We start from the raw sequence: 72,089 nt of genomic DNA, 5'->3' as shown, positions 1-72,089 counted from the left end.
ACAGATAAACCGACAAATACGTCCTGCTTAGTTTCATCCTATAGGTTTCTAGCAAAAGCGTTTGAACTTTTGAATGATGAAGAAGGGTGTAAAACTTATTCTTTTCGTTTTTTAAAAGCACTTAAAAAGTTTGATAATTCAAAGCTTTGATGAATTATGAACATATAAAAAAGGTACTTGAATTAGTGTAAAAATATTTTAAAGGGGCATTAGCTGTCAAATTCATGTTCACCGATGTGGCTCAAATTCTCATATTTGATTTATAACATACTAAAACGTATATCCAAATTAATAAAGTCTAAAATAAACAATTCACAATGCATGATGTCGATAATATTTATCAGCATTGTGTATGTATTTTAGTCTAGATGCCATCTAATCAACTATTGAGATGACCTCCGAAGACTGTCGACGGTCATATAGCCCGATATCAATAAAGCATATATATAAATAGATAGCGAACTCGTGCAATTGCATTTTTCTAAGTCTGTTTGATTTCAAATAATACGTTCAAAATATATGTTAATCATCGTTTTTACCTGTATAAGAATAAGTTTGTGTGGATCGAATCAGTCAATCAAATGGTTTTGTTTAACTTTCAATATTGACATTCTTTTCCTTTTCAAAACTGATCACGCATAATTCGTGCGTAACCCATCTCTAGCTATGGGGTTAAATTAAAGGTCACATGAATACGGATTCAATGAGGTCGAATTATGCAATTGAATAATTCATCAGCGATGTCTCAGCTTATTTTGACAAATTTGAACCAAACTGGCTGCTAGAAGCGATTTAGTATTTCACTATTTCACTTTCATTAATGATTGAACACAAAACTCATATATTATATCTCGTAGCTAATGCCCCTTTAACTTTAATTAGACAAATAAGTGCCCTCCATTGTAGCTCACACTAAATATTCATATGATATTATTAACTTGACATATTTGTGCTTTCCTCAAATATTGCACTTGCTATCTGACATATGAGCTGTTGCCATCACGTGTCGTCTTTCGACATCGTCTGTTGTCCGATATCCGTCGTACGTCGTCAGTCAGCTGTCGAAATTTTCCTGAATGTTCCTTTGGGTATCTTATTTTAAATAGTATCCGGAGATTTCATTTATCAACACACATGGCCACTGCTGCTTGAAATATAGCATATTTGGTTCAAATGATTAGCAGGCCGTAGTCAATCTACTGCGAAATTTTCAGAAAAATCAGACAACCAATTTTGGATTTATTGTCCTTAAAATGTTATTTGTTTGAAAATTAAACAAATTTTTGTTATTATCGTAAAAACCATGACATATAGAGAGAAATTTAAAACATTAAAATGACCAGAACAATAACATTTTCAAGTTTGTAAGAAATTATCAAGTAGCCCGTAAAGTAGAAATTGCCTTTATATGATGAATTTTACCCTTTTTTGCATTTTGTTGTTGTTTGACAGTGAACATGTTCCATGGTGGCTGAGGAATAGAAATATGGTCACCATTGGTATTCCTCCCACCGGCAGGGATCCAATGTCTAATGTAAATAGAGTGCCATGCTCCTTGATCGTTAAGAACCCTTACAACAACTCTTTGAGGGGTCTGTAGATTGCTTAATTTCTGTTCCTATCCATTATACCCTCACTTTCCATTGGCACTGTACATTTTCCAGCCCATCATCCTGGACGGCCTCCATTACATAACCTATCTATGCTATTCATTGTTAATTTGTGCGCGTCCTGATCATACATGAAATATTGTCCACTGGACCTTAAGCAACCACAATTCTATTAATCAATTGACCGCTTAAATGAGCTATTGCCTTGGAAGGATGGTTTCCATTTTTTTTTTTTTGTTGCAGAAACCATTATACAATAGAGAGAAAATTGTGCATAGCAAAGGTACAATAGACCTATAAATAAGTCAACATAGCAGAAATAATAAACTGACTCCTTTAAGAGGTGATTGATCCAGAATGACAACATTTACCCACGTATGATTTTTTGCAAAAACAAAGATAGATAGAGAGCAAAAATTTTCAGCAAAAGTGTTCAGCCAAAATAAGATCTCTTGATAAGTCAACATGGTTAAAATGATCCTTTGACCACTTAGAAGATTTATTGCCATGAAAAGATGATTTTTCCCATTTTTGAAGTGTTTACACAAATTATAAGGAAAGGAGAGCAATATTAAAAAATGCAAAAAATTTCAGTACACAAGGAGATTTAGAAATGATGCATCATTGCAAAATTATCATAGTATCTCATGGATCTATTGCCGTTAGATGACATTTTTTTTTATCTCAAAAACCATAATAGATAGGTACAAAATGTAAATAGTGCAAATGATCATCAATAAAAGACCTACAAAAATGCCAATTATATGGCAAACATTACTGATTGCAATAAAGGGGAAAATAAGTATCAAAACTGTTTTATCAAGTAAGTGATTCGGGGCTCTTGTGAGGCTCTTTGTTTTATTAAAAGCTGTCGACATAAAAAGATATAATGAATACCATTGTTACATTTTCATATGTTATGTCAGCTGTTTATGTATTCGTATCAGTTCACTTGTTTTCACTTAAAGTCATTTAGTACAGTTAAATATCGCAATAAGTATATTGAAAATTGGGTATATCATCAGAAATGTTATTCAAAATTATGGTGTCCTAGTGCCCTGTTGATTTATTTCCTTGGTTGCCTTAGTAAATTAATGCCTTGGTGCTCTAGTGCCCAATTGCTGTTTTTGATTTGCCAGCTTTAATTGTACTAAGAATAATATATTCATCGTTGTATAAGAGATGGATAGTACAAATAGGAGTGATATAAAGAGGGAAATGCTCGAGAGAGTAGTAACAGCTACGTGAGAGGGCAGGTAGGGTTAAATTATGAATGAGAAACTTATTGTCGAGCCTGATGTTTTCGATGTTGTATGATTTTTTTACATGTTATTCTATAACAACTGTGCATTTTTTATAATATAGTTTTGAACTTTTAACCTGCTTGTGTTTATTTCTTAACAAAGATTTGTTCAGACTACACCGGGATCAATTTTATAAATGAGACCAGATTTCCCTATATCACGCTACCAGTTGATAGTATGCTAATCATGAAATCTTTTTATTGTCCTATGAAATATACAAATAGGTTCATGGTTATACTGTATGAACCCTGTCAAACGGACACGAACATCTTACAATCATTCTGTCCAGCGAATACATCGAAAATTGTTCTGGCCTCAATAAAGAAACACACTCAAGGTGGTATGGGAGTATAACCGTAAAATAATAGAATTTTACATACTTTGCCAATAGTTTATATTGTGATATGTTTAAAAGTATAATTGAAATGATAGGTCACCGAGCTTTTCTTCAAGCTACAGTCTGTGAAAAATGACGCATTTTATGTGGATTCTACAGGCGAAAATATCTTAATGTGACCCTTCAAACCTATGCATTCTGTTCTTCTCTATAAGAAGTTTTTTTTTTGCTGTTACCTCATCATATGTCTTAAAATATTATTATGTATGTCTTTGAGTTTCTGTATACCATTGTATCAGCAAAGGTTATTTCAGAAAAAATATATATACAAAACAAAAAGTAATTATCAATTTACCCTGAAATAAAACATTTCAGGGGCAATGACTCCTATAAGATGTCATTGGATTGTTTTAGACCTATGTATCATATCTTTATCACAATAAAGCAAACATTTTGCCTTAGTTTTATATATATATCTTAAATAGTGTCAGAGAAAATGCAAAAACAACCAAATGTCAAAATTGAGAACATGACCTTGACCTCATTTTCTTAGTGAGGGTCCAAGGACCTCAAATAAAAAAGACTCTATGTTTTATACATTTTATATGGCTAACGGTTTATGAGTTACAAAAACATAACGAATTTTGTCGTTATCTTTTTTGGTTTCGGAGGAGATACAATAACAAGAAAAACAGTGTTTGGGGAGATAACTCTTACAATAAAACAAGATGAGTTTAAAAGCGCACTAACTGTTCGATATAATATCCAAAATATCTAAGCGACATCTTGTGAAACAATTTTATACCGCAAGAAATGGGTTTAATGGGAGAAGAAAAATAATAATAATTGGAACAAATACAATAGGTCTTTCCACAGAAAAGTGGAAAGGCCTAATAATAATCTGAACAAATACAATAGGTCTTTCCACAGAAAGACAGAAAGACCTAATAAAAATTAAGAATAGTTCCTAAATTGATGAAATATAATAGATAGATGGATACAGAAATAGGTAAAGGTTGGTTAAGACTTGGTCGAGTATGGTTCAAACTATGTCCAGTACTGTTCAGACTACGTCGAGTATGGTTCAGACTTGGTCGAGAATAGTTCAGACACTTATAAAAAAGAGCTGATCGAATAAAGATCGAGAACAAGTTCGGACTGTTACGTATGGGTTAGACTACAGTCGAGTAATATCGAGTAAATTTCAGACCAATTCAGACTGATCGAATAAAAATCAGTACAGTCGAGTACAGATGTAGGCCTTTTCGGACTTTTACTAGATTGGAGTGTTTGGCCTATACGTTTATCACAATTATAAATTGAATAATTGTTCTTATTTCAAAGGTTTTTACAAAGATGCAAAATCAATTCATCATACAGACAGTCTCACTTAGGCTATACAAATGCCTGTGTGAAGAAGTAGTTGGTTCTAAAAATATTGTCAGATACAGACGACTATTTTACAAAGTCCATGATGACATCTACATTGAAAATGAGTTTGAATGTATTAGCAGTGGAAGCAAGGCTGAAGGTTTGGACCTTCCAGGAAGCGATTTTGATTTGATGTTTCTCTTGAAGCCGTGTGAAGTTACTGAAGATAAACCTCAAGCCAAAAAAGACATACATTTAATGTTCGACACACAGAGTGCTTTACCAGGTTGTGCATTATTGAAGTAAGCAGAGAGTTCATTCTTTCCATTTTCCTCAACAAAATCTACTGATGGGAATCTGATTTTCAACAGAGATTTTATTTTATTAACCAGGAGCGAAATAGCACAATTTCAATTTCCCCACCTTTTAAAAATCAATGGACCATGTATTTCTAGTTCGAATCCTGTCGATATTGACATGTTAGTTTGTTTCAAGTGCCAGACATGACCAACGATAGCAAAACAATGGTTATTAAGGTTTCGACCTTCTGGATGGCCGTCACATGATATCATTTTGGAAATAGTCACTCAAGGTTCTTTATTAGTACCGATTGGAAGCAAGTCAACATGAAGTAAAGGTAATCTTTTTGAATGGCGATTTTCCTTTTCTCTTTCCGAAAAACTATTGGTTCATTCTTTATATCACACCCAATTGCTCTGTTATGCGTTGTTGAAAATTAGGTTAAAGGAAATACTTAATAATGTCAACACATTAAAGTATAAATTATGCTCCTATTTTATGAAAACTGTGCTTTTTTGTGATATTAGAAGAAGAGGAAAATTTGAACTGGATTCTCAAAAATCTTATGCACTGTTTTCTTTTGTGTATTTAGTGTCTTAATTATTGGATTGTGTGTGGTTATTTTCCAAACTATTTTCTACCTGAACATAACATGATTGATGGGAAAATCTCTCATGACGACCTCAAGTATCTGTCGTTAACATTAGACAGAATGAATTTGCGTGAAAATTGGGAAATAATGTTTTCAGCTCCGTAATTATGCAATTTTTATAAATTTCAAATGAGCATTCAAAGGGATCCCTATCGTTTAAGCGAATTTGACGAAGCAGTGTTGTCTCTTCAAGCTTTCTGCAAGTTGATGTTGAATACATTGCATGACTTGAGAGCAGACAGTTTATCTGCATGTATAATTTATAGGATAATGGACAAGAATCTTCCGAATTCTGCAACAAAACTTTTTATTTTAATGTTTCTAAAAGATAATAAGTATATACTAACGTGTCTTTAATTTGTAAATCGTGAAAACAAACGATGTTATTTTTATTACAAAGAATGTCTATCTCTCATTTTGATTAATACATTTTACGAAGCCGAGTCTAGATGGTTACTTCTTGCAGCATTTTTTTACTCCACGCAGAATTATCATGAAATGTCATGTATTTTACAATTGTCCCCGAGTTTTTCATATTGATTTTAATGACATAAAACTGACAAATATCCATTTCTAACTGAAGAAATTCCTGGAGTGGGAACTGCAGGAGGTCTGAAATCGCAAATAATCTTCTTTCTATTGAACTTTTTATATAGTCGTAAACAAGGAAACTCACTTGAAACCAATTCTGCCATCCAACTACAGTCCTTGGATGGTGTAAACTTCCCACTAACACCATACACCATTACACCATTCACCATACACCATTACACCATACACCCTGTGCCATTACACCATACACGTTACACATTTGCACCATACACCTTACACATTACACCATAATGCAATTTAATTTCAAAGAAAGCGTTCGAATACAAAATTATTTATCTATTTCAAAAAACGAATTTCGATCACAATATTGTACATTAATGTATAAAATTAAAAATCGGTTCTTATCAATATTTTGCATAGTTTTAAATGTCGTACACCATTCATTCACACCATTCCCGATGGCACGTTACACCATTACACCATTCCCCTTACACCATACACCATAGCATCATACACCTTCTACCATTGCACCATATGCCATACACCATTACACCATCGACGTTATTTTGGGAAGTTTACACCATCCAAGGGATGTACTAAAGAAAATCTATGAAGAAGAAATCGACAAATCGACAACTTGTTTATGTTTGGCTTCATCCTATGAGATTCTAGTAAAAGCGTTTGAACTTATGAATGACGAAGAAGGGTGTCAACAGATTTTTTTAGGCAATTAAAAAGCCGAATTTATTTGAGACAGTGGTGAAATATGCACGTCCACTAGGGGTCGATGAAGTGTCTCAAAATACATAGATTTGAATATCAACAAATGGACAAACAAGTGAGCAGGCTAACAAAATTTTTTTACATATGATATAACTAACTGGTGATTTTATGTTTACCTAGATATTGCCATTAAAAAAGTTAGCTCAAATCAAAAGATATTTATACATATATATGAATATTTTGTATGAATATTATTTACAAATATTATTGTGGGTTCATTTATATTCGTTGGATACCAATGTTTGTGGATTTCGGGGATTATGGGGAACAACGAATTAAAATGTTCAACGAATTGCAAATTTTCTAAAGGATGTATGCAGACGTTGCCAAAACAACGAAATTGAATATCCACGAAAATGCAAGTTTTCCTCTATCCACGAAAATAAATGATACCACAGTATGCGTTTATTTTTGAAAATAAATTATCGTTTGTCTTTTCGGGGCCTTTTATAGCTGACTATGCAGTATGGGTTTTGCTCATTGTTGAAGGCCGTACGGTGACCTTTAGTTGTTAATTTCTATGTAAGTTGGTCTCTTTTGGAGAGTTGTCTCATTGGCAATCATATCACATCTTATTTTTATATTGTATTTACACATTACACATTGGTCTGACAAAGAACCTGTATAATTTAAAAATGTATAAAACTCATTGATAAGACATTGGTAAGACAATCTTCAATTCAAAAATTTCCACTTTTTATAATAAGAGTCTTCTTGTCATTTTCTGACACAATAGATAAGGTTTTCTATTTAACGTGGGAACCTCAAGTTTTGAGTGATTGAAAATATAAAATTTAATGGTTTTAAATTTAATCTTCAAAATCTCTGTTTTGTATGATTTTAAAACAAAAGTTTACCTTAAAATCTATGAAATTCAATTTTTAAAATCAATAGTCACCTTTTATCTAAATGTAAGATGCAATTGGGTCATAGGGTAAACTCTGTTAATTGTACATAGTACATTGCATACTAATAATCCAGTAAAATGGATAAAACGTATGTAGTTATCGTTTCTCATGACCGACAGCACAAAGGCTATTGTACAGTTGTGGAGACACCATTATACCACTGTTTGTTTGATTACAGTTAGTTGTCTTAGAACTCTTGTCGTTTATTTCAACACAATCGTTCAGCTCTCTTGATGTGCTATGCATAAACCCAATCTTTGTATATTCTTTCTATAGCAACCAAGTGAGATATAGGTATGCGAGTATTGGTGCTGCAGTCGACTAACAGTGTATGTATGACCTCTTCTGGTTTAATGACATGGTTATAAATTATCAGGTTGTCCGTCATTACCTATTTTAATCTGTTGTGGTGAGTATTTTTCACGTTACCTTGTCTTTGCAAGTAATTTGGAAATGTTTGTAATCTTCAGGGCCTGCCATACATAACTTACATTCAGCCGACTTCGTTTTATCAAAACGGGAAACAACACTTTGTGTTTTATAAGTCCCTATGAGTACTCTAGATTGAATTATTACTTTACTGATATCTCTTTTGTGGTCTCTTGCACAGCTCCAACAAATATATGGTTTCCGATAATTCCAATTGATGATTTCTGCATGTTCAAGTGTAGATTTAGTTTCAACTATTTCTGTCCATCTCTATTTCCAGGTTTATTCGATCGTATCGTGGATTGGTTTTTTTCCAATGTACTTTGGATTAAGTATAATTTCATGTGCTGTAGGCAAATCATATGATCTCAGAATATTGTCCTGGTATTCTGAGAAATATGGAAATTACTGCTTTGTGAATAAGTTGTTCAACAGATTATGCTCCAAGTCGGATATAATTTGCAGCATCGACAAAAATTGCTTTGATCTCTTTTTTTGAAAATTTTCTAATTTTGGAATATTAGTTTTAGTGCTGTTGAGAATGTCAATTCCATAAAGCATTCTGTAATACATATTTTCTCCGGAGTTTGTATGCTATCAATGGATTAATTCCGTTTATTTTTTGTAGTCCTACACCCATAAGGGAGTCCATAGTTGTTCTTACAGTGGAGATTCTATTCTCTATGTTTGGGTTATTTCGTTGCTGTCTTCATATGCCTAGATGTTTAATGTTCTGCTTTTCACCGATGTCATCCTTAAAAGCTTAAGATAAACTTTTTTTATTCTTATAGCTGATTAGCAGAATTTCTGTTGTTGTTGATCTTAACTATGTCTTCTGCAGTACAGTTTTCAATGATACGACGTTGGATTAAGGCATCGTGCTTTGAACTTCCACATATCATTATATGATCTGCGCAAGTGGGACAGACTACGCACTAGTAATTGGTTACGATCTGAAATCCAATATTTGTTTCAAGTGTATCCAGTATTTTCTTGTTGTAAGTCTGATAGAAGTCAGCCGAGAGAATCCCTCCCTGGATGACTTCCTGTTGATTTGTGAAATTTTCTGAGATACAGCCATGAGATTTAACCTGTTTGCTTGTTTAAATATACAGTTCTTTTATCAGTAACCAGGCTGATCAAGTGATACCTTGGTGGTAAAATTTCTAAATAAAGGTGTATATGGTCTACAACATCGAAAGCTTTTTCAGCATCAAAAGTAATCAATATGAGGCACTCGTTTTTATCCGTAGTCTCAGTAATTGCTTTGGTGATTAAGAGAGCAATATTTATTGAAGATGCGCCCTTGGTTTAACCCTTCTGAAGTTTGTGTTGATGTTTATTGAGAGTGCCTTCGATCCTTGTCGATACAAAGTTCTAATACTTTGCATATGATAGAGATAACATTAATGCCTCTGTAATTTGATAGTATGTTGGGTCTTTGTCCTTTATATGGACTGGGGTAAGAAGACCTTTTTTAATAGCATCAGGAACATGTTTTGTGTAGAGTATATTATTTAGTAAACAAAACATACTCCTGATGCTATTACCATCAACTACAAAAACCTTTTGTTTTCGTCGGCGTTTTTGTAAGATTTATTTGAGTGTGTTTTTGAATATTCAAATCAGTTGTGTTTGTATGTCTGTGGTGTATGTTTATACAGTTGTTGCTGTTGGATCCAGTTTTTGTCACTACGAATTATGTCTATTTGGGTTTCTCAACCAATTTTGTCAATATACCGGAACTATAAACAACTGTTCTGCAAGAGGAAGGTTTAGCTAGCCTAAAATATCTGGTTTAACCCACTATTTTCTACAGAAAAATGCATGTAAAAAGTCAGGAATGTGGCAGTTGTTTTCCTTCATTCCGTTGATATAGTCTAGCGTTTGTGTTTGTCAGGTTTTTACGGACTTTTTAGAATTTACCTTGGGGCTCGGTATTTTTGTTAATAATTTTTTCTTCATATTAATTAAAATGCTTTCAGATTTAACATCAATAAAGTCAAAGTGTAATGCCCAAATGGCAAAATGTTCTTATTAATTGCATTATTCAACTGGTTTTCATATCAAGCTTCTTCTGTTCTAGGTTTTTGATATGAATTCTGCATATTAGTTTACCAAATATATTACATTCATATTTCATTCGGTTAAAAAAACTATAGCATAAAATTTTATCATATACCAATAAACTGTCTCCAGGAATTCTATATTCAGTCCTGCAAAAATTAATAATTAATTTCAATATAAATATGAGATATCCAAAATATGAAATGATCACAAAATGTCACTGAAGATAGAAAATACATGTGAGTAACATAATTGTCACTCACAGGAACAATATTTGTTACTCACAGGAATAATATTGTCACTCAGCGGAACAATATTGTCACTCACTGGAACAAATTTTCACTTATAAGAATTGTCACCACTAAACTCAGGTTATGAGTATGAAAATGGCTGTGGGTCAATTAAAGAAAGAATCAAACATATTACTTAAGACACAAAATCACAGAAATAATATATTAAATAAGCACATGGATTATATTATCAATATCATACTTTTGAATAATACTGTTCTTATCTTATCAGCATTTATATAGTACACCTTACCCCTACAGAGTAATATGAGGTATCGTTTATGTAAATTTGTTAGCAAAGCATTAAAGTTCACTTCAATCATTAAATCTTGCAAATGTAGCTAGAGAACTGATAATAAATTTTCCCTGTGTGTCTTCCGGAAATATAAACCGCCTTAAGGACAGCATTCGGGCAAAATTTAATAAACGAAAACAGACATAAAATCAAAAACAGAAGTCAAAAACGAAAACACACACCAAGAACAAAAAACAGACATAAAATTCAAAAAGAAGTTAGAATAATAAACAGATATCAACGAGAAAACAGACATAAAATTAAAAAACACATGTTCACACCCGGTCTCCCATAAAATCATGCAAAACAGTTTACAAGGGGTCATCAGATTTGATTGAAACTTTGTGTGCTTAAACAACATTATCAAAGAAGTACATAAATAAGATATTTTATCTGGGGAACCCCACACCATGTAGTTAGCCCTATATGACCCACACTGTGACATGACCTTAGTTGCATTTTTATTTTTTGTACAATATTCCATTAAAGTATAATATAGATTTGCTTTAATTAATTTCACATTTTGGACGGTCACCATGAATACGTAATAATATTATTACACACATTAAGTTCTGAATTCACAGTATTTAAATTTGTCTGCATAAAATCAGAATTCTACCAAATTGTCCTAGAATGTAATTACAACTAGGTAGAACAGTTTTAGTGAATTAAAACTAATGTCTCCCCTGTCATGCTAGTAAAGCAAAAGATTCTCATAGCAAGTAAGAATATATAGTTATATGGTTAATACGTGGAGATATGCAATGTTTTCAATATATCTAACAGTTTGCACACTTAATTAGTCTAGTCATGATATATTCATTAAAGTTTATGGGTGGGGATCTGAACAGTGTATATAAGGGCCACAAACCCCAGACAATACATATATGGTGTACTCAAAGGTGTTGTCATACTGATTGAGAATATCTATATGATTTAGAGGTAGGGATATGAACATATTTCAAGCTTTTTTACCATCAATGGTATGTAGGGGGCAGGCCATGTCCCCAGTAATGAACTAGAAAGGCGATCAAGACTAAATATGGGTTAAGAATGGGGTTCTGAACACTTTTTTTTAGATAAATCTAAATAACAACAAAATTATATGAGGGGGCGGGGCATGATCCCCAGGGACAAACCTCATAAGCAATCAGCCCACATCTCTTCATTTTCATATTGACATGGCAAGAAAGAATATGTTTGGTTTTAGGGTGTCATATAAAATTTAATATTTGACCTTGACTTTTTATTGAAGGTCAAATATCAAGGTCATGATCCAATGTACGCGACACATCATATTGAGGTGCTGCACTAGTGTGTCAAATATTAAAAGACTTTGTCAAGGGAGAGAAAAAGGTGTGCTCCGGACAAGCAATGTAAAAAAATCAAGGTCATTTGACGGTCTTAACTTTTATGAGATATACTGTCTTATTGTAATACATCTTCATGCCAAATATCATTTGCCAGTGTCAAAAGATAGCAAGTATCCAAAAAATGCCCAAAATGCCTTTTTTAGACCAGTAAGCCCTAAAAATAGCCATACTCAAGCTATAACATTTTGTCAAGTTTCGAAGGACGAATGATGCTAGTTATGAAAATCAATTCAAATGGGAGCTATACATAACCATATTTAACATATTCAGAGTAACAAAAATGTTACATTTTAGTAGAAATTTAGGGAAATTAAGCCTTTTCCAGTAGATGGCGCTGCAAAATCTAAAAATAACCTAAAATAAAATTCTAAAGTTACAATTTTTTTTTCACTTGACTATCATAATATATGTGCAAAATGTCATTACATTTGGTTGACATGTCATGTGGCCACACTAATAAGCCTTTTGCATGGTTCTATCAAAGACTTGGTGTTAAAATCACAAAAACAGACATCAAAAACGAAAACAGATATAAAATAAAAAAAACCTTTAAAAAGCTATTACATGTATTATTAAAACTTGACTTTAACACATTACATAAATGTGAATCAAGAATTTTGAAAATGCATGTGAAAATTTCCAGTTAAAGTAATCTCATTGGCAATCATACCACATCTCCTTATTTTTAATAGTAAAACATTCATTGTCCAAGAGAAATTTCACACATATTTTAAACGTAATTCCCAATATTTACTCCACAATTAAAAAATGTATCTTTTCAAACTGTCCTTGTTTCTCAAGATTAATTTTATTTAACTAAAAAAAAGGAATACTTACAGAGACATACATGTATAATGTACAATTGTATTACAATGTATATTTCTCTGATACTAGTATACCCTTATTATATCTTTTTGTTTGGTAAGAATCATTTCCACTTAAGGTTAGATGCAACTGCTGAACCATTGTGGGTTAATTTAACTAATATGTTCTATCACTGGTTACAAAATACACTCATAGTCATATAATATTGTTTTATTTTACATTGTACCAACTGCACCCCCCCCCCCCCCCCCCCTTTTTAAATTATTGATCAATTAGAAGATGATAATGAGACTTAATTTGTGGAGTAAACCAACAGTATATCTTCTTTTGTTTTACATTACAGCTGCTGTAGAAAATTTCCCAAGAATATTTTTACTGACTATGAACAACAGGATTATATCATCATGATCACTGGAATCTTACAAGGAGAAGTGCAAATAAATGAAGGAAATCATGTGCAAAAATTATAATATAGTAAACAGGAGAACAGTCTTAAATTATACTAACAGACATACAGATGTGCGAACAAGAGACCAAGAGCAACATAGAATTTACTTGGAGTGTATTATATTTGTCAACCACAAGTATATTAATAACATATAATGCTAATGAAATTAGAATTATGGTGCACATGTTATATGGTTGTGAATATCTGATCCAAAAAAAAGTAGTTCTTAAATAAATAGAATTGCAATAACTAAAGGAGTAGGTCCGGTAAGGGCCGATTTTGGCCTCAAAATTCAGGTTCATCTGATGAAAGATTTTGGACACTTTTTAAACACTTAGGTGTCTACTTCAGTCGATTAAATTAGTTTATGTGAAAGATTTGAACTGATTTAGTCATTAAAGACGCTCAAATTCAAGCTTAAATATGAAAAATCTATAAAATATGCCATAATATGTCACTTTTCAGTTTTTGTCAAAAATGAAAGTGGCCGCATCCGTGTTCAATCTCAACCTTTATATATGTTATGTATTATCATCAAATACAACTTACATTTAAATATTAAGAATGAACACAAATGCGGCCACTTCCATTTCAGACGGAAACCGTCTAAAAATTAACCAAAATGCACAAATTTCGAAGATTTCAGTAATTTAGCATGACTTAATGATGCTAGTACCCGATACATGTGCATTGTATTGTTAAAAACAGCCCATATTTATGTAACAGAAGTATTCTTCTTTCTAATAAATAGCTAAAAATTTACATTTTAATAATTTTGTAAAACTGCTATATTTTGGAGCCAAAAAGTGGTCTTACTGGGCCTACTCCTTTGTAAGCTTTATATGACCACCATATTTTGGGGTTTTTTTGCAAATTCTATGTTAAATATGTTTAAGACCAATATTTAAATGATCATGTGAACTGTTAATGTCATGGTTGTCAATAACTTTAATGGATCCATCCTTGGCCATTCCATCCAAATCATTTGCCACTAGACGTTAAGCAACCAACCAACCAACAATCAATCCATCCAAATCACAATTGTGGTGAACAAAATTTCTGACCAACAAAAAACGATTATATATAATCCCTAATACCTTCTCTTCTTCGCACTGGCTTAAGCATATTCTTTTCTTTTCAATAGAATATTATACTGAGTGTAACATAAATATAAAAAAAGGAGATATTGCGTATACGTCAATAAGACAAGCATAATGACCAAAAGACATATTGAGGGCAAATAGTCTGTTCTAAATGGCAATTGATAATCTTTCTCGTGAGGGTGCTTTCATGGATTTAGGTTTATGACTATAGATCATTTGTATAGGATGTCATAGAATGTTGTGCATCCATTGTAATTGTGAGATAGCACACAGTAAATGTATGCTTTGCCAAAAACAGTTTTGGAAAGGAGGAAATCAAGTTTGAAGAGGACAGACAACATAATCATATTTAAATGTAGTCATTTTGATATCCAACTAAATATTACAATAATATCCTATACTTCAATTCCATCCTTATTTTATTTTTATATACATGTATATATATATGTCAAAAAAAATTCAAATTGTTAGTGTGTACATAAAGAAAAGACAAGTATTTATGGTTTATTCATAACCAACCATAAAAAAAACTTCAAAAGTTATAATGCATTTGGGTGTTGTGGACAACAAAAACATGTTAAACGGGTGTTGTGTTACCGTACAAAAAAAACAAACATTCACAAAACTGGTGTTGAGGACCGAAAAAAAACATACATATTAAGGGTGCTGTGGACAAAAAAAAACATACGTAAAACGGATGTTGAGGGAAAAAAATACGTAAAATGGGTGTTGAGGACAAAAAAAAACATACGTATAACGCATGATTTGCTAGAAATTAACAGGCTTTGACGTCCGTTTACCCGTTAAACGGCCGTTATACATAACCATTAATTCATACGTCTGTTTAACGCATGAAAAACGGGTATGCAATTTTTGTTGTGTAGTGTGTTGCAGTGGCGACACTTGTAATTTCTTGTATTTTGTCTGTTTTCGTTTTTGACCTCTGCTTTTAACGTCTGGTTTTTTTTTTATTTTATGTCTGTTTTTCGTTTTTGGTTCCTGTTTTCGATTTTAATGTGTGTTTTTTAATTTTATGTCTGTTTTCGTTTTTAATGTCTGGTTGTTTATTTACGTCAGTTTTTTTAATTTTGTTAAATTTTGTCCGTACAAAGGAAACAACAGCCTAAATAACATCATACTGTATGTGTTTGTTTAATTAAAAAGGCGCATGATACCAAGAGGACATTCAAATTAAAACTCATAAGTCGAAGAAAAATTTACAACACCATAGCAATAAACGAAAAACTACGAAAAGACAGACAAGTCCATAAACAAGAAAACTAAAGACTTGGCAACAGGAACCCCACCAAAATCCGGGGGTGAACTAAGGTGCTTCAGAAAGCTATAGGCAGTTCCTGCTTTACATGTGGAACCTGTCGTGTTGTTCATGCAAGTACAAATCCGGTGAAGAGTCTCATCCAGTTATATATATCACAAATAGGGAAATGAGGCCTGGGTTGTCGTTACGTCAATTGGAACTTTTCCGTGGTCATCTTTGACATAGATATCCCATAACAGTCAGCCAACTCGTGAATGCGTCAGTTAAACTTTCGAGTCTTACTCTCTTGATAAGCTGAATGCCTCGGAACTCTATAATAGTTTCTGGTTCACCTGAAGACTCTATCAACTGAAGGTCGAAGTGCATGTCAGGTTGCAAGATAACCTCTTGTCTGTAAATAGTTATTAAAGGTACCAGGCTTATAATTTAATACGCCAGACGCGCGTTTCGTCTATATAAGACTCATCAGTGACGCTCAGATCAAAATAGTTATAAAGCCAAACAAGTACAAAGTTGAAGAGCATTGTAAATCTGTTTCTCCTTAGAATCGTCTCCATTAGTCCCTCTTATAATCAGATTCATCATGTATAACTTATAAATATTTTGAACTATAGTCACATCCAGTGCAGAAGGACAACTCTTCTTCAACAGGAATATATCTCCAACTAAACTATCTTCATTTAAAGAAGGCTAAGGAAATAACTGTTGCGTTTGAAGTCGTGATCACGTTCTAATAATATGTAGTGGTGATGGTTCAATCTTTTTTTTTTTCACTCAATTGGTTTCGTTTCTGTTATGCAGCTTTCCTGACAGTAGAAGTCTTTAAGGTACATGTGTGTTCAGCATATAGCACCGAACTGTGTATCGGTTTGATCTTTGAAGGAGTACACAGTCCTCCAATCTATCGACAACTTTCAAATTACAATCAATAACACAAATCGTCACTAATAATGGCCTCCCTTCCCAAATCTTATCAGCTTCTTAGGCATGGTTTAAATATTGTATAATTTTGTAAACATACGTTAAATACGTCTGGTGTGTAAATTTATTGTATTTACGGCTATTGGTACTTTACGGAACGGAACGGAACGGAACGGAACGGAACGGAACGGAATTTCATTTAAGGTATCCATAGGGGCATCTATCAAAATATCGAAAAATCTTTAAAACAAAACAAACTTTAAATTTCGCTGTTTACAGTTTTCAATATACAGATAACACAACTGTATACTTAATCTCATCTTCATATGTAAAATGTGTAATAATGTATAACATCGGGAAATATCCTGTAGATGTACATGCATGTTCTGATAAATTATCATGAATTTGACGCATTGGCAGGTCAAAGAAAAAAGTCTTATTCCTTTCATTCATTATGATATCTATAAGAACACAAGACCTTAATAACAGATATCTATGTAAAAGAAAGTAATATTATTATTTTTTGTATTACACCTTTTTTTAAAAGAAAATGGAAAGAAGGGGGGCAAGATCTTTTCTCTTAATAACTGTTATTTGAAAAAAAAATACCATGTTAGCTGTTTTAATGGTCAGTTCACTGTTAACTGTTTTGATATAGCAACATGTGTAAAATAAATTTGCCTCGCTTCAATCGGCACTGACAAAACTAACAACACTTTGATATAGAATAGGTAAAGAGACCAAACATGTGCTTAATTGGAGTAAGTTGATACATGTAAATGCGATCACACTAGCTAAGCATATCAGAAAAAGTTTCATGATATCACTACCTCCACTCCACCCTGAAGTTCATTATCTTCTACGCATACAATGCATGCTTTATTGAAAATGATAATGCCATTCAACATTAAACAATGTATTTAAAAAATGTAAAGGTGTTGAAATTTTTATGTCTTTCAAACCTTTATTTTTGCCTCTCGTCTTCTCTTATAGAAAAAATGACCGGTCCCTAAATGGACTATATCAAACTGTATTGAAAACTCTTCATTGCATGGAAGGCTAGGCAGGGTGTACAAACTTCTTAAAAGCTGCTAGAGGCCTCGGTGGCTCGGTTGCCGAGTGTTCTAAGTAGTTCTACTACTGTAATCACTATAGAACACTGTGGTTGTGAGTTCGAACCCAGCTCGTGTGGGTACACTCGACTCCAATCTCGAAGGTCGGTGGTTTCCTCCAGGCACTCCGGCTTCCTCCACCAATCAAAATTGGCCGCCACGAAATAGTCCAAAAGTAGTGCTTAAAATTGACGTTAAAACATCAAAAAATCAAAAATCGAATACTGCTATATACGAAGATGTGTAAAACATTTTGGTTTACTTTTTGAGAGAAATTAAGAGAAAATATACGAGAAGGTATTCAGTAAATTTTGCAATTGAAATTATTATATCATATTTATATTAGAGTAAACAAGTATGTGTTTCTTATTGGTTTGTCTTGTTTGATCTTTTAGTTTTTGTTAGTTATTGTGCCATTTTGCCGTGCCTTTAGCTTTGATTGCTTTGATTGTGTTGGGGCCATCCAGAGCTGACTGTCTGTTGGTTGGTAGTTCCCGCTCTGTTGAAGGTTATGTGGTAAGCTCTGGATGCATTTTTATGCATTTAATACATTGGTAGTCCGAGATTACTCTGACGTCCAACAACTGTTTCGCCAGACAAGCTGGGACCGTGGTCCCACGGCTGTTTTGCCAGACAAGCTGGGGCCGTGGTCCGACGGTCCCAGCTTGTCTGGCAAAACAGTCGTTGGACGTCAGAGTAATCTCGGACTAATACATAGGGTGATTCCGTGATGTCTTCGTGCCATTGCCCCATATCGATCCTTTTTCATATATATCCAGTAAATATGTATATATTATCATTATGACTTTATATATAGACGATCATATACAGCTAGATTGTCAACTGATATATATCAAAGACAACAGGCATATATACAGTATATACATGTACATGAATCAAATAAAGTTAACACATGGAAATTAAACTTTAAAAGATATTTTGAAATAGCATAAACATATTTGAATACGCCATGGAACTTCCTTGACAATGTCACAAAATACAGTACTGTGTAAAAAAAGTTTTTAATATTTGCTGAAAAAATAATTTGTTTGTGATTTGCTATGAAAAATAATGATCAGTGTTTCTAATCATCGTCGGAACGGGTGGCGGAAGGCCTCTCTTTTTGGAAATATTTACGAATGGAATGAGTAATTAAGACTTTTTGTCTAACCTGCATTTGTGTTAAATTCATAATTATTGATCCGGTCGAAAATGCTTACCACTCATGCAAAAAAAGAGGTGTCAGACAATTTTATTTTATCATACTGCTTTTATTGCATAACAGATGTCGGTTTCCGTTCGATTCCGTTAAATACCAATTCCTCATAGCAATTGGTACTTTGCGGAACGGAACGGAATAATAAATTTAAAAAGTTAAAATCAGAATCAATGTTTCCTATCACCGTCGGAAAGGTCGAAGGGAGGTCTTGTTTTTTTAGATACAATTACAAATGAAAAGAGTACTACTTTTTGTCGGACTTGCCTATTTCATATAAATTATTGATCCGGTTATTGAATTCATATTTAAAATACTTACCACTCACTTAAAAAAAGAGATGTAAGTAAAAAAAAAGGAATCATACCGTCTTTTGCATAGATTTCTGTTTCCGTTGATTCCGTTAAATACCAATTCCTCAGAGCAATTGGTACTTTGCGGAACGGAACGGAACGGAATAACAAATTTAGAAAGTTAAAATCAGAATCAATATTTCTAATCATCTTCGGAAAGGACGACGGGAGGTCTTGTCTTCTTTGATATAATGTCGAATGAAAGGAGTAATACTTTCTGTTTGTCTTGCCTATTTCATATATATAATTTGGTGATCCGGTTATTGAATGAGATGTAAGACCAAAAAAAAAATGAATCATACCGTCTTTTACATAGATATCTGTTTCCGTTGATTCCGTTAAATACCAATTCCTCACAGCAATTGGTACTTTGCGGAACGGAACGGAACGGAATAACAAATTTAGAAAGTTAAAATCAGAATCAATATTTCTAATCATCGCCGAAAAGGACGACGGGGGGGTCTTGTCTTCTTAGATATATTTAAGAATGAAAGGAGTAATATTTTTTTTTTGACTTGCCTATTTCATATAATTTGTTGATCCGGTTATTGAATGCATATCTAAAACACTTATGGTCCGTGTAACACTTATCAATTCAAAATTTCAAAAAGTTTTGAAATTTTGATCAAAGTTTTAAAATATCAAAATTCCAAGTTATTTAAATGTTTTGAAATTTTGAAATTTTCACCAAATAATTAAAATTTTAAAATTCTAAATATCGTTTTTAAATTTGATAGTTTAGATATTTGATCAAACTTTAAAAAGTACTAAACTTAACGTGCAGTTTTGATTATTTCGCTTTTTGAAAGTTTGATTTTTTCAATTTTTGATTAACATATCAAAAATAGAAAAGGGGCGAAAAGAGGGGTACCTACACGGCTCTGATTATGATCATTCTTAGTTAGGAATAAAAAGCACGAAGAATATCAAATCAGTTTTAATTACAAACTGAATAATTAAAAGAAGAATTCAGATTTTATAAATCATATTAGACATCACAGTAGTATCCTGAAATTTTATATGTTGTGCATCTATTAAAAAAAAATTTAAACCTATTTAAACCGGCATCAAACAAGTTGATTTACTTTTTAAAAAAATCTCTAATATTTGGTGTCCCCAGCGCCCAACATTTGGGAGTACCAGTGAAAACTGACCAACTCGCAGTAAGCCAAATAGTATTATTCGACTTTTGGGCGTTCCTGATGAAGGTAGATCCAAAAAAAAGCGCTTCGGTCGCATGCAATTTTTAACGTTTTGTTTTCATTTTTTATCGATTGCATGACGATAATATATTGCCTTTTATGATTGATTTCAGTTCCAATAGATATAAGAAGATGTGGTATGAGTGCCAATGAGACAACTCTCCATCCAAGTCACAATTTATAAAAGTAAACCATTATAGGTCAAAGTATGGTCTTCAACATGGAGCCTTGGCTCACACCGAACAGCAAGCTATAAAGGGCCCATAAAATTATTAGTGTTAAACCATTCAAACGAGAAAAACAACTGTCTAATCTATATAAAAAACGAGAAACGAGAAAAACGTATCTGAAACAATAGTGTTACATCACAACATAGAAATTCACAAGTATTGATAAGAAGGAATACTGAATTTATGGTGTCACATTGAACGTTGTGATAGGCGTGCTTCAGCTAGCCCCTAGACAAATATGTGTACTTGTTCAGTGATAATGGACGTCATACTGAACTCCGAAATATAACAATGAACTTAAATTAAAATCATACAAGACTAAAATGGCCAGAGGCCCATGAATTTGGACAGGCGCACAAATGGGCGGGGTTAAACATGTTTTGTGAGATCTCAACGCTCCCCTATAACTCTAGCCAATGTAGAAAAAACAAACACTCAGCAATACGCACAGTAAAACGCACTTTACAAGAATTCCGAGTCCTTCGTCAGAAAAGGAAACAAAAGAAAATAATCAAAATGACAATGATATATAAATTAACAAAGGATTACTAGCAGTTACTGACATGCCAGCTCCAGACTTCAATTAAACTAATTGAAAGATTATGTCTTCATCATATGAATATCAAGCACAATCCCTTCCTGTTGTATTAACTGCTAATTTGTTATCGTCCTGAACATGCATGAAATATATGCCACTGGCAACCAACAATCGATCATTTAAAATAGTTCGTTTACATACAAATTACAAAGAAACTTAGGTTTCAACTGCCTCGGGCAAAGTAGCCCTTAGATGGGTTTTGATATGGCCAAACACCTTTTCAATTGTTTCGGTTCTTATATTTACTTGACTTTCAAATATTCAGTTTTCAGCGTTCCGTAGGTGAATGCTATAATCAAAATTCAGCGTTTTACATTGTCCTGGTTTTTCGAGAGCAACATTGGTGTATGGTCAAAAATTAAAAATCCATCATGCAGACAGCGTGGCACTCTCTTTACACGCCACATTCTGACTGGACAGGTACTGTCTTCTTTTACTTTGCTGAAAGATGATTGTCGTACGATAACTTAAAAATGCACAAATAACAAATACGGAACTATCCCTTAATACAAAAAAAATCCTGTTTCCTTTTATTTTCTATTTAAAAAAAAGTGGCGGATTGGGGACCCCTAATCGAGTTACGTATATGATAAATACATATACTTTTTACAAGCATCAGTCCAAACGTTGTCTACAAAATAACCATTTAACTTCAAAAGTGGGGGTATGGTTGTTTTGTCGAGGTGTGAATTTTTTTTTCGCGAACAATATTATTAAGTTTGTCAACGTAATTAATCAAATTATCTGGTTCATAAGTTAACACTATATGGCATTGGGAAAAATCTGGATACAGAATATTTGTTTTTGTCCTCTGCTTGTGCAGAATATTTTTTCCCATCCAATTGGGGATCAGAATATTTTTTTTAGGAAAAAGACATACCCTCCTTTGAAGTTAAATGATCGTTCCCTGACTAGGCCCCCACCTTTTCAAATTCATTGATCCGCAACTGAAAAATGTATCATTATTGTGGGAGGTCATATATAGTGTCACCTTAGTGACAATATTTATATTTCGTATTCCCAAATAGATTACCATTCATCGCTGATATAAACTTTTAAAAATTAATTTCAATTTTTCAAAATGCCGACACCTACAAATGGATAGATGAGCGCTTAATGTACAGCGGCAACTATTACATAAGTATGCAGGCTGAAAATAATGTTAATGGTATACGTTTATATGACATGAATGTGTTCAGCTTTTACAAAACCAGAACGATGAGTTTGATGTTAACGTTTACTTTATTTGGCCTTTTTAATTTTATTTGACTGTATTGGCCTTTTTAGCTTAATTTGATTTGAGCGTCACTGATACGTCTTTTGTAGACGAAACGCGCGTCAGGCGCAAATACAAAATTTACATCCTGGTATCTATTTATGGTGAGTTTATGTAGATACTTTATAACAGTATCCTGGCTCCAAGCTACTAATATTTGGTCTTACTCTTAAATTCAGCGTAAAAAAAGATATCAACAACCACCCACATTCGAGGCTAGCACAAGGTTAATTGAATTCATTTTTCCTACTGTACCAATACTTAGAACTAAAATCAATGATACAAGGCAATATATTATCGTCATGCAATCGATAAAAAATGAAAACAAAACGTCAAAAATTGCATGCGTCCGAAGCGCTTTTCTGGATCTACCTTTATCAGGAACGCTCAAAGCCGAATATTTGAAGGCCAACAATTTATAAAGAACTGAAATAATTGATTAAAAGGTTAAAGATGATCGTTCAAAATGTACAAGCAATGATTTTATCTGCCGACATGATTGCAGAAAGTAAGAAGTCGTAGAGCAAAACAGAAAAAATTTGAAATGCAAATTTGAGATAACACAACGTGTATTGAGCCATTTTATTGCTTAAAGTTCAATAGAAAATATATATACATACTCAACCTAACCATACTATTTGACCTACTGCGAGTTGGTCAGTTTTCACTGTTACTTCTGAATGATGGGCGCTTGGTAAACCACCTATTTCTGAATTATTTATCTGAAACGCTATCACTACAAACCAGTAAAAGTCTGAAATGGCCTATATCTGTACTCGACTGCACTGATTTTTACTCGACCAGTCTGAATTGGTCTGAATTTTACTCGACATTACTCGACCCCAGTCTTAACCATACTCGACCGTACTGATTTGTACTTGACCCTTATCTTTGCCATTGAAAATAGTCTGAACTATTACTCGACCAGTCTGCAACAGTCTTAACCCATTCTCGACCTGTACTCGACCTATTTTTTCAGTCTAAACCATAGGTCTGAACAATACTCGACCAGTCTGAACCATACTTGACCAAATAACATCTACTTTTTTTTAATTTTAGCTGTTGAAATTAATTTCTTTTTTTTCTGACATGATAACAGCCACAATAAAATAAAGATATATATAAAAACATATTTTTACATCCTTACATGATTCTCAGATTTATCAAATAGAGATAGTTAAATCGAATTATCTTATATAATAATTTAATTATATTAATTTTAAGTTTTAGAGTTTTGTTAAAAAAAAGATTCTTTTACCTTAAAACCACACCTTTAATGAGGGTAATAAAACCTTATTAAGGTGCTTCTTGGTTGGCACGTGTTTTTTTTTTTTTTTTTTAAACTTAATTTTCCTAAATTCCTAAAGATTTTATGGTTACATACAATAGTTATATAATTAACTTTTTAATGAGTTAACAACAGCCAAAAAATCACTGAAATTGTTTAACCTTATATTAGAAATATATCTATTCTTATTATAATTTGGGATACATTATATATAATATATCAAAAAGGGATAAAAAAGTTAAAGAAATAAATAAAAAAAAAATTCTGAATAGTGGTAAAGTATAAAGTAATACCTCCTGCTTGGGGCAAACTCATTAAAAAGATCACACCTGGTCAGAGAGAATTAATTAATAATTAACATTCAGTAAAAATTGCAACATCCTGTAAAACTTAAATCGCAAGGCCTTTTGAATTCACTAGATAAGTAATACACGAGTTTGAGAAAAATAGGGCTTTCTTTTTACCTGTAAAACACACATGTACTGAGGTAATTAAACCTTATTAAAGTTCTTCTTGTATGCCATGTCTTTAATTTTGACAAAAGTTATTTAAATTTAATTGAAATAAATTTTTTCTGCAACTTTGGAACACATTTCCTTTTTTAAATGGTTATCAAGGATTGCTACGGAAGTTCTATTATCATGATTATATTAAATTCTTGGTTTTACAAAACAAAGGTGTGATCTTTTAAATTTATTAAGTTGCTTTATATACTATTCTAAATATATTTTAATAAAAAAAAATGTTCACTGCATTTTTAACTAAACTCAACTGACACCATAAATCTATAGAAGGCTTAAGTAAATGGTGAAAATTGTCAAGTTACCATAAAATATATCTGAAACATTCAAAATTTTTTGAATAATATTGAAAATATTAGTCACAATTCAGTTTTGAGATTATTGGATCAGCTTGTTTTATTTTTATTTTAAAGGTGATATATAAATATGTAAGTGTTGATGAATATGGTGTTGAATTTATATTATGTTTATTGTGAAATTTTGTTTTCAATGCCATATTGAATACATTTTAAATTTCAAATTGTTGTTCAAATTTCTAGCCAGGGGAAATAGCTGTTAAAAACAGTTCCTAAATTGATGAAATACAATAGATAGATACAAAAAATATGTCTAGGTTGGTTAAGACTTGGTCAAGTATGGTTCAGACTAGGTCGAGTATGGTTCAGACTAGGTCGAGCATTGTTCAGACTAGGTCGAGCATGGCTCAGACGCAAATAAAATGGTTAAGTACTGGTCGAGTGTGGTCGAGTATAAGTTCAGACTGTTAAGTATGGTTCAGACTACAATCGAGTATAATCAAGTAAATTTCAGACCAATTCAGACTGGTCGAGTAAAAATCAGTACATTCGAGTACAAATATAGGCCTTTCAGACTTTCAATGGTTTGTAGTGTATATAGCTTATGTTAGAGATTTTCAAAACGTAAATCAACTTGTTTGATGCCGGTTTAAATAGGTTTACATTTTTTTTCAATAGATGCAAAACCTTAAAATTTTCAGGATACTGTTATCTCATGTGATGTCCAATTTGTTTAAAAAAAAACTTCTTCTTTAGATTATTCATTTTGCACTTAAAAATGATTTGCTATATTTCGTGCTTTCTTTTTTAAGGTAAGAATCATCATAATCAGAGCCGTGCGTCTTGTTTTAAAATGAATTCTCTTCTTTTGAGAAATATTTATTTTGTTATCCAATTTTTAACCGCTTTCAACTGTCTGCCTCTGGTTTTATTTTAAATCTTAACTTTATAGTAACAGTAACTTTTCACTTCATTTTGTTTCGCTTCGTTTTGCTTTTATTTCGTTTCGCAGTTTACAGGTATACTTCGTGTTTTTTATTCCTAACTAAGAATGATCATAATCAGAGCCGTGTTTACAGGTACCCCTCTTTTCGCCCCTTTTCAATTTTTGATATGTTAATCAAAAATTGAAAAAATCAAACTTTCAAAAAGCGAAATAATCAAAACTGCACGTTAAGTTTAGTACTTTTAAAGTTTGATCAAATATCTAAACTATCAAATTTAAAAACGATGTTTAGAATTTTAAAATTTTAATTATTTGGTGAAAATTTAAAAATTTCAAAACTTTTAAATAATTTGGAATTTTGATATTTTAAAACTTTGATCAACATTCCAAAAATCTAAAATTTGAAAACTTTTTAAAACTTTGAATAGATAAGTGTTACACGGACCACTTACCACTCATTTAAAAAAATGTAAGACCAAAAAATAAGGAATCATACCGTCTTTTACATAGATGTCTGTTTCCGTTGATTCCGTTTAATACCAATTCCTCAGAGCAATTGTATGGTACTTTGCGGAACGGAACGGAGCGGAATAACAAATTTAGAAAGTTAAAATCAGAATCAATATTTCTAATCATCTTCGGAAGGACGACGGGAGGTCTTGTATTCTTTGATATAATGTCGAATGAAAGGAGTAATACTTTCTGTTTGTCTTGCCTATTTCATATATATAATTTGGTGATCCGGTTTTTGAATGAGATGTAAGACCAAAAAAAAAATGAATCATACCGTCTTTTACATAGATATCTGTTTCCGTTGATTCCGTTAAATACCAATTCCTCACAGCAATTGGTACTTTGCGGAACGGAACGGAACGGAATAACAAATTTAAAAAGTTAAAATCAGAATCAATGCTTCTAATCATCGCCGGAAAGGACGACGGGGGGTCTGTCTTCTTAGATATCATAATGAATGAGAGGAGTAAGACTTTTTTTCTCTGACCTACCAATGCGTCAAATTCATGATAATTTACCAGGACATGAATGTACATCTACAGGATATTTCCCGATGTTATACATTATTACACATTTTACATATGAAGATGAGATTTAGTATACAATTGTGTTATCTGTATATTGAAAACTGTAAACAGCGAAATTTAAAGTTTGTTTTGTTTTAAAGATTTTTCGAAATCTTGATAGATGCCCCCTTGGGATACCTTAATTGAAATTTCGTTCCGTTCCATTCCGTTCCGTTCCGTAAAGTACCAATCGCTTGTATTTACCACGTCATCGGATAGTTTAACTTTCTGAGGACAATCCCGTTCCTTTATGTCAAGGGAATTATACTTGTTATAGAAATTACTAATGTTGCAACTTGTACAGTCAATTAAGTCTTCTGGTGTGTCTGTAGAGAATCTTGCATTTCTTACAGGGATCTGTTGAATCACTCTGCAATCCCATGTATTTACCTTCATAAGGCGTTATCCTAAATTTCTGAGTTCGATTTTTTAGCATAGCTTATTGATCACCTTGTATTTAAAACTTATCGGATTTCCCCGAAGACATTTTCCAAATACTATTAAATTGGCGCCGTTAATTTTATTAATGAGTGTGTCTTTGAAAATTTTGATAACGTCATCAATGATTATACAACAGATTTTGATTTTGCCATTTGATAAGGGACTTTCCGTTTTGAATTTTCCTTGGGGTTCGGTATTTTTGATATTTTACTTTTTTCATACATGAGCATTTAAGGAAGAATGAAAAGCAGTCAGCATTATCCTTTAACTATAGATGAAGTCCTCTCACTGAATATTTCAAAGTTTGGTGACCATATCGAACGCATCTATCCCTCGAACTGGCAAATAAGGATAAAACAAATACAAGTCTACCTCATATCTCGACTTACATCTAGAAATTGACAAAATGAGAGTCGATTCAGATCAACACTTTACGACAAAATAGATGTTTTCAGCTTTCAAATTGTACACTTTCAATTTCTATTGATACGATATTCCAGAGCTTGTATTTCCTACCTTGATGTCCTTGATAGAGGGTTGCTGCTTAGTGAAGCTATTAAACCAAGAGTTCCAAGTAATGAAGTTAAATTCATCTCTTTTTTAATTTTACGGATGCTACACGAGTTGGTTGACCATTATGGAATATCTGTTTCGAAGTTACATTTAATAGTGTTGAATTATATTGATTCAACTGTGAATTCCATGATAAGTCTGAAGACAAACCCAGACAAGAAATCAGAGCTATCCATGAGGTAGATACATTCAATTTTATAACAGAAATTTTATAAGAAATTCATACCAGTACCAAAGTAACACATGCACTTTACAAACTAAAATCCCAGATAACACTTTTTTGTTGTTAAATTATTGGCTGTTCAATTTTGTCAAAATAAAAATTTTACTGGTGTATTATTGGCTTGAAAGTCATTAATCCAACCTCATTTGAATTCGTATTCATCCGACCTTCAATTTAATCCTTAGCTGAAGATGTTTGGGCATGAGCGCAGCATGCTCAGTTATTAAAAAACAAAAGAATGTCACAATACAAAAATGAAACAAGGAATCAAATAAGATAAACCAAATTCGTTGACTGTTTCGGAAAACAAAACAAAACATTCTTATACAGGTAAACAGATGCGGATCAAGGATTTTGAAAAAGGGGAAATGGGGGCATCGCCCGCCCGCTTAAATCCGTCTCCTAAAAAAAACGATTTTACCTTTTTCCTAGTTAGGATATGAAATTAAACAGACCAAAAAAAAAATGTAATACGATTGCACATGCTAAGCGGTCTATTTATATTTGTTAATTTCTGGTCATACGATTTTTAGGTTTTCTTCGGGAGAGCATCTCGATGGTATATTAGATGGCGTTTGGTCGTCAAAGCGCACAAAATGCTAAAATATTATAACGAGTTCATACATTGATAATTCTCATATGATTTGCATATTAGAGAATACGTTGATATGATTGGTTGAGAGGACTTCCGGTAGTTGTTCTTGACGTTGTTTATTTTTCGATAGACGACGTTGACCGAACTTCTTTTCGTAACCAATGTAAACAAGATGGCGGCGATAATGACACAATCCGGCTCGCCGTTAACAAAATTTATTTTCAATTCGCGTTAATAGGTCTTAATAGTTCAATTAAATAATAAACACAAAACATTCGTTTGAATGATAATAAGAGTTTTTGTAGTTAATTTTTTATCAGATTGCAAATTTCATGGAGTACATATTTTTGCGTTAACCAACAAATATATTTATGCGCCAGGCCTATTCAATGACACAAATATACAATTTACGTGTGATAGAGGTTATGAGTGTGGAAAAATAAATTCCTTATCTCCAATTTTAAAGAATTATAAGGATTAAACGCCTTTTTAAAGGAATTTATTGGTGTATAAACTGTACCAAGTCACTCACAAACATATCATAAAAGTCCTTCGGACTTTTATTTGTTTGTGAGTGAATTGGTCGAGTTTATACACCAATAAATTCCTTTAAAAAGGCGTTTAATCCTATATTAACGGTTTCTTTTTGACCTTTCATAATTTAGATATACGTTTTAGTATGTTATAAGTCAAATATGAGAATTTGATTCAATTCTGTGAACATGAATATGACAGCTAATGCCCCTTTAAAATTTTAACAGATATTGAAATTTATTTTCAAATGACAGTGATTAAAGATTGGTATTACGTTCATACCACATACCGGTATTCTTTTATTTCTTTAACATATTCCTATTGTAAGGCTTTTTTTCTAAACAAAAGCAGGTTGTTGTTCTCTCTGACCCACAACCTGAAGAATGTGGATACATTTATTTTCGTTGGTATCTACTTTAGTAGTTGAAGAAATTAAATAATCGTGGAAATACAAATTTTTAGTCACTTTGATAGAAACACATGATAAACCTCATTAGAGCATTCTTTAACCAACAGCCAAACTTGATACCAACGAAATTAAAGAATCCACATTCTTTAGTTTGTGGGTCAGGAGCCTATAATTCACTGGTTGTCGTTTGTTGCTGTCTGTCAGATTTTTTTTGTTAATTGTCTTGTCTTGAATCTAGCAGTTGGTTTTCGTGTTTGAATTGTTTCATATTTTCCTATGTTAGGCTATTTAAAGCTGACTTGACAGTCTGTGTAATTTTACAGTGTTTTTTTTCTATATTTGCTAACTTCCATATCATTTGGAGTTGATAGTTGTCTCATTGGTATTCCTACCACATTTTCAGACATGTAATGCTTATATATGCAAAGAGACACATTTGATCATGGATCATCACTTTTCCCTGCAATTACGATGAAAATTGCATCCAAATGTTGTGTTTTTTTCTGAATCACCTTGATAACCAAGTTTTTGGGGCTATAATACAACATTCAGTCTCATAGATGATGCAAGCTGTGGTAAATACAACCACTCACATTGATTTTTCAATATTTTTTTAATTTTATACTGTGCACTGTTAAATTTAATTGATTGGTGTTTGATGGCAATGGCAAATTTAACATGCGTATCAGTCAATATAGTCAAGAACATGTTGATTTGATATGATAATGAAAGTAGACTGATATGCTGAGCCAGGTTTTTATTGTGTTACTTCACAATTTAAAATTCCTTTAGAGACACCTCCACCGACCAAGTGCCCTGACATACTATTCAGACTATGAGCAAACTTATCTTTGCTCTTACTCCTTATTAATGGGAGCAAAGGGAAAAAGCAGCAAATACAAATGTTCAAGTCTTTGGTTTGACATGGCTGAGAATCCAATCCGTACTCAGGGGTCACACTACAGTGAGACCAGTGATGAAGTTCTTATACGAGCTACATAGTATAGAAACTCAACCTTATGCGAGTGCACGTATACATGTGCATGTTTAAGAATTTGATTGATTTTGGAACATTCACATACTAATTTAAAGATTATTTCAAATCAATTTTCAAACTGTTACAGAATTTGTAAACCTGATATAAGTTAACAGATGTATTGATATTCATTTGCATAAGGTGGATTTCTATCTTGTCTCCATTCAATAATTATTGGTTTTACCAAAGAAGACCCAAGACCCATATATCTATACACACATTTATTTACTTATTAAGTTAATTAACAATTTCCTAGTCACTCAGATGGTATTTGTATAAACCGTTTTTTTTAATGGGTTCTGTTTCTGCACAGTCCTAGTGATGATCTCCTGCTGGAGTAATTGCATATTTGATGCCAGCAAAAATTACAGCTGCTCCCAAAGCATAGGGTACATTTCTAAAATAGTCCTTTTTAATTTGTTGTGACCTTGACTATATCATTCTCTGGCATATATCTCCATGCTTCATTTCTGAAAAAATAAAAAAAAAACAAAAATTAGCATAGGGCTACAAGTTTCTATTATTTCAAAATATGTATAAATACATGTTACTTATTCGTACAAATAGTTTTCTGTTTTTTTCTTGATAAACTAAAAATGTTTGGCAGATTTGTTGTCTGTTGTCCTGCACACACTCTTTTTTCCCTTATTTTTTTAAGGGTGAGGCAGGCTCAATGAATTAAAAGAATCCTTATAATTAAGATAAATCAGAAAATCACATCATGTTTTAATGCCGTGCTCCAGCTAGAAATCAGAAGGGGCAGGGTGCCAGTGGAGGGCAGGGCACATTTTTATGAAAGGAAAAGGCACTGCTCATTTCTTTTGTCTACATTTCTGTGTGTATCACGAGTTCACATTCTTTTTTTTACTGTATATGTGTTAATAAAGATGCATAAGTTGTTGTTCTGATTATTTATTCTATAAAATTTGTATTAGAAAATGTAATTCATACGACATGTTCATAAAAACATGTCAATACACATTCATACATCACATCACTCTAAACCAATAGAGGCAAATTATTTTACTACCCCCCCCCCCCTTTTCCAAAATAAAACAACATAAACTAAACATCTCATAGTTTAGCATACATGTGACAGAGTTGTCTTATTCAAAATTTTCAGGTAGAGGTTGGCCCTCAAAACTTTTTTTCATTGTTTGTGTTAAGGAATTATTTAGTAAAGCTTCATCAAGTTGATGTCATGATAGTTTAACTTCACACTACCCATTTATGTAGGATTGCAGCTTAACATCATCTAAACAATTACCCTAACAAATTTCTTATTTAACAGTATAGAACATGGATTGCTAAAAGTATGATTATCAAAAATAAATTGCAATATATTTTTTTGGTATGTTCAAAGACAGTTAATATCCTTTACATGCTTAAGGTAACATTCTCACTGTGTATCATCGCCACCCGGAAATTGGGTACTAACGAAGCGGAGAGAAATGGAAAAAAAAGTAAACAAGGTAAGAATTCATTCAATTTAAAGCATTTCTACTGATTTGACGAGGGTACCCCTTAAGAAATGATTTTCTGATATATAATTCTTTAAATTATTAGGCAGATAAGTACAAAATTAAGAAAAGATTTTGTGTTATACTCCAAAGCTTGCCACTTAGTACCTGAAAATTTCGAGGTCAGTTGTCCTCTGTCGCCTCATTGGCAAGATATTCAACTGTTTTTCATTATTTTTCCAGACACGTTTTAAGATTATGACATTAAATGTAACCATGATTACAAGTCAACTTAAAAATATCTACTGAAACATGATTGAGTTAAAGCAAATAATGACATGTGTTTAGTTTTTTACTTCTGTATTATACAATATTACTTTGATTCACAAGTTGAAGAAGCTGACCAACAGAATTATCAACAACATAAATACATCCCGAAAGATGAAATTATTTAATATTTGATTCATATATGTTAAGGGAGCTACCTTTTGATTTTTTAAGGGGGCTAGGATGAAATTTGAAAAAATAAGGCAGGGCAGGAGTTTTGAGTAAAAAAAAGGCAGGATGGGCAACTTGGCAAAAAAAAGGCAGGATGATAATTTATGTAAAAAAAGTCAGGATAAACTAATAAAAAAGGGAGGACCGAATAGAGAGGAAAATAAAAAGGCAGGACAGAGGATTTCAACTAAAAAAAATGCAGAACCAAATTTTTCATCCTAGCCCAACCCCCCCCCCCCCCCCCCCCCCTCCAATAAAAAGTAAATGGTAGCTCCCTAAACAATAATGTTTTCCATACAAACATTATAAGTGTTCCAGCTAAGATTCATGGGCAGAATTTTAAGATGAAGAGCACATTATGCTATTTTTTATCAGAAGGACAAACTCGATCATATTTATAAGGACAGAGGGGAGATGAGCCCCTTTATTTTGGGATAGCTATATGTTTACGATCGCAAGCTCTTCTAATTAAACCGAATTGTTAAAGGGCCGTCGTAATCTGATGGTATCAGGGGGATTACATGAAAAGGTCTAATTTGCTGGACGGAAAGACGATAATTAGTGACAACGGCGAAAAATAGTGACGGACAGCTAATTTGGAATACGAAAGCTAATAGAGATGCATAAAGTCTATAAACTAGCTGTTTTCACTTAAATTAGATTTCCGCCCGGTGTTCTCAACAATATGTGGGCTTATTCGACTTATGGTTTTTCTAGTGCTAGGACAGTTCAATATCAAAGAGGCCCCTCATGGGGGTGTCCAAGTAAACACATAATCACAATTTTTTTTGCCAATATAATCACATAATCATTAAAAAAAAATTTCAACAAGATAATCAAATAATAAAAAATACAGTCCTAGATTATCAAATAATCAAATCCATTTGTAATAAATATTTGGTCTGGTAATCATATAATCACTATAAAAATGGCCAAATAATCACACAATCAAAAACCCCATGAGGAGGCTCATCAAAGATAACAATAAATCAAAGTGCTTGTGAGCTCTGTAAGGTAAAGTAGTTATCAAAGGTACCAGGATAATAATTTAATACGCCAGACGCGCGTTTCGTCTACATAAGACTCATCAGTGACGCTCAGATCAAAATAGATAATAAGCCAAAATACTGCAATATTAATTGGAACAGAACTTAAAATTTAAACATTGCATTAAAATAAGAATTGATAGGCAATATTTTGAATTGGAGACATAATTGCAGTTGGTTCAACTACAATCAATGACAAAGGAAGATAACTCCAATTTTGAATATTCCTTTAATAATGACATGTCAGAATGATAATTAATATTTTTATAACAGATAATACATGGTAGATTTATACACTATGCACAATTTATGTAATTTTCCATTAAAACAATAAATGGTGTTTTTTACACTAAATTCATTTATGTGCAATGTTGTTTTTTGTGATTAACAGATGAAGAATGGGCTATCAATGTCTTCTCTAGCTATTAATCCTTGTTAATATTAATACTTTTGGTGTACCAGCCAGAAGTGTTTTTTTCAGAAAAAGCAATTGGGGTCTGCATATTATTTTTTTTTCTGTTTGGTTATTGAGTTTATTTCAGATTAAATCTGTTAAATGTAGGTCACCACTTGGCCTTCGACAATGAGGAAAACCCATACCACATACATGACATAGTAAGCTATAAAAGGCCCCGAAATGAAAAAGGTAAAACAATTCAAACAAGAAAACTAACAGCCTGAGGCCATAAAAAAGAATACATCTTTGTTTGCCCTAACCCTACATGATTATGTATACGTACCTACCCAGAAAATATCTGCCTACTCAAAATCTATTGTCCTAATGTGAATTTTTTTTTTTTTATCAGATAGGCATGAAGACTTAAAAAACATCTGACACTTTAATTTCTTTTTGCCATAAAAAAAAGAAAATGACTACATACCTACCCACTGTCTCTGCTTTGGGTAGGGTTTGGGCAAACCAAAGTATTTTTGATTGTGTAAACATTTTATTACAAAAAGAAATCAAAATAGTAATCTATTATGATTAAATGTACTAGTCAAAGACCAGTTACTGTAAAACATTCATACTGTCATACATGAAGTTTTTCTGAAATAATTTTTTAACACGAACAGACTTTGGGTAAATATTCTTTTAAATAGAAAACTAGAGACTCCAAAGAGCCTGTGTCCCTCACCTAGGTCTATGGGCATTTTCAACCATGTTGACCTACATGTATTTAAAGCTCTTTTCTTTTCTTACTGATCATTTTTGTTATTTAAAGTGTCTATGAATTTCTATCTATTATAGTTTTCAAGATACATGTACATGATATATGCAAAAACACTAAAAACTGGTAAAAATTGTCATTAAAGAGCAATAACTCCAATAATGAGTTGACTGACTATTTCAGCCCTGTTGACTTAGTTGTAGATCTTGTCTTGCTGATCAGTTTTTTCCATCTACCTATCTATTATAGTTTTCAAGATAATAGAAAAAAACACTATAAATATTCGTAATAAACATCATTAAAATGCAATAACTCCAAATACACGTTGGCTGAAGAATTTGTCCATAAGGTAATTTGTGGATGTTGTCTTGTTGATCATTTTTGCTGTTTAAAATTTCTAGATATTAGACAAAAACATCATTACAGGGCACTTAGTATTAAAGTATATTTTTTGTAGTTGTCTGAATTTCGGCCATGTTGACTTATTTGTAGATCTTGTCTTGCTGATAATTTTTTTTTAAGAAGAAATATAAAACTAGATACTCTAATGATGATTGCATTAAGTTGTGTCAAGTTTGACCTTAGGATCAGGAATAGTATGTTTAAAATTTTCATTATCCACCTCCCACTAGAAATCAAATCTGAGACGCTCCCTAACCTTACAAGAATCGTTTATATATATTATTGTGATAATCTGCAGTTATAAGTTTCTGGTAGTAAAAATTACTGTTTTATTTAGGAAAATAAAGATGTATTTCCGTCATTTTTCCTTTCCTTTTGCAAAACTTACCTGATCCATGGATCTTTTAAACCTTGTTTAGCTAATTTAGCTTGATATTCCTGTAAAAATGGGAACATTTCAACTGCTGGCCCATATTTTTTTCCAATTGGGCACGACAAATCTTAATTCGTCTCCCCCCCATTTTTTTGTGTTCATCTGGTTACTTGGTAATGCAATTGAGTGATAGTTTAAACGAAGATGAATTCGCACCGGCAACCAGTGCATTTGACCTTCGAAGGTCGATGTTGTGATTGTATTCAACAGCATGTGTCAATGACCGGATCTTGGTCTGATCTTGGACATAATATGATTTGTTAGTATACTATTCCCAGGTCTGATCCTTCAATTAAAATCTGACTCTTAAGTGAAAGTGTCAAGAAAAAGCATTTTAATCAATTACAAAAGAATGCTTTAATATTAAGAGATTAGTTGACCGTATTACATTTTATTGCAGATGTCATATATATCAAAAAAGAAAAAGGTCACAAAGAAATCTGAAGTTATTCCCCTTTGTCCAATTTACAATGTGCTAGAATAGAATATATAGAATATTTTTATTTCCAAAATTACAGAGCCTATGAAGGGCATAAAGATCAGTTACAATTGATTTACATAATTGATAATTTCAACAATAAAATCCATATAACAGAATAAACTAGGTAAACATATGAATACATTTTCCTGTCTCTTCTCCGCTTTTTTTTATCTTTAAAACTAATAAGTGATCAATAGATTTGCCAGATTTTGCTTTAGATTTATCAAAACAGTATGATTTCTCACGTATCAGTGTGCCCACAGCAGGCCTGGGGTAATGGTAATTTGTAATTGTAATGCATTGTAATATTACATTTTTTGATGTAATTGCAAAGTAATTTGTAATGCACATTTTCTGCATTACAATTACACGTAATGTAATGATTACTTTAGTTAAAAATCAATGTAATGCCTCCATTCCTGTTATTACTTTTCATTACAAATTGGTAAAATACATAAAATTGAAGAATATAGTAAAATAAAAAGAAAATATTAACAAAAACAAAAGAAAATATTGAATAAAATTATTGTCACAGTTAATTACTGTATTAAATCATTATAAATAGGTTTGCCCCTTAAAAAGTCTTCTAAAAATAATTATTAACAAAACTATATCAGTATATATAGATGAATGGACAAAATATGTTTTTTTAAATGTTTTTATATTGAAAAAGTAATGTGTAATGTAATGCATTACACAGGCAAAGTAATTGTAATGTAATGCATTACATGTGAGAAAAAATGTAATTGTAATGAAGAATCACAAAGTAATTGTAATGTAATGCATTGCATTGCAATGTAATGGCCCAGCCTGGCCCACAGACACATAATATATGTATTATATGTCTCTGGTGTGCCGCTGCAGTCTCACGTACTCGGAATTCCGCATTTTCAAGAATTTGATCTAATCTTATTAAACCATTCAAATCTATTGAGATTCACTTACTTGTGGAAGCTATATTGTGAAATCACAGATTTCATGTGTATATACAGTGGAGTAAGAATGTATTGCTAAAGAAATAAATTGTCAAAACTAAAACTATGAATGGAAGTCCAGAAAAGGAAACGACTTAAAACAAAAGTATGGAGACGGAATGACAGTCTGATTTCGCCCTGTTAAAGAATTTCCTAGATGTAGAGCACACTTTTCTGCTCATACAGGACAAAATTACACGAGTTTAGGGATTTGTGCAACAATACTGATAAAAGATAATCATGTCCGAATGCGAGATGAAAAAATATCGGTATAGGACAAATATTTCGGCTGCACGACAAATGACCATGCTTCGTCAGTGCGTTTCTATTTTTTAAAATGCAATAATACAACTTATGAAGTCTCGTTTGTGTGTAATATATAATTGCAGAAGGATTACACGTGTAGCTATTTACAAAGTTCGGGGTCAATTCTTGCCTCAAAAACCCGTGGTAACTTGTATTTTAGTAAAAACTGGAAGACTTTTAAAAGAAAATGAACTCGATGTGACATAGAGTTCTTTAAGATTTTAAAAACGTTACCATTTTACAACAATTTGGAATATTTTTAAACATTTAACTCAGGTTTGATTAAGGGTGTCTTCAGATGCCAAATTATCATAGTAGATAGATAGACACTGTTGAACAGCAAAAATGATTGGCGAGAACATATAAAATTTGAATTGCTTATTTTGATTTTGGATATATATATGTCTGTACTTTTTTAAACTCTGTTGATATTAATACAAGAAGATCATTGTGTATCATCACCACCGGATATAGGTACCCTTAGTCTGTTTCTCTGTTCATTGTCTAAGAAAAACCAACATTACTGTACAAATACCAGCGTATAGCAGCTACCTGGCAGTGGCGGATCCAGGGGGGGGGGGGGGGGGGGGGGGGGGGGTGTCCGGGGGTTGGCACCCCCCTTTTTTTGGACGATCAATGCATTTGAATGGGGGACATATAGTTGGAACGCCCCCCCCCCCCCTTTTATCCTGGGTTAGGAACCCCCCTTTTATAAATGGCTGGATCCGCCCTGCCTGGGTACCTATATGTTGGTATATATGTACAGTAATGTAGTTTTTCTTAGGGAGCTACCATTTGATTTTTATGGGGGCTTAGGATGAAAAATTTTGTCCCGCATTTTTTGGTTGTAATCTCTGTCCTGCCTTTTTATTTTTCACTCTACTCGGTCCTGCCTTTTTTTTATTAGTTTATCCTGACTTTTTTGACATAAATTGTCACCCTGCATAATTTTTTTGCAAAGTTGCTCATCCTGCCTTTTTTTTTACTCAAAACTCCTGTCCTGCCTTTTTTCAAATTTCATCCTAGCCCCCCATAAAAATCAAATGGTAGATCCCTTAGACAATGAACAGAGAACCAGGTCAAGGGTACCTATATTCGGTGGTGATGATACACAGTGAAGATGTGAGGTATACACCAACGAGACAACATGCAATCAACGATACAAAAACAAACAAAAATCAAAAGACACTTGGAGATTACGGTCTTTAGAAATGGACAGGTCAAAGTTCTTTATATCAAGCTCTAAATCTTCCCTCGTCTTAAAAGTTTTATGTTTGTGTACAGTTCCGATTTGATGAATTAAGGCCTTTCAAACAATTTGTTCTTATGTTGTATTGTCATACAGCTTTTCCAGGTAGATGTGTGTGTGTGTGTGTTGGGAGGGGGGTGGTCTCTCACAGACATGTTTACTCGCAGCTATATGTGCATAAGGTCCTAAGTCAGAAGCCAATAATTTAGTGGTTGGAGGTGGTAGCAGCCTGCAATAAATGCTTTTTATTACTGTTATCATTTTTGAATTGTTGCATGATTAGTCGTCCCGGAATGGGTTTTGATCATTGTTGAAGACCGTACGATGACCATAAATTGTTCGCATCTTCCATTTGATATTTAATGGATACTTGTACTATTGGCAAAAATACAACATCTCTTATAATATTGTAATATTCAAATTCCAGTAGTTTTAACAGCTTTTTGATTTTCAATCTAGCGGTGAGTTAAACAAAAACAAGAGTAATTGGTCACATGTCTTTCATAAAAACAATCGCAGACATAAATAATTGGACATACAAATAAGTTAGCATCAGCTAAACAGCGTTTAAAAGTAAAATAGAAAGTTTATTGTCTAATAACAGACCCGTGCTATGTATTTTATACTGCTGCAAGAACACGTCCTGTTGTCTTCATCTACCAAATATGGTAACAATGTGCTGTTTTGTGCAGTGTCAATTTCATGTCACGTCACTTTTCTTCACGATCTGAGGTTCGTTTAGGGATGGAAAATAAGTTTTATTGTTTGTGTTAACATTTATATTAACATAATTATAGCAATCAAATGGTAGCTCCCTTAGGATACTCTGAAATTAAAAAAAAAACATTTGAATGGTGTGATATAACTTTATTAATTTACCTCCTGATTGCATTTATTTTACAACGATGTATTGCGCAGAATTGGGGGTTGTTACATGTCTCCGAAATAAAGAATGTAGACTCAGCTTTTCATATTTCCATTGCAATAGCTTCTATAAAAGGCGGAGCCTGTTGTTCAGTGGTTGTCGTTTGTTGATAAGTGTTTCTCGTTTCTCGTTTTTTTATATAGATTAGACCGTTGGTTTTCCAGTTTGAATGGTTTTACACTAGTAATTTTTGGTGTCCTTTATAGCTTGCTGTGCGGTGCATGTGAGCCAAGGCTCTGTGTTGAAGGCCGTACTTTGACCTATAATTGTTTACTTTTTATACATTGTGACTTGGATGGAGAGTTGTCTCATTGGCACCCATACCACATCTTATTTATATGGCTCAAAGTTAATAAAGAATTTTAATATGTACACTAGCTGTTTTGCCATCTCGATGCAGTTTTGTTCCGTAATATATTCTGATCACTTCACCCCTGAATGCTTTGAAGCGGTACACCAACAGAGAGAGATATTTAATATAAGAATCTGGTATCCATAAACTGAATTTCAAGCAATGTCTAAAGTATGTCTTGTTATATTCTTTAAAAGACATTGTGATTGCACGACATCAATTTTATCCTCTAAATCCTGATCCTGATTGAACTTTTGCGCGCTAAATATAAAAAGCCACGTGTTTGACAATTAACAGATTCTACTACTTTAAAGGGAATTAATGTCCAAATTCCTCTCATCTAAACATGGCCTTTTGGTTCCGAAGAAAGTTGATAAAACAGTTAGATCACATATAAACTAGTCTAGAACATACACTGTATAAAAATAAAGAGATGTGGTATGATTGCCAATGAGACAACTATCCAATAAAGATAAAATGAAGTGGATGTAAGCAAGTATAGTCGGCTATAACTGTGCATGTATTAAAATCACATAAATGTAGCAATGATACCACCTATTTGTTGTGCAGTTTTTTTTCTGGGTGGGTTGACCGTATAAGGGGATGGGTAGGTATTGTTGTTGTTTTCAGGATGGATTGACCGTATTAGGGGGTGGGTAGGTATTGTTGTTGTTTTTAGGATGGATGGACCGTATTAGGGGATGGGTAGGTATTGTTGTTGTTTTCAGGATGGATTGACCATATTAGGGATGGGTAGGTATTGTTGTTGTTTTCAGGATGGATTGACCGTATGAGGGGATGGGTAGGTATTGTTGTTGTTTTCAGGATGGATTGACCGTATTAGGGGATGGGTAGATATTGTTGTTATTTTCGGGATGGATTAACCGTATTAGGGGATGGGTAGATATTGTTGTTATTTTCGGGATGGATTGACCGTATTAGGGGATGGGTAGATATTGTTGTTATTTTCGGGATGGATTTACCGTATTAGGGGATGGGTAGGTATTGTTGTTATTTTCGTGATGGATTGACCGTATTAGGGGATGGGTAGGTATTGTTGTTATTTTCGGGATGGTTTGACCGTATTAGGGGATGGGTAGGTATTGTTGTTGTTTTCAGGATGGATTGACCGTATTAGGCATTGGTAGGTATTGTTGTTGTTTTTGGGAAAGACTGACCGTATGAGGGGATGGGTAGGTATTTTTGTTGTTTTTGGGATGGATTGACCGTATTAGGGGATGGGTAGGTATTGTTGTTTTCAGGATGGATTGACCGTATTAGGGGATGGGTAGATATTGTTGTTATTTTCGGGATGGATTGACCGTATTAGGGGATGGGTAGATATTGTTGTTATTTTCGGGATGGATTGACCGTATTAGGGGATGGGTAGATATTGTTGTTATTTTCGGGATGGATTGACCGTATTAGGGGATGGGTAGGTATTATTGTTATTTTCGTGATGGATTGACCGTATTAGGGGATGTGTAGGTATTGTTGTTATTTTCGGGATGGATTGACCGTATTAGGGGATGGGTAGGTATTGTTGTTGTTATCAGGATGGATTGACCGTATTAGGCATTGGTAGGTATTAACACTGGACACTTTTAATTTGCAAAACACTCATTTGCAAATCCGCCGCCGCCTCTCCTTGGACCTACAGTGTCGTGTAAATAACCAAAATGTGCGGAATAACATGGGATTCAATAACTTCATTGCTTTTCTGCTGTTATTATTATAAATATTTTGTAATTTGATTTACAAAAACATGGGATTTTCAATATCCCATGGGATACGGCAAATCCCATGGGATTGACCATTATCCCATAGGATTTTTTTGGGTCCCATGGGATAATTGTAGTCCCATGGGATATTTGTTGTCCCATGGGACAAAAAAAATTCCATGGGACTATAATTATCCCATTTATATTGTTCTATAACTGTTCAAAACTAAACTTTTAAACAACAAAGCAGATAATGTAAGTATCAATATTTGTTTATTTATGAATTCTAGAATACTTTTTTGAAACACAATTTTTTCCCATTTGAAATCAATGAAAACTCTTTTAATAGGCTTAACATACTAGTAGCTTTTTACATAAATCTATTTTTTTTTCAGGATATCCCTCCACCCAAAAAATTAATAGTTTCTCATCATCCAGCATTGTGTGGTCGTAATGTATAGTCCACTTTTTTGCCATTCAGCACAGAACATTGTCATTATTGTGGTTTTAATATCTTTAGATATTTAATAGAACTTCAATTCATTGGCTGAGTGATGAAAATAATAACTGATCTGACTTTTGTCTTTGAATTTATTTTGGTCTTGTTTCTGTGTTTTCTCCTTTTATTCTCAGTGATGAATTTCAATCCTTCTGAAAAAGAACCAATAAAATCCGAAGTTATGGATAATAAAAAATTTTTTGCATACATGTAGCAAGAACATATGATTTTCAATAAAAATAGCTATGGATTTTACTGATTGTTGAAGTTTGTCCAGTGTCATCAGTTGCTAACCTCCTACATCCTTTGGTCTCTGATGGAGAGTTGTCAAATTAGCAATATACCACATCTTCCTATTCTAATATTATATAACAATCAATTTATGTATTCTTCTTTATAACATTTGGGTATTTTCCCAAGTTATATATATATAGATCAATGTTAAAACTTTAGGCAATTACAATAAAATTCCATTTTTCACAAGAATTTGCAATATATTATACAGAAAGCCAACAATAGAAACAGCACTTCTTTAAGCTTCTGAAGTTCTGAAAGAGTTCCACTTGTGTTTTATTTCAATTAGAAAATACATTGAACTCTTTGGACATGTTGGAAATTATAACATTGATACAAAAAATTATATTGTTTTTTTTTCTTATTTTTGTGTTGTTCGGTTGCTGTCTCATTTTTATATATGGTTATACATATATCCTAAATCTTCTTTTTTATATACTTAATCATTAATACACAATGTAGTAAAAATGGGATATTTTTTATTTTGATAATCTCAAAACATTATTATTCTATCAAATAACTTATTTCAAAGGTCACAAAACACCAATGTGTCGAATATTAATTTTAAGACATGTATAAACATGATCAACAAGCAGTTGACAGGATGTCATGCAAAAATCTCACTAATATTAAACTTTCACAAAAACTCCATACTCAGCGAGTACTATTAAAGTTCTTAGTACAGGACAAATTCCTAGTACAGGACACAATGCCTGGCAAACACTAGCATGTGTCAATGTCTAGTCAATCATGTAATCAGGCTCAAAATCTTAGTTTGGCACTGCACTGAATTTAAAAATTCACCACATAATGAACATGTGTATGAAATTCAATTTCAACAACTATGTACCTTAACCTAAAACTTTAACCTAAGAATGTACTATAATTTCACATTATGACATTTCTATGTTCAGTGATCCATAAAATCAGAGTAAAAACAGTAAATGTGGTGTTTAATGTATACACAAGAGTGCACACGCTGAAATGTTGCGCCTTCTTTACTAATCATTGATATCATGTTGATAGTCCTAAATATAAAGCTTTACTACAACTATCACTGAGTGATAAACTCAACATGATCCAAGAAAATGAATTCAAGGTCATATAAACCTGACAAGAAATATATGTACACCTTACAATCATTCAAATTACTAAATACAGTTGACCTACGGGTATTGCTTATAGTTTCTAAGAAGCAGACTTAACCAAGAAAACTAAACATTGACCAATGAACCATGGAAATGAGGTGAAGATCAGATGAACCATGCCAGGCAAACATGTACAGCTTACAATCCTTCCATACAACACATATAGTTGACCTATTGCTTATACATTAAGAAAAACAGACCAAAACACAAAAACGTAACACTGAGCAATGAACCGTGAAAATAAGGTCAAGGTCAAATTAAACCTGCGGGACTGACATGTACATCATAAAATGTTTCCATACACCAAATATAGTTGACCTATTGCATTTAGTATTAGAAAAAAAGACCAAAACTCAAAAATTTAACTTTGACTACTGAACCATGAAAATGAGGTCATGGTCAGATGACACCTGCCAGCTAGACATGTACACCTTACAATCATTCCATACACCAAATATAGTAGACCTATTGCATACAGTATAAGAAAAACAGACCAAAACACAAAAACTTAACTATAACCACTGAACCATGAAAATGAGGTCAAGGTCAGATGACACCTGCCAGTTGGTCATGTACACCTTACAGTCCTTCCATACACCGAATATACTAGACCTATTGCTTATAGTATCTGAGATATGGACTTGACCACCAAAACTTAACCTTAAATATAAAAAAGAAGATGTGGTATGATTGCCAATGAGACAACAACTCTCCACAAGAGACCAAATGACACAGAAATTAACAACTATAGGTCACCGTACGGCCTTTAACAATGAGCAAAGCCCATACCGCACAGTCAGCTATAAAAGGCCCCGAAATGACAATGTAAAACAATTCAAACGAAAAACTAACGGCCTAATTTATGTACAAAAAATGAACGAAAAACAAATATGTAACACATAAACAAACAACAACCACTGAATTACAGGCTCCTGACTTGGGACAGGCACATACATACAGAATGTGGCGGGGTTAAACATGTTAGCGGGATCCAAACCCTCCCCCTAACCTGGGACAGTGGTGTAACAGTACAACATAAGAACGAACAATAATAAAATGCTCCGCTGGGGCTCAGCTTGATACGACCGCAGAGGTTGAACCCTGAACAGTTGGGGCAAGTATGGACACAACATTCAAGCTTGATACAGCTCTGAATTTGGATTGTGATTAAATATTTGACACAGCATAGGTTTCTGACACAGAATGAATGTGGTCTAAGAACTTAAAAAATTTTAATTTACCTATTCAAACCATATCATTATTATTTGCTTTTATATATAAATCAGAAATAACCAATTTAAAATGGAAAATTTTAAAGACAAAAAAGGAAACCCCCCCCCCCCCCTAAATTTTTTGAACCCCCTTATGATTCATCACCCCAAAACTCAATAACAGCCTTCCCTTTGTGGTATGGTACCTTGCAGTACAATTTCAGAGAGATTCATACACTTGAACACAAGTTATTGTCTGGAAACTAGAAAAATGCTTGTTTTTTTGTCCCTTTTTGGCCCCAAATTCCTAAACGTTTACGGCAATTATCCCCAAACTCAAACCTAGCTTTCCCTTTGTGATATGGAACCTTGTAGTACAATTTCATAAAGATCCATACACTTGCACACAAGTTATTGTCCTGAAACTAGAAAAATGCTTGTTTTTTGCCCCATTTTGGCCCCTAATTCCTAAAATTTTTAGGCAATTACCCCCAAAATCAATCCCAGCCTTCCCTTAGAGGTATGGTTCCTTGCAGTACAATTTCAGAGAGATCCATACACTTGAACACAAGTTATTGTCTGGAAACTAGAAAAATGCTTATTTTTGGCCCCTTTTTGGACCCTTTTTCCTTAACGTTTTGGGCAATTACCCCCAAACTCAATTCCAGCTTTTTCTTTGTGATATGGAACCTTGTAGTACAATTTCAGAAAGATCCATACACTTACACACAAGTTATTGTCATGAAACTAGAAAAATGCTTGTTTTTTGCCCCTTTTTTGGCCCCTAATTCCTAAAATTTTGAGGCAATTACCCCCCAAAATCAATCCCAGCATTCCGTTTGTGATATGGAACCTTGTGGTACAATGTCAGAGAGATCCATACACTAACACACAAGTTATGTTTTGAAGTTACAAAAATGCTTATTTTTGGCCCCTTTTTGGCCCCTAATTCCTTAGCTGTTGGTACCATAACCCCCAAAATCAATCCCAACCTTTCTTTTGTGGTATTGAACCTTATGGTAAAATTTCATAGAGATCCATTAACTTAAACTAAAGTTAGAGTGCGAAAACCAATGTGTCTTCGGACGACGACAACGCGAACGTCATACCAATATACGGCGCTGCGGTCGTATAAAAATCAGTTGAAAGAGGCTTAACTCATCAGATGGATAAAAATACAAATACTACAAATACAAGTGGACGTGGCCGGGTACTTGTACATCCAAACAACAAAAAGACACTAAGTACAGATCTGAGAGTACTCGCAGTTACTGACAGCTAGTACAAAGCCACTAACAACTAATAAAAAAAATCATGCATCTAAGACTAAGTTCTTGTTCACTGATCCATGAAATGAGGTCTAGGTCAAGTGAAAACTCTCTGACGAGCATGAGGACCTTGCAAGGTACGCACATACCAAATATAGTTATCCTATTACTCATAATATGAGAGAAATTAACATTACAAAAAATCTGAACTTTTTTTTCAAGTAGTCACTGAACCATGAAAATGAGGTCAAGGACAATGGACATGTTTCAGACAGAATTAGTATCATGAGGCATCTATATACAAAGTATGAAGCATCCAGGTCTTCCACCTTCTAAAATATAAAGCTTTTAGGAAGTTAGCTAACGCCCACGGGGGGGGTCTCAACATGGGATTTTGGGTACAGTTGTGCAGCTGGAATTTAAAAAACACCCCCCATTCATATATTGAATAATTGTGGAATCCCTACCTATACATATATTTCACAGCGAAATCATAACCCATGAAGTGAAGATCGTTGCACAATTAACAAACTGAAAAATTATGACCCATTGATATATTTCCTCGGTAAAATTGCACCCCATTGATATATTTGATGCATCAAAAAAGGGACCCATTCCAGCGGCACATATGTATATACCTTTATATAGGAAGAGACCCCCCCCCCCCCGTGCTAACGCCACCGTCGTAGCCGCCACCGGATCACTATCCCTATGTCGAGCTTTCTGCGACAAAAGTTGCAGGCTCGACAAAAATACATGAACATTTTAAAGTACTAAATTTTGAGTATATACATGTAAAACCACAAGTTACTAACTGAAGTTCATGGTGAAATGTAACCAAAAACTTTAAGTGAATACAATTTAGAGAAAGACAGATGGATGCACAAACACTATCATAACAGAGCATAAAACTTACCAAACAAGATGTTTTACATTTATCCTTCAGAAGCAGGAAAACTGAAGTGTTTCTTTTCTTTCTCTGCCCTCCATGATATAAACTTCAAATTCATTCATGCAAAATATGAAAATCTGCAAAAGTAGGACCTTGTACCGCAGCTTATCCACATTTTGACTTTTGAACTGCATTGTTCTTTTCATCTTGCTGGCAACCTAAACATAAAAAAAAATGATAAACACATAATTCTAGATTAACTTTGTGTATTTATTTTTGTTGGTACAAACAATTTTTTCCAATTTTAAACTAAATCTGCCTCTGCTTTAACAAAAACAACTGAAAACCATGTATTTATCTTAATTGAAAACAATTTCTTGAGATTTCTCATTTGTATCACCCTGTTATTATATATAAATTTTATTTTTGTCCCTTTTTCATGTTTTTAAAAATAGGAATGGTTTAAATTCCTCAATAATCATGATAATTCTAGTCAGTCAATTAAAAATGTATGAATAAATTATTTAACCTGTATACTATTAATATCAATATATTTCATTTTTGATAAAAACTAGGCTCTATGTTGAATACCATACCTTGACCTATAATGGTTTACTTTTAAAAATTGTGTGACTTGGATGGAGAGTTGTCTCATTGGCACTCATACCACATCTTCCTATATCTACAAACAGATTCTATGGGCGAGCAGACATTATACCCTGGAGGTGGTTTTAAAAAAAGCATACAACTTAGATGTACCATAGGCATGGAAAAACAATTCAGCAGTCAGTTTCACAAAAAAACTTACAAATAATATTGATAGTAATTAAGTCATGTACAATACAGTATACTTACGATAAATTGTAAGTTGTTTTTTTTGTAAAACCGACTCAAGTATACTTATAATCAATCTTAGTCGTAAGTATTAAGTATTATTCATCTTTTGGATAATTTGTTGGTTTATTTTATGAATATACAGTGGCAGATCAAAACTTTTCATAAGGGAGGGCCGGCTCCAGTCATGCTGCTGTCATCCCTATATAATCAACCAAATTTTTCCCAAGAAACCCCCCCCCCCCCCCCCGGATCAGCCTATGATATATGTTTATATATCTCTCTGATATGCCATTTCAAATCAAATGTGTATTAAATAAAACTTTACACTAGAAAAGTAATGGATAGTTACTCATTTGGGAAACTTACAAGTTCACAGCATGCCGGTGCCTGTGACTGTGTTCAAAGTGGTGGGATTTCACCCTCGTTGTATTGCGGAATAACGATTTAGGCAAATTGAGAAAAACATCATGTCTGTGGTTGATAATAGTGTGTGTGCATTAATTTAATTTTCTATACCTTCTTATTTAATATTTTTCCAATTTTGAGTAGTACTGACGGCAAGTGTTGTAACCAATGTCTTGAGACCAATGTGCTATTTACAAGTGCGATCGAGAAATGCAGGGGAAAGAAACTTATCAATTATGTTTATTCTAATTAAGACAAAACTGAGCCGCCGTAAAAATGAACCGTGTTGAGGAGGTTACTGACACGTAATAGGGCAGAGACACATTTACACATATGTGTATATATGTCTCTGTAATAGGGTCATCCCTCGAGAACATTAACTAGTACATTGATAGTTTACTATGCAGTCAGTATCCCGAAAAAAAAACCGTATGGATGCAAAACGCTTAGTGGTTTCGGCTGACTACTTATACGTGCACTTTGTCTAAAAAATATCCCGGCAGCGTTAAAGTTGAAGTCAGGATCTTTGGGGGGGGGGGGTCTTCTTTTTCTGTGTTCTTTATTTTTTTTTTGCTATATTTCTACAAACTTACACTTTTTGCGGCTCTTTCCTCATATTTTAGCATTTCATTATTCTTTAATCTTTATTGTTTACCCGTTATTCTCTATTCTGTTAACCCCCATCCATACCCTGTTATGTGGACTTAAGCTTTCGGTAGTTTATTTTATCCTATTTCTGTCTAAATACATTATTTATCACAAAACAAAAACTTACTTAATATTTATTTATGAAGTCCTCACCAGTTGCGGATCCAAAAAATGTCATAAGGAGGCACTAACTGTCATGCATAAAGAGGGGGCCCGCTTCAGTGATTCTCTAAATAATCAACCAATTTTTTTCCAAAAAAGGGGCGGGCCCCCATGCCCTCACCTTAATCCACCTCTAAACCCTTCCCACTTCGTATCCTTGAATTCAGATTCAAGATCTCTCTGACTAAAGTAAGTAAGTAAGTCACATTTGCTTATATCAGGTTTTTGAATTAAACTGGCGGATAGTTGTTTCATTACCAATCGTACCAGATCTCCTTATTTATATATATACGAAAGCTTTATTCATATTTTTTGGTGTATTGATGAATGTGTAAAGATGCAGTAATTGTAATACATTTTAAAATACAGCACAAGAGATGCAGATTATATAAAACCAATCTCACTATACAAATCCTCGATAAAACTTATAAGTCGAAGACATACTGACAAACTCCATGGCAAAAACTTAAAAACGACCAAATGAGGCACAACAGTCTATAAAACTTGACTATAGCATTTAAAACACAAAAGAAGCACCCAGACAGTCAAACAGAAATTAAAAGAATAAATAATTTGTAAAGATTTTCAACTAGGCCTACAGCTATATTTTCTTATCGTGTAACAGTAGGCTAAACATAGGTTCTGGTATTATGTGATAAGTCATTTTTTCATGCAGACCCAGTTTCATTGATACCTTGAACTTAAAGTGGTTTTATGCATATCAGCCCAGATTATGTGTGTAATTTTATTGAACAATTCAACAATACACGTTCTAAACAGGTTAAATTCAATTTAAAAATTTACAAATTCAGATCTACTGGCATTCAACACCCAATTACTTACTTGCTGTATATTGCTAACTTTGATTGTATATTGTCAATCCCTCCACATCGTGAATACGCCATGCGAGGTGTTGGATAAGTTTGATACAGGGTGGCGGCTTCGAAGCGTAGAAAAAAATCCAGGTAAATGAAAATGTAAAATTTTGAAAATTTTTAGTACTAAATTCCTAAATTTGTACTTAACTCCGTTCTATGGGTAACATGGTTGTTTGATATGAATATAGGATAAAAAGCATCCGGAAAAATTAATTATCACGTTATAAGTATTCGTAAATGGATATGAAAAAACTTAACAAGGAATAAGTATTGGTAAACGGACAGAAAGTCGCAGGACAAAGGTTTAAATTAATTATTTTACAATTGTTTAAATATATGAGAGAAAGTTCTTGACGAATTGACTTTATTTATTGATAAATGTATTTAGTTGAGGAAATGATTAATTCGCCTTCAAATATTTTTTTTTTATCAATAACTTATAAAAAGGAGACATTTTTGACAGCATGACTTCAGTTAATTACCAAACCACTTTGGCAGATTGTTTTCTTAACAATCATTGTTCATATTAATATTCAAAAATAAATTTTGTTTACAAGTCTGTTTCCTTTTAAAAATGTTTCAGAAAAATACTGAAACGTTTTTAAAATTAAGTTTATTCAAAGAAAAAAATATCCCAAAACTGAATCGTGACTTTTTACTTGTTACTTTTTGTTGTACGTTCTAAGTGTCAATCCTAGCAAACACAAATTTGGAAATAAAATCGATTACAATGTAATTTTATAGAAGGAAAAAGGGGGGGGTTAATGAACAAATTATTACTATACACTCACATACTTCTAAAAAGATTTGCATATGTAAGCTGTCTATAGATAATGTTAAATTATTTCAGGAGTTTCAATTAATTTAGGAGAAAAAAAAAGATTATAAACAGTTTAGTTTTCAACGCCTACTACTACAAAAAATAGTGATTCTTTTTGTAGATTTGGTACTTCAGTTTCGACTCAAAATTTCCTATTGTAATTGTTAGATGCCAAATATTTAGAAGATTGTTTTTGTACTTTATGTAATTGTGGTGATATTGGCGACGCGATTCATTATATTATAGCAAGGATTTGTAAAAATCCTTGATTATAGAATGTTCGGCAATAGACGAAAGTAGACAAACCCTATTTAAACGGGGATTTGGTCTCCAAGGACGCCACATTTTACATCGAATAAGATCTATATTTGTTAACGTTTTCAAATGAAATAACTTGAATTGAAAATTTCCCGACTATGTGAAGATTTCTTATATTTCTAAATGGCTTCAATTATTACATACAAAACGAAAAATTTATTTAACTTTTTTTGTAAAAACAATATTCATGTATTTTTATAATTTTTCCAAGGAAACGTTTTTTTTTTGTTTGTTTGCAAAGTTTACTTGTATGTGTTTATAACCATCACCAATCAGTCCTAATTATTAAAGATCAAACGTCGTAATCAAAATGATGATTGGTATTGAATATGATCATCGGTCATGCATGACGTATCCCAAATAACTCCTTTAATGTTGGTTTGATTTTATCAAAACCAATATTATAAGATCAAATATTAAATTATCTTTCGAATGTATACCCTCAACGCTCACTTAGTGACACTAAAACATATATACATGTCCTGAGTGACTTTTTATGTCCTGTCTGCAGTCAGGAGGTCCTGAGCAGTTTTTAGACGTACCGTTAATTTATAGGCATATATTTGAAGCTGTTCTTTATTATGTACATTATCTTTAGGTATACATGTATCAGACAAAAATGAACTTAGTTCTAGTTATCTTAGTTCCTAGTCACAGGCACTTGTTTTAGAAAAAAAATTTCCTATATACTTTTAATGTTATATTAAGCAGGGACTTTCTATACTAAGTTATTGTAGGGTTTGTACATGTAAAGTGAACTTATGTTTACTCAATGCGTAGTTACATAAGTTTATTTGCTACTTTTTTCTTCTTTATTTTATATAAATGATTTTTTTTTTAATTTTAACATTTTTTTCTTCGAAAGAATTGTAGTGTTGGAATAGGGAATGGACACAGATACTTAACTACATTTAACGAAAAAAAATTTGTGTAATGTCATCAATCTGTATTACACATAGACAGGATGTTCTCTAGAAAACTATGATATTTCTAATACGTTATACACACCCCAGGGTACACGCACTGTCGTAATGGAAAATTACTGCATGCTTTAATTACCTGTAATCAGCCATGCAACAAATCAGTTGACTGACCATGTCATTACAGTTTAAAAAGTTTTTCCTCAGATCAAAACGGAATATTCATTTTAACTTTAAAACTTAAAACTTTAAAAAGTATACTTTGATATAATTATGACGTAATAGAATTTAACAGTTTAATAATCGGATTTTTCCAAAGATTAAGATACAATTATATTTATTATTCTGGGACTGACAGATATATCACAGGCACTTGTCTCAGAATTTTTGTCCTATATACTTTTATGAAAGTATATAGGATTTTTTTTTCTGAGACAAGTGCCTGTGAGATATATACATGCATAAGTCCCAGACATATATAATTGTAAATCAAAATGATTTACATAATTACTGGGAAATAATATAATGTTTCAGTTATGTTGATGTCACAAATACACATGAATTATTTGATGATGCATGCTGGAATTTCTTATCTAACTGCATGACGGTGACCACAGACATATATATATATATATCCATTTACTGATTCTATAATTTCTTGAGAAAAAAATTCAAGAGGGAAGTCCGAGGGAAGTGAAACAAACATTTTAAGCTTTATTAAAAATTGTTGGGAAAACAATAAAATACGACACTGAGTTTTGAAAGAAAAGTTTATGATTGGTCTTAATTTTTTTTTTTTAATAAAGATAGAAACAATTTTTTGTCCCAAGAAAAAAAAACAATGCCCCCTTTTTAGCCAAACCGACACACGCCGATGAATGAAGAATTCCAAGTAGGGTCACAGGGTCACATTTTAAAACTTTTTCAGTCGCCCAGTCTCAAAAAGCAATTATGACTGGCATTGTTTTTAGTCGAATTATGTTTTTGCAGGTCAGGTTGCAAAGTGGCAGGTCGGATTTGACAATGTTGACAACGGTCCTAAAAAATATCCGAAAAAACGTTGAATCAAACGATATGAACCTACGCAGTTTTATATTATAAGACTGACACACACCAGTGTGCTAACTGTGCTGGGTGAGGTGCTGTAACTTGATATACATGTATCATTAAGTTACAGTACTGTTAGGATTTGCCTGCCTTTTTACAGGTACTTTCTATACTAACTGTTAGTATAGACTGCCCCTGGCTTGAAAGTATGGTTCTCTGCTCATCAACGGGTGCGTGATTAGCAAATCAAATATCTTGTAGCAGTAAAATACCTCCGGGGGGGGGGGGGGGAGGGGCACTTCAATACTTAATTGATAGGGGGTGTCGCTGGGGTTCTGTTACCCCACCCTATTCATATAATTCAGATCTTAAAAATGTATACCTTTTCATATATTGCGTGGGTAAAATTGTAACCTTTTCCCATATTGGTTGGTTTTCGTGGGGTGTGTTGGAAAAGTGGAATATTTAAGGCTAAGATTCTGTATGTAGCGTTTACTTACGGCGAGACTTTCGGCTGTAAAAAATGACAGGGCTTTTCATATATAAGTAATTGGAACTTTATCGACCTTATCATATATTTCTAATAGTTTTCCCCTCCTATTCCCATATTTTCAAGCTGGACAAAGTGACCTATTCCAGCGGCACGTCCTATCACCTTGTATATAGGAAGTGCCCCCCCCCCCCCTCCCGAGTAAAATACACAAATGTATAATACCTTAATTCCAATATCAGGAGCACAGTCTGTCTTTACCGTAAATAGCTTCGAGATTAATATGTAAGTTTACTTTGCTAATCGATGTTCCTGTAATTCAGATTTAAATTTATTTGTGAGACCCCCGTCACTATTTATATTCACTCAAAGAAAGGGGTTCTCCGTTACTGGGAAAATCCAAGGACGTATTGTGTTAGTTGTCCTTGGAAAATCTTATCTGATTTAGGATCAATTTATCGGTTACACTCCCCTATCACCAGTGATTCTTTGTGAACTGACATTCTGAAAAAGGTATACTGTTGACAGAGACATATAATACAATTGTATTATATGTCTCTGATATAATACAAGAGATTCGCAACTCTAGTAGAGTCTATATAACAGCCAATGAAATGACGTGGCCACCGGAAAGCCGATTAATCCGATGGATTTATGGGTAATAACCCGTATTGTTGTATAAAAGGTTTACGCCTCACGATTTTTCTAATGGATAATGCCGATACCTTTCACAGCTAAAGCATGCAAGTATATTTAAAAGTTACAAAAAACTAATTCTAATAATTTGTTATTGATAAAATGTGTTCTAATGATGAGATTAATCAAATACAAACAAAGTTAAAACTCGGCCCATTTTACTTCACCTATTGCCGTAGAAACCATTTGATCTCCCAATTTTTTTTCTTAAAACTTGAAAATATGCTAATAAATATATAATTTTATGGGCCAATAGTACTCCCAAATGTTGTTTCGTGACTGAAAATAAGACTATTTTCGTAAAATTTGAACCAACAATGTGGCGATTTTTTCTGATTGATACCCGAAATTTTTTATTTAACTGGCTAAATATTGAAATTGTTCATGGACAAATTTCCTTAAATCAGTCCTTCTTTTTTGTGCACTAAGAAATTTATAGCCTGCATTTTGTTAGACATTTTATTCATTTTTCATTCTGTTTATAGCAAAGTTGTTTATTTTCTCCTATTCTGAAGTCATTGTTTTTTTCTTCTTTTTAGGGTGCCAAAGATGAACGAATGCAGTAAATTTACAAAAGGAGTAAAATTTTCCTAGTAAAGGAAACCTTCTGCTGGTCGTAATATTATGAATGAGCTTCATATGCATCTGCTGTCGTTTCAGACTACGCTTCTCGTTCAAAACATGAACCTAATTCATTTTAAAATTAAAATCGTATTGAGGACATTTCAATGGTGACTGCAAAAGATATATATATGTTTGTGGTATATCATCTTTTCCACAAGTTTATTGTTTTCTGTTTGGTATTTAATTAATATTAAGATCCATTTTGTTAGATCTGGTGATCAATTTATTTGGCAATCGCCAATGGCAGTCAGCAGGGTTTAAGAACATCAGTTGTTCGACCTGTTAGTCAAATGCGTTTTGTTAAAATAGACTTTTTCACTTTTTTTGGTCTTTTGGAAATTGTTGTTTGTGCTGTATTTAGACCCCTCTACCAAGAAATTTGTTTTACATGCACACGTATAAAAATTGCGGTTTTTATCCAACGCAATCATAGGTTTGAACGTTGTTTTCAATTTAGACTTTTATATATATATATATATATATATATATATATATATATATATATATATATATATATATTTGATAATAAAAGATTTTATTTACACCAAGGATTTGTATATGTATACACATAAACAATCTTACTTTTAAATTGCCATCTCTTTACCCCAGAATAAAAAGACAAAAACCGCTACAAATGATTAAAAGACAAAAACCACTACAAATGATTGTCTCGTGGAAACAAGGTTATAAAATACTTTTTAAATATTGTCTTCCGTGCTGCTTTGATGTATGACCTGTGTTTTTTTATGGATTTTTTGTTGCTTCGAGGACACACATATCCATCTATGTATGCAGTATTGTCAATTGTTTTTGTTGGTGGGTCTCTCGCTTATGTTTTCGTCCTTTTCACTATCAACAAAGAGTTCGTTATCAGTTTATTCAACTAGGAGTATATCTAAGTCGTAACTATTAAGATTGTCATCCCACGAAATTAAGATTGTCATCCCACGAAATAAAATCGGAATTTTCCATATTGCTTGCACATGAATGAAGCTTTATTCAAATGAGAAATTAATTGTAATTTTCTTAAATATTAATTCTCAATACACACTTCGAACATGAAGAAACCATAAATTTACCGACAATCATTTAAAAAAACAACTCAATGCAAGCTTATATGATAAAAATGTCAAACAACACTTAGAAATCAAACATTTACCGACAATCCTACAGAAAAAAAACTCAATGAAAGCCACATAAATGAGGAATATAAAAATAAATAAAATTTTAATAATTTATAAATATCAAGAATAAAAAACAAAGCCTATCATGATTAACAATTAATTAACAAATAAATTAAGTTTTTTTCCATATTAATTAATTATACATTTTGTGAATTGTATTTTTGGAAAGAGTGTGGACACCTGTGGTGTGACAACTTCTTGTTTACAAGGTGTCAATTAAAACTCATTATTTATAACATGTTCGTGATTTACCTGGTCATCGAATAATTCAAACCTAATATACATGTCACACTGTGAAATTATGTCTCCGAGACAGGTGTATATTCAATAGAAACCCATTATGTAACTATCAAATAAAATGAACTCTGACACAATTTATCAAGTGTTAATTATTTAATATCAGGTTTTTTTTATACAATATCAAATTATGTCTCTTTTTCAATAATACAAATCTAAAATCAAAATTACATTAAAATAAATAATTATATATGTACTCAAATTATATTTAATTAATTATGATAAATTTAACACTGAAACAGTTTATGTTATGCTTAAACATTCGTCCTTACTTCGAGTACTTTTAATACTTTTATTAATGACTTTATTACCTAAGGAGATCTCGCGAGGTTTAACTAGTGGCCGCGTGTTATTACGGGATTTCGCCGAGTTGCGAATCTCTTGTATTATATGTCTCTGATTATATGTCTCTGCTGTTGACTATCAATTTGCATGATTAGTTAAAGATGTCGACTCGGACTACTGCAAAAGACAATAATTCAGTTCACTGATTTAGATTGAATAGTGGTTCGGTAACGTAATCCCCTCTTCCCCAAACAAGTAAGAATTAGGTTACATCTTTTGGTAGTCCAAATAATTATGACGTCTAGCAAGGCTATTTTTTTTATGGCCCCGCCGTAGCGGTGGGGGCATTAAGTTTTACCCTTGTACGTCCGTACGTCCCAAAATTGGTTTCCGTTCTCGAACTTGAGTTTGCCTCAACCAAATGTTAAAGTAAAAACTTATACACAATGCTTATTACCACAAAACACATCAAGTTTGAATTTTGGTGGCGTCACTTTAACCGTTCTAGAGTTATGCCCCTTTATAAATGGAAAAATTGCAAAATTTTTAGTTTCCGTTCTCTAACTTAAGTTTGCCTCAACCAAATGTTATAAAACTTATACACAATGCTTATTACCACAAAACACAGATCAAGTTTGAATTTTGGTGGCGTCACTTTAACCGTTCTAGAGTTATGCCCCTTTATAAATGGAAAAATTACAAAATTTTTAATTTCTTCTAAATATCAAGTAATTTTTAAAATTCAGGAATTATCTTCCTTTGTCCATTATTATAGTTGAATCAACTACAATCAATGCTTTATACAATGCAATGTTTAATTTTGACTTCCACTGATAAAACACAGATCAAGATGAATTTGGGTAGTGTCACTTTAACCATTATTGAGTTATGCCCCTTTATAAATTGAAAGATTGCAAATTTTTAGTTTCCATTCTGTAACTTAAGTTTGCCCCAACCAAACATTATGAAACCTATACCCAATATTCATTACCACAAAACTAAGATCAAGTACAAATTTTTTGTTTCCGTTTTCTAACTTTAGTTTGCCTCAACCAAATGTTATGAAACTTATACACAATGCTTATTACTACATAATACAGATTAAGTAAGAAATTTGGTGGCGACACTTTTACCATTCTTGAGTAATGTCCCTTTATAAACATAAAAAATGCTGAATTTTTCGTTTCCGTTCTCTAACTTTAGTTTGTCTCAACCAAATGTTATAAAACTTATACACAACCGTTCTAGAGTTATGCGTGTTTACAAATAGAAAAATTGCTGAATTTTTAGTTTCTGTTCTCTACTTAAGTTAGCCTCAACCAAATGTTATGAGACTTACACACAATGCTTAGTTATTACCACAAAACTCAGATCAAGTTCAAATTTGGGTAGCGTCACTTTTACCGTTCTTCAGTTATGTCCCTTTATAATTTTTCTATCTATCTATCTTCATATTTCCGCACTCAGTCACAACTTTGACTATTACGTGCCCAGAAAAAAGTTAAAATAGCCTTGCAAGACGTCATAATTATTTGGACTAATCTTTTGGCAAATATGGTTGTACCACAGGGGTTTGTTACAATTTGCCAGGTTTTCTATCCTTACGAACCCTGAAAAACTAATCATGGCCAGGTGATAAAAAAAATCTGTCTCCCCTTTTTATCCCTCCAGAAAATCAAAAGGTTGTCTCCTTACACCTACATGACAAAAACATATACAAATATGGTATCATTGCCAATGTGACGGCTCTTCAACAGAAACTAAAAACGTAGAAGTTAACAACTATATAGGTCACGGTACAGATTTCAACAATGGGCTAAAAAGCCAAACTGCGTAATAAGCTACAAAAGGCTAAAATAGATAGACAATATCTGACAAGGGTAGAAATGTTCAGAATGTTGAAAAAAAAATTTACTGTCCATTTGCATCAAAACTGGCAGCTGACTCATAGGAGTTGTTGCCTTAAATACAGATTTTAACCATTTTTTTTCCTTCATATTTCTTGAATTTGCCTTTTTATCTCGAAAACTGTAATAATTAAAGAGAAACTTAAATCTTATTAAAAAGTTATTGCTTTTCAATGATGATTTTGATCCAGTTTTTGCAAAAACTTGGAAACTTTAAATCTTGGGTAAACTCCTTATATTATACTGCCTGGTCTCGTGGTAGCGTGTTCACCTCACGTGCAGAAGGTTGTTTATTTTTAACCCAACCGGGTAAAACCAAAGACTTTAAAGTTGGTATTTGCTGCTTCTCGCCTAAGCAGGCAGTATTATTAAGGAGTAAGAGCAAATACTGGTTTGTTCAGAGTCAGAATAATGTGTCAAGGTAAGGTGACATGTCTCTCTGAGAACTAGTGTAAGAGATAAATTGTCTGGTCAGACAAATATAACTAGTATAAAAAGTCCATGGATACAGAATTTACTAGTATATTTAGTCCGATGTCAGTAATTTATGTCCCCAGACTAATTTTCCTAGTCCATGACATCACTATTCCTAGGTAAAAATGTCCAGTTTTTCTAATACTGTATGCAACATGTCAAGTATATTTGGTGTATGAAAATTTTTAAGGATGAACATGTTAGTCTGGCATGTTTTATTCGACCTTGACCTCATTTTTATGGTTCATTGCTCAATGTTATTTTTTTGTTTTTTGGTCAGTTTTTCTATTTTCTTATTTTCAAATTAGCAAAAGGTCAACTATATTTGGTGTATGGAATGATTGTAAGGTGCATATGTCTGACTCAGAAGTTTCATCTTACCTTGACTTCATTTTCATAGTAAATTGGACAATGTTTAGTTTTCGTGGTTTTTTTCGGATACTGTAAGCAATAACATGAATAAGGCCCCTTTATTTGGTGAATGGAATGATTATGAGATGCACATGTCTGTCTGGCATGTTTTATATGACCTTGACCTCATTTTCATGGTTCATTGGTCAATGAAAAGTTTGCATTGTTTTGTCAGTTTATCATATGCTTTAAGCAACAGGTAAATTATATTTGGCGGATGTAACGATTGTAAGGTGTGCATGTCTGTCTGGCAGATTCATATAACCATGATCGCATTTTATGGTTCTTTGGTCAATGCTAAGTTTTCTTGGTTTTTTATACGACCGCAAAAAATTGGTATGACGTTGGCGTTGTCGTCGTCATAAGACACATTGGTTTTCGCACTCTAACTTTAGTTTAAGTGAATGGATCTCTATGAAATTTTACCATAAGGATTGTTTTTGAGGTTATGGTACCAACAGTGAAGGAATTAGGGGCCAAAAAGGGGCCAAAAATAAGCATTTTTGTAACTTCCAGACATAACTTGTGTGTTAGTGTATGGATCTCTCTGACATTGTACCACAAGGTTCCATATCACAAAGGGAATGCTGGGATTGATTTTGGGGGTAATTGCCTCAAAATATTAGGAATTAGGGGCAAAAATAGGGGCAAAAAACAAGCATTTTTCTAGTTTCATGACAATAACTTGTGTGTAAGTGTATGGATCTTTCTGAAATTGTACTACAAGGTTCCATATCACAAAGGGAAAGCTGGAATTGAGTTTGGTGGTAATTGCCGAAAACGTTTAGGAATAAGGGGCCAAAAAGGGGCCAAAAATAAGAATTTTTCTAGTTTTCAGACAATAACTTGTGTTCAAGTGTAAGGATCTCTCTGAAATTGTACTGCAAGGTACCATACCACATAGGGAAGGCTGGGATTGATTTTGGGGGCAATTGCTTTAAAATTTTAGGAATAAGGGGCCAAAAAATGGGCAAAAAACAAGCAATTTTCTAGTTTCATGACAATAACTTGTGTGTAAGTGTATGGATCTTTCTGAAATTGTACTACAAGGTTCCATATCACAAAGGGAAAGCTGGAATTGAGTTTGGGCGTAATTGCCCAAAATGTTTAGGAAAAAGGGGCCAAAAATAAGCATTTTTCTAGTTTCCAGACAATAAGTTGTGTTCAAGTGTATGGATCTCTCTGAAATTGTTCTGCAAGGTACCATACCACAAAGGGAAGGCTGGGATTGATTTTTGGGGTAATTGCCTCAAAATTTTAGGAATAAGGGGCCAAAAAAGGGGCAAAAAACAAGCATTTTTCTAGTTTCAGGACAATAACTTGTGTGTAAGTGTATGGATCTTTATGAAATTGTACTACAAGGTTCCATATCACAAAGGGAAAGCTGGGTTTGATTTTGGGGGTAATTGCCCTAAACGTTTAGGAATTTGGGGCCAAAAAAACAAGCATTTTTCTAGTTTCCAGACAATAACTTGTGTATAAGTGTATGGATCTCTCTGAAATTGTACTGCAAGGTACCATACCACAAAGGGAAGGCTGGGATTGAGTTTGGGATGATGAATCATAAGGGGGTTCAAAAAATTGAGGGGGGGTCGTATCAAGCTGCGCCCAGCATTTTATTCATTTTATCAGATATTATAAGCATATGTCTACTTGTTGGTGTATGGAATGACTGCAAGGTGTCATATAAAAATAAGAAGATGTCTGTCTGCCAAGTTTAATATTACTGTGACCTCATTTTCATAGAATATTGGGAGTTCCTGTCAATATAATACTTCCATGATAATATCAAGCAAAAATGATGAGCAAGACAAGATACAAATGATCCAAAATTGTCAGTTGCCTACTCATTATGTAATAGTAGTTATTGTCATTAAATGATAATGTTTACCCTTTTATGTGTAGGGCAAGAACATTAAAGATAAAGGGAAACTATAAACAAAAGAAATTATCAACAAGAATAGATTTACAGACGTCAACAAAGCCTAAATGGTAAGTCCACTTCTATAAAAGTTATTGCCCTTGAATAATGATTATTATGAAAATAAGATGTGGTATGATAAATGAGAAAACTATCCACCAGAGTTCAATTAAGTGGATGTAAGCAATGCAATTACTTATTAGAGGCCAATGATGACCTGTTAATAATGACAGGCAAAATATGGCAGGGTTGATATAAAAATAAGAAGCGTTACGATTGCCATTGAGACTTTTCTCCAATAGAGATCAAATGACATTAAATTTAACAAAATTAGTTCACTGTACAGCCTTCGACAATGAGCAAACCCTATACTGCATAGTAATCCATAAAAGGCCATGAAAAAACAAATGTAGAACAATTCAATAAGGGCATGGCGTCATTTAAAAAGGGCATGGTGTCTATCCATGCTAAACATGCTTGGGGGAAACACCACAAAGGTGAAAGCTAAGTGCCTGATTTTTGCACAAAACAATAAACAAAAAACAAATATGATATATAGCAACAATGGACAACCACTGAATAATAGACCCCTGACTTGGGACAGACACTTACAAAATGTGGCATAGTTTAACATGTCGCTGGCGCCAAATCCTGCTCTAATTAAGGACATTGGTGTAAGTGTCAGTTCAATATAAAAACTATAAAATCAGTTGAAAAGGGTTATTTTCTGCTCTTGGGTCAGGTTATTTTGATACATTCCCGTTTTCATTCTCAATTTTATTAACTCATTAGAATGCAACAAAGCAGAAAAACAGCTACCAAAAACACAGACCGGATGTGGCTGGAAATTTATTCTTTCCCTTTAACAAAAAAGACTCAACATACAGATCTATTAGTACTCACAGTTACTGACAGCTAATTCAAAGCAAATATCAACTAATAAAATAAACATTTAGTGAGCACCCAACCCACCCCTAACCTGGGACAGTGGTTTTAATAACAGCACAACATTTGAACAAACTGTAAACATTTGTTGCAATTGGCTTAACTCAAAAGACTGTAACAAGGCACAAAAAACAACTAATATGAAAACCATAGACACAAAGCACTGAAATAAGAGTTCTTACAATTTTAAATATTCAAATGAAATTTTTATCAAAATGTACATAAACATGATAAAATAGCCATTTTATTGCTGTATTTCTCTTCATTTATAATTTTTGAGTTTTGTGTATTTGTAGGTCAGACATCTTGGTTTTCATGATCATCATTCAACAGGTCAATACTGAACAGCAAACTTAAAGTTGATATTTTTCTACATAGTGTGACTTTTTTATTAATTTGAAATGGAATGTGTTTTTTTTCCTACATAAGAAAGAGGAAATTTCAACATAATGACTATAAACAAAAAGGAGTCATATCATCATGATCATAGATGCTCAAGAACTTAATCATGTAAATGCAACAATGTAATTATCAATTGAAAGAAGGGAGGAATGAAAAAATATATTAGTATTTTGTTGTCCAAATGAACTTGCTTTGTCCACTCATTTAAATCGCTCCATCCAATAAAGATGTACGGAGGAAGATTTTTGAAGAACAGATTGCAAAAATGTTTTGTTTAAGAATTGTAGGAATATTCTAGTGGATGAAATAATTTATTTACTTGACTCTTATATAGTGGACTGAATAATTGTTCATAGCAAGCTGAAACAAGAAAACTAAAACTTAACAGGAAAAGTGTTTATTTTATAAATTTACAAATATAAATGTAATATTATGAACACCACATAGGAATAAGATTCAAATCGTTTGCATATTCATGTATTGCAATGGAACTATAACAAAGAAAACTTTACCTCATGAAAAGAGTAAACTATTAACTGTGCTTTGTCAATTTATTCAGTCAGAATATGAAATATTTTTTTCAGTTCTATTTTTCATAATAAAACAAAGAAGACAAAGATTTCAAATCAATATTTTTTTCTTTTATTAAGACGTCATCATTTTATTTCAGTTAAAGGATTTTATTTTTTGACTTTAAATATTATTATATTTCCAAAATAATAATAATCTTTATTGTCATATAAACAAATTGAAAACATGTTTGTGACAAAATGAAAAAAAAACAAAATACACTCATATATATATTATAAACTTTTTACTACCAAACAGAATTCATTGTAACATACACATTACTGTATATTTATAATTTGAATTCCATAGGATTTTATTTTGTCCCATGGGATATTAAAAATCCCATGGGATAATTATAGTCCCATGGGATTTTTTTTTGTCCCATGGGACAACAAATATCCCATGGGACTACAGTTATCCCATGGGACCCAAAAAAATCCTATGGGATTTAACCAAAATCCCATGGGATAATGGTCAATCCCATGGGATTTGCCCTATCCCATGGGATATTGAAAATCCCATGTTTTTGTAAATCAAATTACAAAATATATATAATAATAACAGCAGAAAAGCAATGAAATTATTGAATCCCATGTAATTCCGCACATTTTGGTTATTTACACGACACTGTAGGTCTAAGGAGAGGCGGCGGCGGATTTGCAAATGAGTGTTTTGCAAATTAAAAGTGTCCAGTGTTTATTGTTGTTGTTTTTTGGATGGACTGACTGTATTAGGGGATGGGTAGGTATTTTTGTTGTTTTTGGGATGGATTGACCGTATTAGGGGATGGGTAGGTATTGTTGTTGTTTTTGGGATGGATTGACCGTATTAGGGGATGGGTAGGTATTGTTGTTATTTTCGGGATGGGTTGACCGTATTAGGGGATGGGTAGGCATTGTTGTTATTTTCGGGATGGATTGACCGTATTATGGGATGGGTAGGTATTGTTGTTATTTTCGGGATGGGTTGGCGGTATTAGGGGATGGGTAGGCATTGTTGTTATTTTCGGGATGGATTGACCGTATTAGGGGATGGGTAGGTATTGTTGTTATTTTCGGGATGGGTTGACCGTATTAGGGGATGGGTAGGCATTGTTGTTATTTTCGGGATGGATTGACCGTTTTAGGGGATTGGTAGGTATCGTTGTTGTTTTCGGGATGGATTGACCGTATTAGGGGATGGGTAGGTATTATTGTTGTTTTTGCTTTCATGGGATTTTCTATTTCAAAGAATTGATCAGGTGTTATATATGAAAATAAGCAGATTTTAATTTATCATCCATCATGTGACTCACATTTTGAGTTCTATTGTCTCATTGAGGTTCTGTACGGGCGAATATTCATTCCTACATTCTTAAATTTTAGGCCAATTTTCTCTTTTCTTTTTTTCTCCATTATTCTCTATTCTTTATATTTTAGCACCCAATTATTCTCTATTCTTTCTATTTTTTGGTTTAATTTCTTCATTCTATATTTGTTTGCCTTTTTTTCTATTTTTGGCCCATTAAGCTGTATTCTGTAAACCCCATCCAGACCATCATAAATAGTCAGCGTTGTCCATTCCTTTTAGGCTGATTTATTTGAAAGAAAAAAAAATACAACAAAAATACTGATCACTAAGGCAAATTCCAAAAGGGGAAGTCCATAAAAACTGACAAAATCAAACGCTATCAATCAACGGAACAAGTGAAAAACAACTGCCATATTTCTGACTTGGTAGAGACATTTTCCGAAGAAAATGGTGGGTTAAACATTGTTTTATAGATATAAGGAAGATGTGGTATTAGTGCCAATGAGACAACTCTCCATCCAAGTCAAAATTTATAAAAGTAAACCATTATAGGTCAAAGTACGGTCTTCAACACGGAGCCTTGGCTCACACCGAACAGCAAGCTATAAGGGCCCCAAAAATGACTAGTGTAAAACCATTCAAACTGGAAAACCAACGGTCTAACCTATATAAAAAACGAGAACCAAGAAACACTTATGAACCACATCAACAAACGACAACTACTGAACATCAGATTCCTGACTATAGCTAGATAAACCTCTCACTTGTATGAATCCATATTTGATTCAACGTTCTTCAGTCTTAGAGTATTATGTTAACAAATGGTCAAATTAAAGCCTGACATATATGAATTTCATACGTTCATGAAAAAGAATTGTAGAAGAAACTGATGCAATTTAACAGTTGTTGAATGGTCAGTGGTATTGTAAGTTTTTTTTTTTAATTTCGATTTTGTGTTGATTTTATTTTTCGTGTGTGTGTTTGTTTTTTTAATTTTTTTATTTTATTGGGGGGGTGGAAGGGGAGGGTGGGCTTGTTCTGCCTAATGCGCACTTTTGAACATCTTTCGTCAGGCAGGAACGACCAGAGCAAAGCCTTTGCTTGTATCCATGCTGCCAAGCATAGGAAACACTGCCTTACCAAATGTTGACTCGATAAAAAGATTAGACCAGGCAATCTACATATGACCAAAAGATTGATTGATTGATTGGTGTTTAACGCCACTTTCAACACTATCGTGCTATTTCGTGGCGGTCAGTTTTTATTGGAGGAGGAAGCCGGAGTGTCCGGAGAGAACCACCGACCTTCGGTAGGAAAACTGACAATCCTAGTCAATTAAGATTGGAGTCGAGTGTGCCCCGTGCGGGATTCGAACTCAAAACCTCAGTGTTAACTGGCTAGTGATACAGTAGTTGGACTACTTAGACCACTTGGCCACCGAGGCCCCTATGACCAAAAGAAGATGTGGGTATACGTCTATAGAAAAGAATTGACTAGCAAGCATATATGAGAAAAGAAAATACAAAAATACAAAATGGTACTCGCTTGTTTATTACTCATCAAAGTAGATTTATCCTCTCGTTTTGAAATTATATTGTGCAACTTTTTCATATAACAAAAAATAAAATTATTATCTGAAATTGTGGAGAAAAAAATCGAATATTTACGATTATTTTTTGTAATTTGAAATTTGATGTGTTTGATCCCTTGTTTTTTTTATGGATATAATTACCGCTAATTTTCCATTTTCGTTTTGATTTTTTTAATTCTGTGTTATAAGAAACTGCACTTTATAATACATTTTATTAATAGCTTTAACACTTACTAAATATACCTGCATATCGATACTTTTGACTAGCTATATATATAGTGACGCATACATGTATTTGCATAAAATACAGTATAGCTTTTCGTGTTTTTATCGTTGATATGATTATCTGAATTAATCTGTTAAAAATTGGAAAAAGTAATTGTATCTTGTTATTTTCAAATACAGAAATAATTGATGATCATTGATACAGATCACACTTTTTTTCAAAGAAATAAAATTGAGAATGGAAATGGGGAATGTGTCAAAGAGACAACAACCCGACCATAGAACAGACAACAGCAGAAGGTCACCAACAGGTCTTCAATGCAGCGAGAAATTCCCGCACCCGGAGGCGTCCTTCAGCTGGCCCCTAAACAAAAAAGACTATGTGAATTTTGCATTCAGTAGAGGGAGATTATGTGAAAATGAACACCCCAAATAACAAGATGATATGGCAAATATCTAAATTTTGATGATGTAAAATGTCTGCAATTTTTCAATTTATTCTTTTACTTCTATTTAAACACAAATGATTTATCTAAAATTACAATTTCCTATTAAATTATGTATAACAAAAATAGTATAATAATTCTTCGTTAAAACGAAAACTGGTATCCAAAATCTTCGAATTAGACGAACCAGCAGCTTCACGGAATTCTGTTCGGCGTTGTCTTCTTGGTTTCATGATCCTTTAAAGAGCAACAAAATTTAAGAAAAATTGTTAAACACAAAAACATTTTAAAAAACCAAAGTATCATATTGCACTCATTCTTTGATTGTAAACATAATATGCTATCGTAAAATTTATTAACTAATATCTTTTGGTTCAGTTCATTGAAAAATTAAAAATTGCGGACAATTTAAACATAATCTTTAGAAGTTAAGAAAGTTTAAACAGATCGATTTCAGAAATCAAAAGTTGCGGTGAAAATTACAATATTGTGTTTGGTAAACGAGTTTTATGTATTATTATAGCTTATGTCTGACCGTATGGTAAATAATAGTCTATTAAGGACAATTGCTATTATCTAGTTCATGATACAATAGACGTTGACAAAGCGAACGCACCCCAGCTAATCACCTTTTGAACCATTAAACTAAGGGTTACACCATAAATTCCAACGAACGCTACTTAAACGATCGGACAGCGTATATTTAGTTTGGAATAACCCTTCAATCATTAAAGTCTAATCTCAATAATTTTCTTAAACTTTCCCAAACAAACTAATCAGTAATGATTTAAGTTTAACGACGTTATTTAGAATAATTATGAAGCCATTAAAAGCAATGTAATTCTCTTTCTTTAGTTTCGAGGCTATCTTTACTAGTGTCTTTGTACAATGAGGCATTCTTGTGGCGAAGAACATTGATTAAGCTAGTAAACAATATTTTAATGTTTTAAAATACCAAAATGTAATGTCATAGGAACTTGGTGGGAATACTTTTAACTTTATTTTTTTTGTGTTTTAAAAAAGAAATATTGAATAAAACCATGGAATGTCACATTATAAAAAAGAGAGAAAACAAAAAGAACACGGACGGCTTTTTTCCCTTACTTTATTTTTATTTTTCCTTCTTGATAGTTGTAATATTTTCTTTTTTTTTTCTTTTGTAAATTAGTCAGTTGGTTTACTATTACTTATTCTAGTACCGTCCAGGAATTTTATTAATGTAATTCCACTGCAAAGTTTTCGAAATTAATGAAGGATTTCAGTACTAGTATTATAGAAATTCAATATAATTTAAATAAGGATATTATCATTGTTATTATTATTATAAATATTATGTTATTTATATGTTCAATTTGACCACTGATATTACGACGCAAGGATTATGGTGCAACTTGTCAATATTCATTTGACTAATAATAACAATAATGCCAAAATAAATGTGAATAATAATAATAATACTAATGATAATAATGATGTATGAATCCCAATTTTAACGATACTAATATTCACAAATCTAACAAGATTAAGTTAGAACGTGTCTTACACAATTGACATTGTTATTCAAAATTTGTTTTGAAGTACAGTTCCTGATACTAGAGTCTACGAGGAGGAAACGACTAAATTATATATAGTATTATGGATGAAAAATTGCACGCTTTTCTATACCATTCTATATAGAACTGTTTCTCGTGGAGTCACATTTTTTCTGCAATACCAATATAAATTGAAACTTTTTTCGGGTCTGATTTTAATTGCTCGTGTTTCAAATTATATCTTATTAAATGCTTTTCATTTACCCCAGCATAAACTAGACGAGGATTGAATATTAACGGCAAAACTTATTCAACCTATTCCATGACCAGAATATGTCACTAATTGTAGCTGTCTTTTAATTTAAATATTTGATGTTGATGCCCTTGTCTTCGGTTGCCTATACTCGGACGTTTTATATTTTTGAATAAAGCTTCCAAGCTTCAGGTCAAATATTGCATTTGATGATGATATTGTTATTTTGATCGAGATTATTACAATTACAATTCACTAATGCCAAAAAGTGCAAGTTCTATAAGGTTAGTACTCTGTGTCTTTTTTTTTCTTTTTAGTTGTTTAAGTGTTTACTACCGAACTGATTAGTCCTTCCAGTTAATATTTATGTTCTTATGTTCAGCTGTTACATCACTATCACTGGTTAGAGAGAGAGAGAGAGAGAGAGTTGAGCAAGCATGCATAAACATGTTTAACCCCGCCACAGTATATTTGTGTCTAGCTGTCCCAAGTTAGGAGCCTGGAATGAGTTTCCCAAAAAACTTACGACTAAAGTTGATCGTAAGTCTTACACAATACATAAAATTGAGAATGGACATGGGGGATTTATCAAAGAGACAACAACCCGACCAAAGAGCAGAAAACAGCACAAGGCCACCAATGGGTCTTCAACACAGCGAGATGATGCCGCATCCGGAGGCGGATTTTAACTGGCCCCTTTAAAGTTAAGCAAAAATGGACGTCACATTAAACTCCGAAACATATAAATGAACCAAAATAAATAAAAAACATACAGACTAACAAAGGTCAGATGTTCCTGACTTGGGACAGGCGCAAAAATGCTGCGAGGTTAAACATTTTTTGTGAGATCTCACACCTCCCCCTATACCTCTAGCCAATGTAGAATAAACAAACACACAGCATTACGCACAGTAAAACTCAGTTTAAAAGAAGTCCAAGTCCGATGTTAGAATAGGTAACAGAAGAAACTAAGCAAAATGACAATGATCAACATAAATTAACAAAGAACTACTAGCTGTTACTGACATGCCAGCTCCAGACCTCAAATGAACTGATTGAGAGATTATGTCTTCATCATTTGAAAATCAAGCACAATCCCCCCGTTAGGGGTTTAGTATCATACCATCATAGAATATACAAGAAAAACACAGCCCGTATCTTGCCAACAACTGGTTTTAGAATAAATGTGTTTATTTCCGATGCAAAGACACTGTGAGTGAATCAATACTAATTCCAAAAATGTCATCTTTAATGACCTGACAACAGTATCGTAACTATATACCTTCTGAATAAGTCTGTTTAAAGGTTACAGTATACTTATGATCACTTTTAGTCGTATGATTTTTAGTGAAACTCATTCCTGTAACACAATATTTGCTTTCTTTCATAACCGTTTTTCATTTATCATTAACACAAAAAACTGGACACTATATATTTGGTACATACTGGACTGTTATAACAGCCAACAAAAAACTTCACATATGAAAATAAGGTGATGTAGTATGATGGCCAATGAGACACCAGAGTTCATAGTCGGCTATAAAAGGACCCGACCTGAAATATACGAACCAAAATCATTTGAGAAAACAAACAAAAAATTACTAAAAAAAATATGACTGACATGAATCAACGACAATCACTGAAAGGCTTCTGATTTGGGACAGGCATATAATTACAACTTAAGATTGAGCAACGCGAACCTAACTAAAAGCCTGATACTATATTTGGGACATGCTGGACTGTTAAATTAGTGTCCTGTTTTGCACACCCATGTGAATCCATCCTAAGCTATATGCCCCTTTGCCTGTCTCAAGTCCCTGGGCAAAGTATTTATAGCATATGTTGAGGGTGACATAGGTTTTCATACTAATCATTTGGTTTTGTAACTAATTCTTAATTATCATCTGATATTATCACAGAAAATAATTTACAAGATACAATATGAATAATGTTCATTCCCTTAAAAGGCCTATTGGAGCAAAGGCTGTACAGTGATCTTAATTGTTTTAAAATAATCAAACAGCCATAGCCATTGCAAAGTAAAATAATATATATATTAATTTTTTTCATTTTGTTTCAGCAAATTCTACAAAACGGCAAAGATTAAGGTCATTCAAACTGAATATTTCAAAATAAAAATGAACTATTTTAATTTGCTGTCATGCTATTTCAACCAATGATCCCATTTATCAGATTTTAGTGTGCATTTCATAAATTAAAATTTGAAAGAAATATAATTAGCTGACATGTGTTGGAAATTGTCTTAATAAAATGCATGATTTTATGCAGAATGCGAATTTCCATTTTACGATTTATTTTCCTATTCCAAACAAGAGTTAATTTTCTGCGTTCCCTGTTTGTAAAATAGGGAACTGTATCACCTGCTCATCACCGACCACGCCCTCTCCACGTGGGTAGATCAAATATCATCTTTAATCATACCCCTAAAAGCCAACACTTTAATTTTCTTGTCACCGCTCCATGTAAAATTTATCCCCTGTCAGAATCGACTTTGTTCGAACTAGCTTCAGTTTTGTAGAGTTAATTATAAATTAAAATAAGTTTGAATACGGATATTTTATAAACTGAATGCAGTGTGATAATCTCGGAGATTTACGAGACATGTTGCATGATAACGAGACTTCATGAAATTCTAGTTAGACAGTTAATGCTTTTTTGGAATTCATTATGTTTTTATTAGACTGTTTTTTTTACATTCTTGGCGCTTCCATTAAATTTTTTTTAAAGTTTAATATGTTTTACGAAAAAGCTTGATCACCCATCATGGATGATTAGCTTAACAATGGAAGTTGTACAGTAAATTAAAATTCTATTATATTCAAATTGAATATCTTCAAAGATTGAGCTTCTTTCTCCCTTATCCTCAATACTTCTCGTACAACATTTATATTCAACTGATTAGTAAAGAGAAATAGTTGTCACTTGGAATCCTAGAATACTCCTTTTGTAACAGTTCAAGTTGACAAAATTTTGAATTTTTCTTCATTTTTATATGTATTCGTTTTTGTTGTGATGTTGTTTGTAGTTTATATTTCAAGATAAAATTGAGAATGGAAATGGGGAATGTGTCAAAGAGACAACAACCCGACCTAAGATCAGAAAACAGCCGAAGGCCACCAAAGGGTCTTCAAAACAATAAGAAATTTCCGCACCCGGAGGAGGGCTTCAAGTTGCCCCTAAACAAAAATGTGTACTATAGTTCAATGAAAATGGACGTCACACTAAACTCCAAAACATATCAATGAACTGAAATTAAAAAACATACAAGACTAACAAAGGCCAGAGCTCCTGACTTGGGACAGGCGCAAAAATGCGGCGGGCTTAAACATGTTTTGTGAGATCTCAACCCTCCCCTATACCTCTAGACAATGTAGAATAAACAAACAC

General features: G+C 32.9%; 3 long non-coding RNA genes across 4 annotated transcripts; 1 reads left to right on the top strand and 2 right to left on the bottom strand.

Annotated features, from left to right (window-relative positions):
- Positions 1–30,981: 30,981 nt before the first annotated feature.
- Positions 30,982–35,889, bottom strand: LOC127719089 (uncharacterized). Its single transcript, XR_007990161.1, has 2 exons — positions 35,739–35,889; positions 30,982–31,245 (listed from the first exon to the last, which is right to left on the bottom strand). It is a non-coding gene; the product is annotated as an uncharacterized LOC127719089 (long non-coding RNA).
- Positions 35,890–42,008: 6,119 nt separating this feature from the next.
- On the bottom strand, positions 42,009–50,149 carry LOC127718198 (uncharacterized). 2 transcript variants are annotated; one of them, XR_007989628.1, is made up of 3 exons: positions 48,457–48,486; positions 47,128–47,321; positions 42,009–42,442 (listed from the first exon to the last, which is right to left on the bottom strand). It is a non-coding gene; the product is annotated as an uncharacterized LOC127718198 (long non-coding RNA). The 2 variants fall into 2 exon arrangements; XR_007989627.1 differs by lacking the exon at positions 48,457–48,486 and adding an exon at positions 49,999–50,149 and having other exon boundaries at positions 42,010–42,442.
- A 3,684-nt stretch (positions 50,150–53,833) lies between these two features.
- LOC127718199 (uncharacterized) lies at positions 53,834–64,039 on the top strand. The gene is made up of 3 exons (XR_007989629.1): positions 53,834–54,141; positions 61,412–61,498; positions 62,669–64,039. It is a non-coding gene; the product is annotated as an uncharacterized LOC127718199 (long non-coding RNA).
- The last annotated feature ends 8,050 nt before the right edge of the window (positions 64,040–72,089 follow it).

Source organism: Mytilus californianus, unplaced genomic scaffold (assembly GCF_021869535.1).
Source record: "Mytilus californianus isolate M0D057914Y unplaced genomic scaffold, xbMytCali1.0.p SCAF_10, whole genome shotgun sequence".
Lineage (NCBI taxonomy): Eukaryota > Metazoa > Mollusca > Bivalvia > Mytilida > Mytilidae > Mytilus > Mytilus californianus.
The sequence above is the reverse complement of the archived record's forward strand: the minus strand, read 5'-3'. Positions and strand labels throughout refer to the sequence as shown.